The 72089-nt window shown below is 39.3% G+C and overlaps 1 protein-coding gene, 1 long non-coding RNA gene and 1 other non-coding gene across 13 annotated transcripts; all 3 read right to left on the bottom strand.

Moving 5' to 3' along the window:
• Positions 1-17412: 17412 nt before the first annotated feature.
• LOC119872656 lies at positions 17413-24427 on the bottom strand. Its single transcript, XR_005361569.1, has 2 exons — positions 24169-24427; positions 17413-19238 (listed from the first exon to the last, which is right to left on the bottom strand). It is a non-coding gene; the product is annotated as an uncharacterized LOC119872656 (long non-coding RNA).
• A 2062-nt stretch (positions 24428-26489) lies between these two features.
• Positions 26490-52377, bottom strand: CD55 (CD55 molecule). 11 transcript variants are annotated; one of them, XM_038542016.1, is made up of 12 exons: positions 52213-52377; positions 50461-50643; positions 48887-49078; positions 48162-48261; positions 46996-47081; positions 43244-43432; positions 39231-39341; positions 38373-38438; positions 35311-35331; positions 30574-30643; positions 28450-28555; positions 26490-27546 (listed from the first exon to the last, which is right to left on the bottom strand). In XM_038542016.1, exons 1-11 carry the CDS (start codon positions 52304-52306, stop codon positions 28453-28455), a joined length of 1215 nt encoding a protein of 404 aa, XP_038397944.1. In that variant the 5' UTR covers positions 52307-52377; the 3' UTR covers positions 26490-27546; positions 28450-28452. The 11 variants fall into 11 exon arrangements, 8 of the variants coding, with proteins under 8 accessions (XP_038397944.1, XP_038397945.1, XP_038397941.1 ...); XM_038542017.1 differs by having other exon boundaries at positions 39282-39341; XR_005361852.1 differs by lacking the exon at positions 30574-30643.
• Positions 45577-45678, bottom strand: LOC119872782. The gene has a single exon (XR_005362798.1). It is a non-coding gene; the product is annotated as a U6 spliceosomal RNA (small nuclear RNA).
• Positions 52378-72089: the final 19712 nt, after the last annotated feature.

The following is a 72089-nucleotide window of genomic DNA, read 5'->3' as shown; positions in this document are numbered from 1 at the left end:
TAAGAGTCTGTTTCTTGAAACGAAGTCACTCTCTCTTCTTTCCCCTTTGCTTGTTTATTTTATTGTTTTTTGTTTGTTTCTTCTATTCCACGTATGACTGAAATAATACTGTATTTGTCTTTCCCTGACTGGCTTATTTTGCTTATCATAATACTCTTTAGCTCCATGATTTTCATAAAATTAGTGAAAATTAGTTAAATATTTGACCATTACTTCTTCATATTTTTTTGTCCTTTTAACTTATTCTCTTTGAGAACTCAAATGACATAATTAAGTCATTGGAAATTATCCGACAGCTCAAAGATGATCTGCCCTTATTTTGCTTCTCTTTGTTTCATTTGGATAGTTTGCATTGCTCCGTCTTCATGTTTACTGATCGTGTTTCTGCAATATCTAATCTTATCTACTGTTAATCTTATCTACTGTATTTTCATTTCATATATTGTAGTTTTCACCTCCAGAATTCAACTTTGATCTCTTAAAAAAAAAAAAAGATTTATTTATTTTATTTGAGAGAGACAGAGAGAGTATGGGGGGGAGGGGCAGAGAGAAAGAGACTCTCCAGCAGACTCCCCTCTGAGCACAGAGTCAAAGGTGGGACTCAATCCCATGACCCTGAGATCATGACCTTAGCTGAAACCAGGAGTTGGCCACTTAACTGAACTACCCAGATTCCCCAACTTGGGTCTTTTAAAAAATACTTTCCATATCTTTACTTATCCTTTAGCACATACGAATATGGCTGTAATAACTGTTTTACTGTTCTTGTCTGCTCATTCTAATATCTGTGTCAGATATTATGATATTATGATATTATGAATTTATGCTATACACTGGGTACTAGATATTTTTGTACTGCTACAAATACTCTTGAGCTTTGTTCTTGGGTGCAATTACTTTGAAAACTGATCCTTTGCATCTTATTTTTAAGGGTTTGTTGTTGTTGCTGTTTCTTTGTTTTTGTAGATGAACTGAGAGTAATGCTCAATCTAAGGCTAATCATTCTTACTATAGAGTCAAAATCTTCCATTATTCTACATACTGCCTTGTGAATCTTAAGTTTTCCAGTCAAGCCTTTGAGAATGGGAACCGTTCCTACCTTTTTTTTTTTTTTTTTTTTTTGTTCGTTCCTACCTTTTTGTGAGCAGTAGACACTGTCACAGTTAATATTTTTGGGTGCCTTTTTCCCTGGCCATAGGTATTTTTCCACATGTATATATTAATTGGTAATTAGCTGAATACTCAAAGAACCCTCTCTAGATCTCCAGAGTCCTTTCTATGCACCATTCTCTCTTCTTTGTATCTCTATAGGACCGACCCTAACTTCCTTGGTCCTATTGTGTCCCCTGACTCAGTATAGTCTCTTCAACTCATGGAGTTTACTGCACTTCACATCACAGGGTCATAAATGTCCTTTGTTCTCTGGTGTCCAATGTCTTCTACATCCTTAGTTTATATATTTCACCCATTTTTTTTCATGTTACATATGGGAGGGCAAATACAATTCCTGTTTTCCCTATCTTTCATGGAAGCAGAAATTTCCTTAATGTTTAGATACCTTCTTCTGAACAGACCAAGGAAGGCATCTCAATTTTATTCAACAAGGGCCACCTTTGAGTTTAGGTTTAAGTCAACCAATGGAGTGAACTGTTAGAGCCATTCCTAGTTGCCTAAGTGAATACATTAATTTCAGAATCTCTTGTTAGTGCACCCATGTTAAATCTGGCAAAATATTATGCTATATTTCTTCCACCCTAATCTAACACTATTAGGATCCATTCTCATTCATATTTCCCAGGTTTCTGTGGATATAAATTGGAAAAAGTTTGAAATTCTTTTTATGCATGTGATTCCTCCTCTCAGGACACATATGTACCCAACCCTGGAAACAGATAGAATTTGAAAATTTTCTTTGGCCTAGAAAAAATGACAGTTGGGTTGAGGTGGGTCTTGGTAAGGATCAGCATTCATAATTTCTTTGGTGAGTTCATTAAATCTTCTTCAAAATAAATGTTTCTCATTGCACTGTAACTTGGCGGCCCTTTGAATTTGACTTGGTGTTGATTTTTCAGAATTTGTGGCTCTTTGGCTATAGAAGATAGTTTTTTTTCATGGCATTAAACATGTTTTTCTTTTTGCCCTATACTAACCTTGAATTGAGAATTTAAAGTCTTGAGCTTATCATTTTCTTTCTCCAAATTCTCCAGTAGACTTGGAATCAGTCAATAGACCAAACAGTCCTTAGAGTCTGTTTATTTCCATTAAAATAGCTCTATAGGCTCATGCAAAAATAAGAACTACATTTATTTCCTCCCCAGATGCATGAGGCACATGCTGCTTGTTCACAAGTCTCTTAAGCGTGGAGTTGTTTGGGTGTGACCAGTGCATGGTAAGTAGCTGGAGTTTGCAGTAGAGTTACCCAGGTGTTTTCTTGTGGAGTTACTATTGTGCTCTAGTAACAAAGTCACTTAAGAATATGCATTTGAGGGGTGCCTGGGTGCTTCAGTTGGTTAAGCATTTGCCTTTGGCTCAGGTCATGATCTCAGGGTCCTGAGATTGAGCCCCATGTCTAGCTCCCTGCTCAGTTTCTCCCTTTCTCTCTCCCTTTCTTCCTTTGTCTCTCTCTCTGCCTCTCTCTGTGCTCCTTCTCTCTCTCTCTCACTCTCTTTCTCTCTCATATAAGCAAATAATTAAAAAAAAAAAAAGAATATGCATTTGAAAATCATCACAGTGATTCTTGCCTGGAGTTGACAAAGTAAATTCCACTAGATTTGAAGCTAGAAAATTAATGCCTTGAGTTATAATGTTTTAGTTTAGTTTAGGTAAGATTAGTTTAGGTTATGGTTTCAATTGTATAACTATGAGTTCTTTAATCACAGTAAAGATTTTGTCTTTTGAGTTTTCTGGAAAGAAAACCATAAATTCCAGCTAGAATCCCTCACTCAAGGACATTTTGGAAACCTTGTTACTGAATTCAAACATTAATAAGCAAAGTGCATTAGCTAGCACTACAATAATGCTATGTACTAACTACCTATCCTAAAATTTACTGCCATATAAACCAATATTTTTTCTCATGTTCATGCTTCTGCAGGTTGACTGTAGTTTGGCTGATCTAGGATAGGCTCAGCTGGGTGACTCTACTTTAGAGTTGGCTGAGTGTGGCTCTACACTCTAGTCTGGATACAAGTCTGCTCCCCTTGTCTTTATTCGAAGTCCCAGTCTAAAAGTCAGTGGCCATTTGGGCATGTTCTTTTCATGGTGGATTATCAAAATGCAAGCCCAAATGTAGAGAAGCACATTTAAAGTTTCTGCTTATGTCAAACTTGATAAGGTTGTATTGAGCAAAGCAAGTCACAGGGCCAAACCCAGCAGCAATGAGAGAGTATGGGGATATGGATCCTCTACAGTGGGAGGGTGGTGAATTTCTGTTAAACCATTCTGGATCAAATAATTCTGCTTCTACAAATTTATCCTAAATAACCCAAAAGTTACCAATATCTTCATTTGTGGTAAGATTAAAACAAACCAATGAAATACCTAACTATCCAATGATGAGGGATAGCTAAGTAAAGTAGGATACATCCAGGCGATAATATAGACACCTAAAAAATGATGATAAAAATATTTACGAAATATTGAGGAGCAAAAAATGCAGCATGAAGCAGAAAGAAAACATTGTCAGTTATGAAACCAAATTATCACAGTGGCTGCTTCAGCATTTTAGAGGAATGACAAAATTCTTCATAGGGAAAAATTGTTCTCTTTAGGAAAGGTAGACAGAGGGGGTTCTGTCTCAAAAAAGGAAGGCTGAAGGCCAACCTAGATAAGGAGAGATTTAGGAAAATCAGGAACTAAATTGCCCAGCATAACAATGTAACAAGTTTTCCGTTTTTGCATTGACAGTGCAAAAAGACAGAATTGGGGATACTTGATCAAGAAAGAAAGAAGCAAAAAGAAGGTCTATAGCAGTGCCAGGGACTAAGGAAAAGTTGCTTTTGTAATGAAAACGAACATCTAATTTCATAAGAATGCTTGACCTTAATTTTTAACTTTATATCATGTATATGTATATGCATAATATTTTTTAGTTACAAAAATTTCATTTTGTCCTGATGAGAAGTTTTATTTAATTTCTTACAAACTTACAGTTTGTTACATAGTGATAAGAACATGATAAATACTAAAAATCAGTTAACATTTGAATAAAAACATGATGGTTGCTTTACCCATCAATTACAGAACTGAAGGGGTCAATTGGTTAGCCAATTGGTTGTACTTAAACCTAGACCTGTAGGCAACAGTAACACCTGGAATTTTTTTAAGTCGTTTTTGTTTTGTTTTGTTTTGTTTTGTTTTGTTTTTGTTTTTTTGCAATAATACCCCTCTGCTATTGCTAAATCTTCATAAAATATTTTTTTTAAAAAAATCATGCTGCAGCAATGTAATTTTGGTGTTTCAGAGAATACTGGAGTGGAAGCTAGGTGGTAAGAGAAATGGTAATAGGTGCGGTAGAGGAGTCAGACGAGTTTAGGGATCCAGAGAGTGCCATCTAGAACTTTCTGCAATGATGGAATGTTCTACATCTGCAGTGTCTGATATGATAGCCGCCTCTAACCACCACTGCCTATTGAATATTTACAATGTGGCTAGAGTGACTAGGGGACTAAATTGTTAACTAGTTTGAATTTAAATAGGCACATGTGGTTAATGGCTATCATATCAGACAGCACAGAGCAGGCTAGAGAAAACTAGAAACCAGGGGTGAAATAGAATCAGAAGAAAGTAAGTAGGTTCTCTGTTATTCAGAAATCTCAGGACTAGTGCAAAGGGCCCTAGATTTCTGAAAATCACATGAAATAGAAGCTTAAAATATTTTGTTTAGTCATTTAAGAACAAGTGACCCTAAAATGTTGAACGGTAACACATACATTGTATGAACTTAAAGTTGCAAAGCAGACTTCTGTGTTCTGAGAAAAGATTAGAAGGATGTATTTTAAAGCATTACCTTTAGATGGTATGATTATAAATAATTTCTTTTTTTCTCTGTACTCACTGCATTTCCTGGATTTTTCTCCATGAGCATGGATATGTTTTTATTTTTGTTTTTGTCTGAAATTTGATTGGTTGTTTATCTGGATAGTATTTTGAAGTTTGAATGATACCCACCCTCCCAAATTTCCCCATTTCCTTCCCCATTCAATTGATCAGGTTACTGACTAACTGGGTTACCTTGCTTCTGGGAAAGTATGTGGTTAGAAGGAAGGCAGAAGTTCTCTGCAAGACTTCCGGTGTTTTGTTTGAGTGTATAAGGGTTTGCAAAATCTTTAAGAGAAATTGGGGGTTTGGAAGAAACAGAAGGAGGATAGGGGTGAAAATTGTCCTCCAGAAAGCAGTGATTTATAAGGTTGGAGAGGGGGGGTCTGTGCATTTCAAAGGACAGGGCACCAGAATGAGCTTTCTGGTAGTGCTGGGGTCTTGCGTGATTTCAGGGAAATGACTGTGTACTCTTCACAGGAAGAAGAACTTACTGACCCTGGGGTTCTCCGCCTTAACGACAACGTCTCGTGTGTCAAAGATAGTGCAGATGCAACAGAAAGCTGCCATCTTTGAATTCATCAGACAACAGCAAAGGACATTTCAGTGATAACCTGTGTAGACCAAAGGCCCAACCCGCAGTACTCGGTCCCTTAGAGTTTGATTCGGCCCTGGGATGGGTAGAGGAATTTTCCACTAGCCGGAAGGAAGAATTAAATTAAATTAATTAAATTAAAATTAAATTGACTTAAGAGATAAAAAAAAAAAGGAATGTGGAGAAAACAGAACCCTCATGGATGATGGGAATGTAAAATGTACAGCCACTATGGAAAAACAGTTTGGCAGTTCTTCAAAAAGTTAAACACAGAATTAGCATATGACCCAGCAATTCTTGGTATAGACCTCAAAGAATTTAAAGCAGGGACTCCTAAGCCAGTGTTCACTGCAGCATCAGTCACAAAAGCCTAAAGGAGGAAACAACCCAAATGTCCATCAACAGAAAATGGATTTTTAAAAGGTGACATACACATACAATTGCAAATAATTCACCCTTAAAAAGGATTACAATTCTGATTCAAACCACAACATGGATGAATCTAGAAGACATTATGCTGAGTGCAATAAGCCAGACACAAAAGGACAAATGCTGTGTGATCGTACCTATGCGAGGTCCCCACGGTAGAGGCAGCTTTATAGAGATGGAAAGTAGAAGAGAGGTTACCAAGGGCTGGAGGGAGGGGAGGATAGAGAGGTCTTGTTTAATGAGCATAGGGTTTCAGTTTGAGATGGTGAAAAAGTTCTGGAAATGGGTAGTGGTGTTGGTTGCACAGTATGGTGCATGTATTTCATGCCGCTGGATTGTATACTTCAATGTGATTAAAATGGTAAATTTTATGTTATGGTTATTTTACCACAATAAAAAAAATCCTTTAAAAAACACTTAATTTGTGTTTTCGTATTCTTAAGTTTTATTAAGTGGCTTCAGAACAGTCTTTAGAGTTAAGTTAGCCTTCGTGATGAGGCAACAGCCTCTTGGCTTTCTGCTTGATGCCCTGTGTGTTGAGGTCTTTCTACCCTTGCCAGTGAGAACACAGACTGTTCCTAGTTTGCTGAGCCTCAGGAATTTTCTGCCTTTGTCCTGTTGGTGCCTGTTTCTCTGGCTTCGGGTGATTTCTCGTAGGTGAGTAGCTGGTCCCCAGCCAAAGACTCGAGAGCATCCCTCTGTTGATTTCTGCGCAGCTTGTCTTCTCCCTGATGCTCAGCCCAGCAATTCTGGCCACGTTGCACCTGCCACACTCCAATCTCTGCCTGTCAACTCGGCGAGGCTGCTGGCTCCCTGCACGGGAGCTTGGTGACCATGGCCACACAGCAAGCTGCTCCCGCGGGAAAGCTCACCTTGTCTTTTCCCTTCTCACAAAGATCATAGTCCAGGGCTGCTTCTTGTACAGTGTCTCAATCCCTTTGGGGATTCCTGGATTTCTTTCCGTGCGTAGCTCTCTCCACTCTGGTACTCTGCCTGAAACTCCCATGGCTTCAGACTCCCTGAGCACAGATCCCCAGCTCTTCAAGACTTCGACTGCACTGTGTTTTGCCGGGGTTTCCCTCCTCCTGTCGTGACACAAAACATGCGTCCACATGGGAGCCAGAGCCCCTTTTCTCTCGGGTGTTATCTAATGTCCGAAAATTGCTGTCTATATTGGATCCAATTTACCTGTTTGTGGTATCAGGGCAGGTCTGGTACTAGTGGAGTTGCCTGGTCTGGCCAGATCTGGAAGTGTGAAATACCGTACTTTTAATTTTTAGAATTTCTTTTAAAAAACAAAACAAAACAAAAAACAAAACAAAACATATCTGATCCTTTTCATTACATCTTGTTCTTACATTATAGTTTCCACTCTTGATTCCCTTTGAACATGTAAACATCTTTAATTTAAGGCACGCTCATATTTTTCTATTATCTGTATTTCTTTGGATGTGATTTATCTAATTCCCTGCACTCTCCCTCTTTCTTACTTCCTTGTCTCCTCTTGTGGGATACACATTTTTACTAGGAATGCTTCTTCAGTGGGAGCTAGTTCCACAGGGATCAAGTGTGCTGATGTGTGGAGATTTTCTCTGTGGGGCAGGATCACATTTGACTGTGTCTGCCAAGGCCCCAGAGGTTTCAGTTTTTATAAGAATTTATCGTTTGGGGTTTTCCACATAGACAGGATAATGCAAATTCATACAACACATCGATCAAAGTTCAGGGGCAGGCTTCCTATTTCTTTTTTCTCTACCCTCTTGCTCCTTTGCTGCTTCACTGGCTTAGTGAGCAGGGTAGTCTAGTTTCCATTTTAGGGACTGGCTCTCAGATTTACCAAAGGGCCCATCTCTTGGTGGCAATGTTTGTCCGAAACTTTGGACTCAAGTCTAGAGCTTTGTATGTGTTAAAACCATGGTCCCCATAGGGATTTACTTCATTCTGGCACCTCCATAGGTCATTGGGTTTAGCTCTTGCTCACTGCACTGGTTTTGAATATTCTATTTGTTCTTTTACCTGGGGATTTCCCATTCTCAATTTCAAGCTCAACTGTCTGTTTTAAAAATGTGATTTAGGTTTATTGGATCCAGTTTTTCTAAGCCTTTTGCATGGGATGAGAAGCTTCAAAAGTCAGTCCTGTCCACCATATTGGCTTGAAGGATGTGTGGTATTGAGGACTCCATCTTACGGCCTCTTGAGTCATACAGTTTCTGGAATCACGCTCTTTCACTTGTAATGAATGTGTTATTTATCTTCTGCTTGATTCCAAAGAGAATTTTAGATGCTAGTGGTGAATTTCTCATCTCCTAGTTTGACTATAAGGTGCTTTTGTGGCATGGAGCATGTTATTTTAGCTTCTATGCTCCAGGACTCCTGAAGCAACACCAGCCTAGCACAGGGCTGAATAGGTATCTGTTGAAAAGAACAGAAAGAAAATTTCTTAAACTTTATTAACAACTTGTATGTATGTATGTGTGTATGTATGTATTTATTTATTTTTAAAGATTTTATTTATTTGTTCATGAGAGACACAGAGAAAGAGAGAGAGACAGAGACATAGGCAGAGGAAGAAGCAGGCTCCATGCAGGGAGCCTCATACGGGACTTGATCATAGGACTCCGGGATCATGACCTGAGCCAAAGGGAGATGTTCAACTGCTGAGCCACCCAAGTATCCCAAGAACTTGTATTTATTAAGTTCACTTTCTTTAAGATGAAACCCTTTTTATTGGACTGAAGATAACTGTTGGGTAGGCAGATGATCCCTCAACCAGTAGCTGTTTTTGATTTTCTCTATTAATCTGCTAAGAAAATACAGCATTGGGTAGCCCCGGTGGCCCAGCAGTTTGGCGCTGCCTTCGGCTTGGGGTGTGATCCTGGAGACCTGGGATCAGGTCCCGTGTCGGGCTCCCTGCATGGAGCCTGCTTCTCTCTCTCTCCCTCTCCGTCTGCCCTTGTCTCTGCCTCTCTTCTCTGTCATGAATAAATAAATAAAATCTTAAAAAAGAAAAGAAAATATAGCATTAGGAAAAAGCTCAATAAAAAGATAATACCTCCTCAAAGAGGTAATGCTTCAATTGGCTAAAACAGGAAGTGACAAAATGGAACCACTCCTTTTAAATCCTATTGGTGATCATGAAGTAATTTAGACACACGAAGATGCAGAGAAAACTTCATAAATGTCTAGCAAACAGCGTAAAAAAACAAAACCTTCCAATGAGGGTGGGGGCCAGGGAGGAGTGGGTGGTGGTGCTCTCTCTTGGAGTCTATTACTGGACCACTCAGGGACATCCTCTGGATCTGGAGCCAGAGCAGAGCGAGATGTGGAGGCAGGGGCCCCATCTGTAAGAAAGGAGCTCTGAAACCCCTTCATACTTGCTGCTTGGAGCTCCACAAGAGGTGGTGCCTCCCAGAGAGCTGTATTGTCTGGGGACTAGAGAGGCCTCTGGTTGACCCTCCAGCCAGAGACTCTGGGAATAGTTGGATGCACCCCATTTCTCCTCATTTTAAGAAAATCCCTAAGAGACCCTTAGTTGGAAATTTACGCAACTGGATTGCCCCAGACTTCCCGAAGAAGGAGCAATATCTTGTTGCTTCTGCAAAGAAATGAATCTTTTGGAAAACTTGGGACTCTGGATATTCTTTCAAAAGGCTTTTCCAAGGACGGGGCTGCAGAGAGATGGAGGGGCATGACACTAATGGGAAACACCTGAGGAGCAGAGCTGGGAAATAATTTATTTGGGTACCTGCTTCCTGCATCCAGATTTTGGGGGAAAACCTCTCTCCAGAAGGATCCAGGATCCCTGGAGGGGCAGAAGCGAGGCGTGAGGACAGGTTTAAGAGCAAAGTGATCTCAGCACTGAGTGAAACAGGCTTCATGGGCCCTATTGCCAAACTGAGGACAGTGCTCCATCCTGTGGGCAACTCCTCCTTCAGAGAGGGTTTCTAGAAGAGCCCATAACGAAAAAAAAACCTCAGGCTATATATTGGAAAAAGCTAAAAACACCCAAATATCTGTGACTTCCATGACATTTAAAAACTTAAAGTTTATTAAGAAAGAGGAAAGCCAGCAATGATAATAGGGATTCTCCAGAGGCAGATAAAGACATCCATCAAGTTGAGTTTATCCTTTTGGCACTTGTAAGACAAAGCATTAACTCTGCGGACAGAATGTTCAACCCATAGGGAAGGAGGGATCTCTTCTCAGAAGAGCATATACCAACTTGGTTCACTTACTTTTACTCATCTGTAGGGATTGCCCAGAGAGCGGACTCATTCCAGTACCAGGGACTTTTGAAGCAAAGGCTAGGAATTAATTTCCAGCTCTTGACTAGACTGCAGAGTCCGCTCACCCATGCTAGAAGAAACCTTTGCTAGTCTTCAGTTTAACTCACTTAATTTGCAGGAAAGAGCCTTGAAGTCCTAAAGACATGCAATCATACCACTCAATGACAGCTGGGACTGCAATCTGATGTCCTGACACTCAGTCTCATGCTTTTTTCTGATACAACTCAAAAGCTTTTCTGGGCTGGAGAGCACACTCAGAGCTGGCTTACCTGTGAAAGACAATTAAGGAAGTACTGACTTTAGGTGGGGAAGTGACTTGTTCAGCGGTAATGGAACCTTTCCACTGGCAGGAAAATAGATATGGGCTACTTCTTATCTGTGATAGGAAGGAAGAACATCGAAGTTTCCATACTCAATTTCAGACCTTTTTTTATTTTATTTTAATTTTTATTCTAAAGTAACAATCTCCAATTTTGTTTGAGTATATCTGTTTGGATTATTAGAACCACAAGTAATCCCAGTCCCCTTCTGTGTTCAATACTTCCTGAGAAGGAAGACAAAGTTTGAGACGAAATCTTTGGGTTATCTTTCTCATTACTGTTGGGAGGAGTGCGTGAGGTGGGAGGGCAGGTGGTAAAAGTTAAGAGAAATCGAGGCTATGATTCAGTTGCTCTTCCACATAGCGGATGTTCAGAATGTTCTTTTCTACACATGGTACGTTTTCTACACATGGTGGTTTCTAGGGTCCTACAAAGCATGGTGGGCCTCCAGGTGGGCTTGGAGCCCTTTGTTCAAATGGTAGAGGAACCTTGGTGGGAACACAGAAGGATCTGACTCAGCTTGATCTTGCCTCCCTTCCTGTTGTCTCATTGTTTTATCCATGTCACAGTTCCTTTGATGGGAATAAATTGACAGGGAAAAGGGAAGCGTAGGAGCAGTAGAAATAGGAACTTTTTAGGGAAGAACCAGAATTGGTTGTCTTCAGAGTTAGTCTCCAGCTCCCATGTGCACACTCCGTTCACACGGTGCCTTATAAAGACAGCCAACGAATACACATGCTTAGCCTGTTTCTTTCTTTTTGCTATTCTAAACAAATGTTCCTTGGACTAAGTAGCATCTTCTTCTTGTCATTCTTTGAATCTATGGCAGAAATCTTAACTTAGCAATAATTGACCCAATGGTATTTTAAGAAGGTTCTGTAGAAAACGTGCAGGAAGATAGAAAATACATATATTTGTATATGTATTTTTGTAAAGCCTCTTAAATTTCTGGACTTTTTTTTTTATTTCTGGACATTTTTTGATGGTCAGCTCAATTCAACTTGATGTATAGACTTTTATGGAGTATTTTTCTATTTTATCTCCTCATAACCTTCTCATATTCAGAAACCTCGTTCTCTTTATTATGTAATTTTACAGTGAATTCATCATATGGTTTCACTCATAGGTGGAATATAAGAAATAGTGAAAGGGATTATAAGGGAAAGGAGGGGAACTGAGTGGGAAAAATTAGAGAGGGAGACAAACCACGAGAGACTCCTAACTCTCGGAAATAAACAAAGAGTTGCAGAAGGGGAGGTGGGTGGGGGGATGGAGTGACTGGGTGTTGGGTACTGAGGAGGGTACTTGATGGGATGAGCACTGGGTGTTACACTGTATGTTGGAAAATTGAATTTAAATCTTAAAAATGCAAAAAAATTAGTGACTTATATTCCTACTGGATTTAAGCATTTGTACAAATGTGGGAAGTACTGAAGGGCTTTCAAATGTTGATACTGTTACAGATTAAAAAAAAATGGAAGGCTCAAAAAGATTCACTTAGTAAATGAAGGAGAGTCATTACAAAGTTATCTACATTTCATACCTGAAACCATTTTATTTTTAAGAAAGTCTGAGGGCAGGGATGCCTGGGTGGTTCAGTCGGTTAGTTGTCCAACTCTTGATTTCAGCTCAGGTGATGATCTCAGGGTCATGAGATCTGGCCTCGAGTCAGGCTCTGCTCAGCGGGGAGTCTGCAAGAGATTCTCTCTCTCCCCTCGCCCTGCTTGTGTATGCTTTCACTCTCCTCAGTAAATAAATCTTTGTAAAAAAAGTTTGAGGGCTATATATAAGTGTGAATAATATCGGCTCTAAAATTTAGCCAGAGGCCAACCTGAGAAAATGACCAGATAGCTAGCTGACTCCATCACATAAATAAGAACCACTGGCATCTTTATTTTTTTCACATTCAAATAAGCAAAAATTTTTCAATTAATTAACAGAGTATATTACTGGTTTCAGAGGTAGAGGTCAGTGATTCATTAGTCTTATATAACACCCAGCGCTCATGACATTACATGGCCTCCTTAATGCCCATCATCCACTTACCCCATCCCTCCACACACCCCCTCCCAGCAACACTCAGTTTGCTTCCTACAGCTTAAGAGTCTCTTATAGTTTGTATCCTTCTTTGGTTTCATCTTGTTTTATTTTTCCCTTCCTTCCCTTATGATCCTGTTTTATTTCTTAAATTCCACATGAGTGAGATCATGTGATAATTGTCTTTCTCTGATTGACTTATTTCACTTAAGCATAATACCCTGTGTTCCATCCATGTCATTGCAAATGACAAGAGTTCATTTTTTGATGGCTGAGTAATATTCCATTGTATACATATACCATATCTTCTTTATCCATTCATCTCTCGAAGGATATCTGGGTCACCATATTTGTATCTTTGGGGTAAATCCCTAGTAGTGCAATTGCTGGGTCATAGGGTAGCTCTATATTCAACTTAATAAGGAACTTCCACTGTTTTCCAGAGTGGCTACACAACTAGCATCTTTAATATATATTTTTATATGAGAATTTTAGACTTTATACAAAAGGATCTTGTTAATATTTTAAAGACTTGACACCACTAATTTGAATAAAGTAAAATTTAAATAAAATTTTTAGTCAGCAAAAAACTATTTCCTCCCTACATAACAAGATAAACTGTGGGGACCCTGATGACATTTACCCAATAGCAGCCACAGTAATTCCTATTTATTCAACGCTTCAGTTGTTTCCCAGTGCGACCATGGCCTTATTTATTAAACAAGTACTTGAAATATTTTTCTATCACTAGATGGAGACATAACTATAAGAGATCAAAGCTCGCTTGCCTGTTTAAAAGGGGGAAAAAAAAATCACCTCACCCTGCACTAATTGCATAGAGAAAGGGACATATAAGTAATACAATGTGATCATTTTTTGACAGTTTTATATACTTGTTTAAATTTTCAGTATTTCGGGATCCCTGGGTGGCGCAGCGGTTTGGCACCTGCCTTTGGCCCAGGGCGTGATCCTGGAGACCCGAGATCGAGTCCCACGTCGGGCTCCTGGTGCATGGAGCCTGCTTCTCCCTCTGCCTATGTCTCTGCTTCTCTCTCTCTCTGTGACTATCATAAATAAATAAAAATTAAAAATAAATAAATAAATTTTTAGTATTTCATTACTATAAAAGCCTGACATGTAAACGTTCCAGGTAATTTTCAGATGCCGTATTAATACCTTAAATCTCTGGGACTGAACAACAGAAGATGGTCAGTTGTGAAAACAGAATATAGTAAAACTGCATGTGTAATGTTATTAGGACCATGTCTAGAATCTAGTTTTTTTTTTTTTTTTTTAGAATCTAGTTTTCTATTTAATAATAGTAAAAGATCTAATAAAAGCTATTATCTAGCAGTACTTTCTGTCATGGAATTTAAAGATTCTTTTTCAGAATAAGACTTAGATGGATGCATTTGCTTCATCAGTTCTACCTAAAATTCTGTAACTTTTTACTCTATAGATTCAAGACTATCTTCAAACTAGAAACATCTTCCTTTATTATTTCTCTAGTTATCATCTACAATGAAAATGTTTTTATGTACATTATATGTGGTTATATGTGTATGTATAAGTTTTAATAAATTAATATATATTCACCTATTTATAGAATATAAATAATAAAAATGAGATTCCCAGGTTAAACATTATATATATATTTAAATGTGATCATATACTGTCAGATTACTGTCCAGTTGTTGAAACAGCCACTTTAATCCCTGATGTGTATGTTTGCTTTACTAAAATCTTTTTAACACTGAATGCTTAGAATTTTGCCTACCTGATGACTGAAAATTTATAATTTTTACCTGCATATCTTTGAATACCTGTGATATTGAACTTTTTATATTTTTATTAGGTATATGCAATTTTCCCCCTATAATTGTGTTTTTGCTGCTTTATCCAATTTCTTATTTGAATGTTTATCTTTGTAATTGCAGAATTCATTTTATATCAGATATTAGTTTGTCGTCTATTATACTGGCTGCAAATATATTCTGGCTTACATTTATAGTGATTTATACCATATATAATTTTGAAGGTGATCAAGTATTTTTCTTTAGAATTTTTGGTTTTCTGGTATTGTTCAAGTTTATTCAATTGTTATTCTCAATTCTTATCGCATGTATATACTTTCACATAAAGATAATAAAATAATATATACATATTTAAATTCTAGATACTTAATCTATCTGGATTTTACTTACATAAATAATGGGATGCAGCAATCTTTCTGTCTTCCAGAACAATATGCATTTATGCTGGCCTCATTTTTATAAAATAGTCTATTATTTTTCTAGTGAATTAAAGTATCAAGTTCATCCTAAATTAAGTTTCTGTATAATGTTAGAACTCTTTCTCTGCTCATACATTTCACTATCTTGGTTTATCTATTCTTAAATATGTATTAGTACCTTTCATGATTAATTTAATTTTAATTTGATAAGCCTTATTTCAAATAATTTAAGATATAAAACAATGGCTATTATGGAATTACAATAAGCCTCAAAATCAGCTAAACTCCTGGACTCCTGACAGTGAGGATAAGCAATTTCACTTGTTCCTCTTTCTGAGGCCTCAGCAATGATAAATCTAGGTGATTCCTCATTTTCCTGAAACCTAAACACAACGCAGGGCTTTTTAAAAAAATACATTTTCCATGATGAATAGTTCCATTGTCTTGATTTTATTTTTTTTCTTACAGTAAATAACTGTTTTCTCTGAGCAGTGTGGCATACTGTTCTATTATAAATTACCTAAACTTAGAAAGATCTTTTTCTCTGAGTGGGACTTTCAGTAGGGGAAAGCCTGGGCTGGCTGCTTAACTGCATGCTTGCCTGGTTGGAATGTATTTCTGCCAATCTCTTTTGCAGTTTCAGAATGATGTTTTATAAAAGTCATCCTCTAGTTTGCAATAGTACATAAAAAGTATGGGCTTCTGATTGGCTGCCTTAATAATATTAGCCCTGGTTATAATATTTAAATTCATATATCTGTTTTGTCAAAGATACAAATACTTTTGAGTAGGGGGCCCTGGGTGGTTCAGTCAGTTAAGCATCCGACTCTTGATTTCAGCTCAGGTCACGATCTCAGGGTCGTGGGATCAAGATTGTGGGATGGAGCTGGACATGGAATCTGCCTAAGATCCCTCCCCCCAAATAAATAAATAAATAAATAAATAAATAAATAAATAAATACTTATGAGCCTTATTTTTAGGGAAGAGCTTTGAAATTTTCTTTTTTCCCCATTATTCAAAAGAAAAAGTAAAATCTGCAGGTCTTGCTGGATTACTTATTCAAACAGAGAATCAAGAATCCTTGCCTCTTTTCAATTAGCAACTCTCTGGGGACTAAACGATTAAAGTGAGGTGGAGTGCATGCTAACAGAGGTAAGAGTCACCACCATCTGGGGCTCAGAGGGAAGACCCATCTGTCTGCTGCCATCTGTCCCAGCAGTTGGTTGTCGCTGAGGTTGGATCCATTAGGATTCAGATATTTGTTTTGTTTTAATGACACGAGGACATCTGCAAGCCTTTGAACTTAAAGAAAAATGATTAAACTGCTTAATTCCCCATTTTGGGTTTGATACTTCACCTATTAAACTGGTTAGAACAGTAGTCTGGCTAAAGGCAGGAAATAGGTTTCTTTCTTTTGTAGTGAGAGCTTGGGGTCCAGCAGAAGGAGGTTCTGTTTCTGTAATGTGAGGGGCCCAGCAGGGAGCGCTGCTGCTCCCCCCACCCCGGGAGATAGATACACTGTGCTCCCGCCTGGTTCTCCAGCTTCACTCAGGCGGGTGATTGGCATCCTCTGTTGAACAGCCTCTCCCTGCCCTGGTTCATTCATAGTTTGCTATTTCATTTCTTTTCTTTGAACAAAAAAGATGGTCAAAACCCCTACTTTGCTGCCCAAGCATTTGATGAAGTTCCACTACTGATGATGATCTGTTTTTTTTCTTCCCTGAATGAAAGTCCATAACTTTTACAAAACAGGGACTGGGGAATCCAGGTGAAATTTGTGAGTCCAAAACGGGGTCTCCAGTCTTCTGGAAACACTTTGTTTTCAGGGTATGCGTATCTCCTGAGAAGTGAAATGGGCATATTGAAGACAATCCTGATATATTCTGAATATAACCCAGTTCCCAAGGAGGGAACGTTGATCTGGAACAGTTTATGTGCCTTAGTAGAAAGAGAATAATGTTTTCCAGATGCGATGGTATATTAGTACAAAAAGACCACTAAATGCATATATAAATCAGAGAGTCTCTAAGGCTTCAAAAAGCATAAGAAATCACGATAATATTCCTAATGTTTTAAATGTGCTTTTTCTGAAATTAAAGCAAAAAAAGAATAAAGAAAAACCTCTGTAGTTTGAAGAAAACAGAAGCACCTATCTTGCAGTCACTGTGTTTGTAAAGACAACCATTATTTACATATGATAAAGAAATAAATATTCAGGGGACAAAGCCTTAACATGTTTTTTTTTCTATTTGAAAATGTGGCCTTCCAGGGGCGCTTGGGTGGCTCAGTTGGTTAAGCATTTGCCTTTAGCTCAGGTCATGATCGTGGGGTCCTGGGATCGAACCCTGCATCGGGTTCCCTGCTCAGTGGGGAGTCTGCTTCTCCCTCTGCCTATAGCTCTCCCTGCTTGTGCTCTCTCACTCTATATTTGTCAAATACATAAATAAAATCTTGAAAGAAAAGAAAATGTTGCCTTCCAAATAAAAATACTGGTTTATTTAAATGTTCTAATATCATTGGCTAAAGATAATAGTACACTTTGATGAGAGGGGAAATAGAATACATACACATTAGCTGTAGAAAAATCTAAATTAAAAATGAAAGTGTTTTTCCTGAACTGGTATAAATACTTTCTATCCTTTTTGGGGTTTTGGGTGAAGAAAAGGAAAACTTACAGCTTAAAGGCCTCAGTGTTTCTATTGAAAACAATAAATTAATCATCAACACTCCAATAATTAATAGTCATGAAAAGGCCAAAGAAGAAAAACAACCATGGAAGGCAGTAGGCCTAAATTAGTTTTTATAGTAGAAAGACAACATTTAAAGCTATAATATACATATAAATATGATTAGAAATGCATTTTATTTTTACTTATATTTAATGTAATAAATACACAGCATATTGTGCCAGGCACTACTCTAAGAACCCTACAAATATTGACAGATTTCATTCTTACAAAAATCCTACAGGGTTCTACTGTCAGATTTATAGATGAGGAAACAAAAAGGTTAAAAAAAATTGCACAAAATCACATTGCTAAAGATCTCAATATACTTTTCAGTTTAAAAATTAATATATAAAATGTCCCTTTAAAATATAATGGGAGTAAAATTACCAAGTGTTCTGTAAACAAACACAAAATAAATAGTGAACGCTACATTTAGCTATTGTTATTAGCTGGAGCTACCATAACAAAATACCATAGACTGGGTGGTTTGCACAACAGAAATTAATTTTCTCACCATTCTGGAAGCTGGAATCCTAAAATCAGAGTGCCAGCATGGTTGGTTTTGGTGAGGGCTCTCTTCCTGGCTTGCACTTGGCCACTGTCTCACTATGTATTCATATGGTGGTGGTCAGTGGGGGAGACTAGAGAGGGGGCCAGCTTTCTGGTGTCTCTTCTTATAAGGGCACCAATCCCATCCTGAGGGCCCTCTCCTGTGACCTCTTAACCCTAATTGCCTCCCGAAGCCCAGTCTCCAAACACGCATCACAGTGGGGAGTTAGGGCTTCAACATATGAAATTTGGAGTGGACACAAGTCAGTCCCTAGCAGCCACCTTGCAAATGATAACTCAACATTCCCACAATGAAATGACCATTGAGACTCCATTACATCTGCAGCTCCTCCTGAATCAGCAAAGACCCAATTGTTTTTAGTGGTTTGTAGGTAACTAATATATTTTATGTGTTTGTTTCTATAATACTGCATCGAAGAAACTGTGCTTGTGTGTTATTTTTGGATTAGATCTACTAGAGATTATTTATATCCTTCTAGTTTAGGGCTCTAGACTAGCAATCGACACCTGCCCTGGGACTGATGAATATGTGCATAGGTCCCTGTGACAGCTTTCATCTATTTGTTCCAATTGTGGTGCCACCTTTGGCACCTTTGGAATATGGCACCTGAGGATGGTGAGAGCGGTAGCTCTTATCTTCTGTGCCCCCTTGGGGGCACCCAGAACAGTCGCCCAGTCCCTCTGCTGGTCCATGTGAAGGCAAATCTCCAGTGATGACATTTCTATCTCTCTCTAGAAATTTCCAGATTGTTGCTCCACAAAGCCAATGACCCTTCCTTTCAATGCCTTCCCTTGTCTCCAACTCATGAGGAGATGCCATGCTGTCCTTGATCAGTATTAGGCTATGCTGGGAAGAAATGAGTAATCTTTGTATTAATAGGCTGCTTTTTCACTCCATCTACAGGCCCCTTGCCTGTTCTCCCAGCTGATGGAGATGATGGAAGGCGGAGGTGTAGTCCACATTGAAAGAGGTCCCATTCCAAGAATGCAATGATTATGACCTAAAGAGTCATATCATAGGTTAAGACACACTGCATACCATAAACTCCAAGGGGTAAATACAACACATATAGAAAATGAAGTATTATTTATGTTTTCACTGCCTGGAAAATGGATAACACTTGCATTTGTGTTATCATCAATGAAGCACAGTAACAACCTTTGAATGTCATTGGAAGCTCCAGGGTTCACAGCTGGTGCAATGAATGATCAACATAATGAATAATGATGTGATTAAAAGTAGTAAATGGTATTAGGGAACCACAGGAATAAGAAGACCTAGACAAATATAAATAGGTTCTAAAGAACTATAGCATTGTGCGTAGTCACAATGTTGCCATCTTTTCCTGCCACTAGAAGACATAAAACTACCCTGATTAGCACATTGGGCATTTTTAGTACTAAGAAAATGTGGGGGATCTAGGATCCAAACCAATAGAGATGGCACCTGAACACTATGAATTGATCAGACAATAAACAGATACATAAGCCCCTTCCCTCTACTTATTATTCTAAATTTTCATCAATAAATGACTGTACTTCATATGGGACCATGAATTTAAAAATTAATTTTAAGCCTCATTGCATTTATAGACAGGGGATTCTCAAAAAACAAATTGCTTGCGGCCCTGTACACACTCAGTGCAGCCCTGCTTGTATAGGAAGGCAAATGCAGCATCTGCCCATGGCTCCGATACTTGGTGGGGCAGAGAAGGGGGATGACCAGCATCACAATCCATAGAGGCTCCTTCCATTGGTCAGCCTGATTTCTGTTTCCTTTCCCAGTCCCTATCTCTGTGCCTGCCAGCTCCAGTGTGGGAATCTTTCTAGTTTTCTCCAGGAATAATGCTCCGTGCTTGATGCTGCCGCTGTGCACAGTTGAGGCTCCAGCTCCCCCTACACTGCATCATTCCTATTTGGGCTCCCATAGGCATTCTATCTTCCAAACACCCTAAAAGCAGAAGCAGACAGCTGCTGACACCTCCGTCAGCTTATACAACAGACTATACAACAGACAGCGTTCACAGCAGTCACTAAAACCGTGGATGGAAATAACAGCATGTTCTAGAGAAGTTTGTTCCTCGAAGTCAGAGTTAGGCCTGTTCTGCTATTCTCCTGTGCTGCTGGGCTCAGTGCGGCTACCTAGAACAGTGCTTCCGTACGGAAACTGAGCTTAACCTAAGCTCACTAAAGAATGCTGTAGGGTATGACTCATAAGAAGAACTGGTTAGACTGTCAGAGGCAAACTTAGGAGATTTTGATAAAGAATTATGAAGATCACGGGTGCCTGGGTGGCTCAGTGGTTGAGCATTTGCCTTTGGCTCAGGTCATGATCCTGGGGTCCTGGGATCGAGTTCTGCATCGGAGCCTGCTTCTCCCTCTGCCTCTCTCTCTGTGTCTCTCATGAATAAATAAATTTAAACGCCTTTTTAAAAACTATTATGAAGATCAGAACATCAGAACAAGCTTGATAAAGAATTAGGAAAGACTGGAGTCTCAGAGTACACTCCATGTCATGACTGATGCAAAATAAATTCCTGCAGACAGCTAAAAACTAGGATGGTGTAGAGCAACAGTAGCTTTACTTTCATGTAAACAGAGCAGAAAGTCCTCTCCAGCTCTGTGGCCACTTGTTGGGCACCTGCATGTATTCTGGCCTGTATTATATTTGCTTTACTCAATAATAAAATGAGCTAATTCTGTATTTATTAATTAGCACGTTTCCTTTGGGTCTTGATTTCTCCCTTTCCTAATACTTCCAATTGTTTTCATATCTGGGCACAAAAAGAAAACTGTGATAAAAAAATTCATCACATTAAAACTATCACTAGTTATGATAAGAATAAAATACAAGAATTAGGAAAGGCTTTGTATATTGAATGCATATGAAATTTCCAAATAAAATATTTTCAATTTTTTTAAATAATAAATTTATTTTTTATTGGTGTTCAATTTGCCAACCTTCAGCTTTCTCATCCATGTAGCTTTTCTGCAACTTTTTATATGGAGTTTTGTTCTTGAAATGCTCTACATAATTCCTGATTATGAGCCTTTAACGATCCTTTCAAAATCTTGATGGTAACTGTCAACGGGAAATTTCTCTTGTACAGTTTGAAATGGTTTTAACTATTCACAGTTTATAACATTTGAAATTACAGTTGACTGTGAACAATGCAGGGGTAAGGGGTTGAATCCCTACATAGTAGAAAATCCGCATATAACTTTTGACTCCCCCAAAACATGACTACTATTAGCCTAGTGGTGACCAGAAGCCCTACCAATAACATAGTCAATTAATACATATTTTGCATGTTATATGCATTATTTACTGTATTTTTATAATAAAATAAGCTAAAGAAAAGAAAATGTTAAGAAAAGCATAAGGAAGAGATAATACATTTTTAGTACTGTACTGTAAAAAAATGTCACATGTAAGTGGGCTTATACACTTCAAACCCATGTTGTTCAAGGTCAACAGTATATGTTTTTCTTTGACTCAATATTTTACATTTACATGTATTACATGTATTGTATCATTGTATCTTTCTTTTCTTTCAACGGTTTCATTTTTCATAGTTATGTGATGAGAGCCTACATTGTGCTTAGGAATTCTATACTTCAACAGTGGCAGCCTAAGATTTGGACTTATTACTAAGAAGCAACCAAGGTAATGGGATTTAAAACATTAGAAATTATCTTAAACCCATTGATAAGCTAACAAAATAGCATGGGGATTGTCAGAGATAACTGATTGCAAAACTGAACCTAGGAAAGAAAGGGAGAATATTAGCAAGAAAATTAAATCTGCCTGAGGGTTGATATCAGGAAGCTCACGTTTATCCTTTTAATTTCAAGGGGCAAGAGGACAGAAGTCATGGTCCAGCGCCCATCCAAGGTGGAGAGTTTTATCAGCTATGGGGTCCCAGCATTGCCCTGGACTTATAAAGGACTCTAGCCTCAGGCTCAGAGTGAACCAAAAGTAAGGCTCCCTTTTCTGAACCCAGACCTGGAAGATTGCAGGAAAGGTTGCCATTCCGTTGAATGGAACAGAGGAAAATAAAAATGAATACAAAGATAAAAACATAACCCTGAGAATTTGTGGTGATTGCCCAGTCATGGTGAGGGATTGTCAGTCCAAGTTCACAAGGCCTGAGTGGGTCAGGGAAGCCCACACTTTAAACATGGGTTAAGGTAGTGCCCAAATGATACTGCCAAATAAATATGGTGGATGGCAAACTAAAGTATCCCTGGAGAGAGTACCTTCACCCTATGCTTTAGGTAATCCCAGCAAGCAAGTCTGCAAAGAGCAACAGGTAGCACAGTCAAAGGCAACCAGGCACACACAAGGAAGTAAGCCTCCATGAGTGAGAACCTGCAGAAATGAGGCAAAGAATGAGATGGTGAGTAGGAGGCAAAGAAACAGATCAGGCTTGAGAATTTAATTTAGTAAATTATTTGGCAGTGGCAACTGTCCCATAGTATGTACTGGAAACAAAGAGATCAGGAACCCACTAAATTTTTGAGGGAATTGAATAGTCAAGGAACTTAAGATCCTGGACTTAGAAGACCTTGGGCTATTCAAGCTTTTGGGTGCCCCAAATTGCATGGGCAGTACGTGGGCAGCAACAGCTGTACACTCCAAGGGAACGGAGCCCCTGACCTCCACTCATGGTCATTCTGAAGTGAACAAAAAGGAACCTCCCTGGGGCGGAATCACAATACTAGTGACAAAGGGTGTTGGCTGTAATGAGACTTACTGGGAATATAGGAATCAGACGGAAAGCAGAGCACACAGGATTCCTAAACCCCGATATTCCATACGTAGACAGGTTTGGGCCTGCAGAGTAGAGTGGTGGGTGCTGTGAAAGGTAACTTCATACAACGAATCTCATTCCAGCACCGCTTTACATACTTCTAGATTCCTCTCCATTTGTGCCCTAGCAAGGGCTCAAATGTACTGAGTATTTCCTATGTGGTTTGCACTATTCTAAGAACTTTATGTTTTTTAACTTAATTCTCATAGAAATTCTATATATTCCCACTTTACAGATGGAGAGGCGCTTTATAGATTGATAACTAAGGTACATAGACAAGGCGTTTTCCTAAAGTTGCACAGTTATATAAAGGCAGGAGTCCTATTCGAGCTCAGGCAGTCTGTCTCCAAAATCCACGCTCTTACCACTTAGCTATACCACTTCTCAGGAGGGAGGCCGTTACCTCTCACCTCATCCAGGGCTTTAGAAATTCTTTCTTCTTTCTCCTGCATCATATCCCATCAGCATAAAACCTGATACAGTTTCCCCCATATTTTAAAATACAATCTCTCTTGAGCAAACATGTCTCTGCCTGAACTTTTCTGTAAAACTTCTCAAAAGAGTTGTCCACATTCATCTGTATTAGTTATCTTCAATCTCTCTCCTTCCAGTCTCTGTTTTACCCCTCAGTCTAGGCTTTTCATTACAACCACTCTATTGAAAGAGCTTTGCTCAAGGTTACCAGTGACCTCCATATCGTAAACCCTAATGTTGAGTGTAAGTCTCCAGCTTGCTTTCTTCATTTGGGTTCATTGACATGTGTTCTCTTATTGAGGACTCCCAAATATGTATCTCTAGTCTAGACCCTCTTCAGAGCTCCAGATTTGTATTTTTAACTATTTATACAACACCTCCACTTTGATGTCTAAAGGGCATATCAAACTTACTGTGTAGAAAAACAAACTCCTGATCTTTCTGTTACAGAAGTCTTCCCCAAGGGAAATAATGTTAGGAAAGAGGGACAATCTCCCTCTTCCTGTTGATCAGGCTAAAATGCCTGGTGTTATCCTTAATTCCTCTTTCCTTTTTCACTGGACATCTAATCCTTTAACCAATCCTGCTAGTCTTAGCTGCAAAATATAACTGTACCTCCCATCACTCACCTCTGAGTCCTTACCTCCTTACCCTAGAAACTGTCAGGATACCTTGGATCAGAGGCTTTGAGCAACATCTGTCTTCTTTGTTGTTCACAGGAGTCTTCTCTCTTCCTGATTCTGCTTCTACCTCCCTCCCTATAGCTTAGTTGGTCCACGATGAGAGCAAAGGACATCAGAGAAGAATAGCAAGAAAGAAAGTTGACATTAAGTGATTCTGCTTCCATAGGTCATCATGCTCCTCTGTAGCAAGGAAGACCAAAATTTGACTACCTGCTTGGAATTGAGACAGAGAGAACACTATAGGGAAAAAACATTTTAGTAAATTGCCCTACTAGAGTGAAAGGATAGTTACCCTTATGCGGTACCTGGGTGGCTCAGTGGTTGAGTATGCCTTTGGCTCAGGTTGTGATCCTGGGGTCCAGAGATTGAGTGCACATTAAGCTCCCTGCAAGGAGCCTGCTTCTCCCCCTGCCTATGTCTGTACCTCTCTCTCTGTGTCTCTCATGAATGAATAAAATCTTTAAAAAGTTAAAAAATAATAGTTACTCTTTTTAAAGAATATATGGGAAACTTGAGATGGATGGAAGTAGAAGCAATGGGTAGTAAGGAAAAGAATACTTCTCAACATTGAGGCACATGGAGTATGAAAGTGAACCAGTCCCACCACTGGGGTAGTTTGCAAAGGAAGCACTGACTTTACAGAAGAGGCTATTTTTAATTTAGGGGGTGAAGGCACATTCAAGTTGTTTGAATAGAAAATAAGGCATTTCCACTTTGGCATTAACCAACCAAAAAAGCTAGGGTGTGGTAAGACAAAAACTATTTATGCTTAGGTGTTCTAAGAAATTTGATGGTGATAGTAGGTTAAATATAATAAAATGCAAATTTCTGTGGTAAGCAAGAACAATATCCAGGAACAAACCAGCATCAGTCTCAAGAGCAACACAATCTTCACAAAGTATAATCTCAATGGAGGGCTTACCTTGGGGAAAAATAAAATTATTCAAGCTCATGACAACAGGACACAAAACAATAATAAATCCTATAAGAAAATGCCATTACCCACAATTTGCCTACTGTTCATATTATTATCTTCAAGATAACTGTTAAATATTTTTTCAGCTTTGCCTTTATCTAAACCATAAGATGTAAAGGCTAACTCTGGATTGTGTTGCTAAAGTTCAATATTTCCCAATGGCTACAATTATTGCTATTATCAACCTGTGCTCATTGACTCCAGCTTTAAATTTAATCAGGGCAGAATAAATATTTGGAACTTGTGATATTTATTTCTACACTCAATACGAGTCGTCTCTCTAAGCCTTTCCTACTTTATCATGCTGCATTGTTTGCAGGTTCCATTTCTGTTCTGTGAATCCCCTCTATTTGTTCTTCCGCATTTCACATCCTGTCTGGAACACCTCCCTGCCCACCATTCATCCGCATAGCAAAGATAGCTTAGGCACTCCCTGTATTCCGTACGGGCGATTACTAGAACACTTGTAATTCTATCCTCTTTGTCTCAGTAAGTGTTAATTTTGGTTTTCCTGCGATAGAATAAAAGCAAATTGAAGGCAGCCACTGTATCATAGTTATCCTGACAAGCTCACACCTGGCACACAGTAACCTGAACATTGTTGGCTCGCAGGTAGTTTTCTGAATAACTGAATTGGTGTTATCCTTGCTACTCCCCGAGGAAGCACCAGACTGTCACAGGGTACGCAGAGTAGGCCCTCCCATTTAACAAACAGATGAATTAGTATTTGGCTATGTGTCTATCCATATCCAACACAAGAACTTTTTGGAGAGTTAAAAGAACTTCCTAATATTAGAAACTATTAGGAAATTATTGTTAATCTTGTTAGTTGAGACCATCATGGTTAGATAGAAAACATATCCTTATTACTAGAAATACATATTTTAGTATTTATAATGAAGTATCATGATGCATATGGAATTTACTTTAAAATACTTCAACAACAAAATAGATGAAGCAATATGACAAAATAACTATTGTTAAATTTAGTTATGTGTACATTCTAGTCTATTCCAACTCCTACATATAATTGGTAAGGTGGTAAGAATGAATAATAATCTAGAAACTAATGTGATTGCCCTTAGGGAAATCAGTAACAAGTGACACAACTCTAATGTGAGAATATGACATGCTTGAGAAAGTACAATAACGTATAATTTAAAAGTAACTGAAAGTGATTCACACCAGGAGAAGCAGAGGACAGCATTCTAAACTACTTACGGGAAGCAGGAGAAGGATTTCTTATTTAAAAATAAATTTTTTATTCTGAGAAAATAAATTTCAAATACTACATGAGACCAAAAATTGCGATCAATTATTTATTTCTATTTAGGGAAAATAAATTTTTCTTTACATATATTCTTGAACTTTTCTTCCTATACATGTAAAACCAATTCATTCACCAACATAAATAAATATAAATAAATTAATCTCAATATTACAAAAGATTTACAATTTGGCTATGAACATCTCACTTCAGAAAGATACACCCTTTTCTCATGTTAATATCATAACATCTCTGGATATTTTTAAAGACATTAAGTCAATAAAGATACCTTTCATGCTTTCATAGGGGTCTTTCTCCAAGTGAAAAAAAAAATTGTCCTAAAACAAAATTATAGCCAATCCATCTTACTTACAAGTGAGAGGCTAAGTCTTGTTGTGGTACCTGTACTTGTGTGACAAAGAAGGAATTATTTCTTCATTCTATGTTCTTCCTTTGTCCCCAACTAACCCAAGAAAATCAACTCTTGGGTCATAAGCATGTTTTTCCTTTAGGATATTTTGCCACCCCATTCAGACTCATTTTAATGGAATAAGAAAAGATGAAAGTGCCCTCCAGTCAAGTGTTATTTTATAATAGGATTCATCTCTTTTTGGCAAGTTTGCTCAGAAGAGACTGATTTTAGATTTTTTGTTTGTTTGTTTCTTTCCAATATCCAGTTACTGTTTTTAATTTTCTTTGTGAACAAAATAATGTACATATCTAGTGGGGAAAAATGATATTTTCTTTTCTTCATGCTTACATTCTAAGTATGAACAAACCTCTACACTTTCCTACACTTTTAGGAAAGTAATCACTCTAAATCTTGCAAGTTGTTCTATTGGTTTGGGAGTGTCCAAGGACAGATTCACTTCTCCTTGCTTTGTTGATGTTCCTATGCCCCTTAAAGACAAGGATAGTATGCAGAATGAAGAGCACTATTCCATTTATTTCGTCCACTCCTTCAGAAAGGTCTAAGAAACTAGAAATATTCTGCATACTTGTGTGCACTTTCTTCTTAACTCTTCTTCGGATAAATCAGCTAGCCCATGGTAACTAGCATCACAAACAAGACTGTCAATGTTACACATGCATGTCCTGAAAATTAAAAAAGAAAAGTAAAATCAAAATAAATTTATTGACTGATGATACACATTAATCTTTTGGTTACCATGTATGATAAATGGAATGGATGTATGGAAATTATGGAATGGATGTATGGATGTATGGAAATTAATCGGTTAACATGGCATGCAAAACAAATGCAAAATTAGTAAGTTATCCAATCTCGGCCAGTGTACATTCTAGGGTTTAGTAGCTAGAGTAACAGCGATTAAAACAGGACACTTGAGTTTTTCAGTTTCTTGAAATTAAGTGGCCAAGTTAGAATCAATTCAGATACTTCCGATTAAAAGTCAATGAAGACCCCCGACATGGGCAATAGAGAAAAGTATCATCAAAAGACACCTTGAGGAAGACACCTAGAATGTTTCCTAGATATGTTTCTATTAAGTTATTTTTGCGTCATAATTTTGTGTAACATGAAAGGGATGTAAAATCTATAAACATGACTTATAAAAGATACCATAAAACAAATCTCAATATTTCCTATATACTGGAAACTCTCAAAGCCACCAAGCAAAAAGGAGAAACAAATACAATAAAAGCAAATCATCTCATGATGCAAAGTCATAATGAAGGCATTCCAATTTGCAAGCCCTAATTTCTTCCCCAAATATTTGTGGCATTACTAACATCTAATCATTTCAATAAACTGAGTGCAAAACGCAAGATGAGATGATGAATGAAGAATGGATGACATGTCATGCTAATGAATGATCCAATCTGTTAGTCATTCACTCAACAAAGAAAAACCAGTATGACAAGATAACAGAGGTCTGGGCCCCTATTATTCTTGAACAGTCATGGATAAATCCTGTACCAGCTGTGGTGATGGAGATTTTGCAAGACACAGAAGTGTGACTTTATAAAACCACATACTTTTTATAATTTAGCAGAAGGTCTTACTTCTGAGGCATCACCAGTCACAGTTAAATTTTGAAACACAGCACTGAATGCTTTGCTGTTTTCATGAGGGTAATAAGAGCTGAATAGTAGAGAAGGAAAACACTAATTGAATTACATAATTTTAACTTCGATCAAAAAGCAGTATCAGCATTTCCTTACAATCACATCCCTTTTATGAACTAAAACATATGCAAACCCAACATTTCTAAAAAAAAGCAAATCCTTTGATAGGCAAACAAAGGATCACCCGATGAAGGTACACCTTTACATCAACTCTCTTCCCTGTCCCTATTCAGATCCAACTTTTAGTTATATTGGTATGAAATCAGGAGCATAACCAGGAATGTACGAAGTTAGCTCTTAACTTCAACCGCTTTTATTTCCAAAACAAGGCAAGTGGAGTGTTTTTTAAGTGCACATGAAAAAGGCAAATACTTTCTTAGGGGTTAGCACAAATTTCCTCTGACTCCGAAATAGAGGAATTCAGTTTACTGCGAAACCCCAATAAAATTCAAAACAAATATTCCATTCTTCTACATTTCAACACTTTCCATCCCAATGGAACCATCATGGCCAATTATTTTACCGAAAAGTGTGTAAAGAAACTGAAACCACCTGGAGAGGGCCCCCTGAGCTCCACATTCCAACCAACCCGCCTCACCTACCAAGCCACAAAGCACTAGCTCTGGAAGGTAAACCCATAAAGTTCTAATTCAAAAGGAGAGCCAGAACAAGGGCAAGGAAGTACATAAGATGAGTGCTTTATTTTTTTTCCCACGGTAGCTTTGCTCAAGCATCTGTGCCAACTTAACTCACTTTATATGACTCTGAATTCTGTTTGTTTTTGGTGGACTCTAAGCCACATTCTTAAAGTGTTTCTGAAAAATCCGAAATTAACATATTAACTTAGATAAGTTAATACTGTATAAATTAATGTACTTTACCATATATAGCATCTAAAACATTTTATTGACAGTAAACACGTATCTATTTAAAAGCTCACAAAGCCCAGGACGCAATGGCCAGATAGTTTTACTGTAAGTCCGAACCATTTAGTGACTTAAAGAATATTTACATACTTTAGCTCACAACAGGCTTAAATAATATTGTTAAGAAGAAAGGTAAGAGTACAGAGGGTAAAAAGTAGATAGCTCACATCACTTCTTAAATTAAAACAGGCCATTTAGTAACAGCAGTAGAGTCATTTTTAATTAATGAGAAATAATAGACAGGCATTAGGGCAGTTCAGAAATAATTCAAGTTTATATGAACTCTACACTAAGTTTTCTGAATAGTAAAATACATGAAACAGAGGAGGATCCATTTAAATAAATCCTCTGTCTACAGGATATGTCAGAGCCAATTATGACATTATCCTAACACACGCACGTTGAATGCAGGTCAGATATTTCAAATAATACTGATTTTTTTTTCTATGTGTTGCTGTTTTACCATCTGATGGCTTTCCAGGTACTAAGCAACAGTCTACCTTCTTCACAGGTGGCAGCTCATTTGATCCTTACTACAATCCCCTGAGGTAGGTGTTCTATTTGCCCTACTTTACAAATAAGGAAGGAGGCATCAGAGCAGTGACGTTGCCCGTTTTCACCCCGCACAGGTGATTCCTGTGAATCCCAGGAGGATTCAATGCAAATGGTCAAGCTCCTGGGCCTGCCCTCTTAACCACTGTTTAGCTGTTCTGGCGTGTTTTAATGAATACAACCCAGAAAAAGGCCGAATCACAGGCAATCTGACAAGTCTGTTAGAGGCTGATTTTTTCCCCAGGTTTTTGGCTTCTGTGTAACACACAGATACTACCAGAAATTGTACTGAGTGGGGAAAACAAGGTGAGTTGATTAATTGATGGCTTTCAAATCGTTTTCCTTTGAAACGTTAAAGTCCTTGAATCTACTGAAGAAGTAAAAAATGAAAAAGACAAAGTCTGTTCACCTAGGGAATTACAGAGAAAAGGAATCAAGAGATAGGATGTCAAAAAATACAATTAAGCTAAGAAAATTATGGTCGGATAAAGTGTTAAGTTTTACTGGAAAGAAGCTGAGAATACATTTTTTTTTAATTATCAGAATTTCTGCTCACCCTGATTTTCCATAGTGCCAGAAAATTTTGATTATAATTAGGATAACAATTACAGTACCAGCAACAAGTCCTTGAGGGGGGAAAAGATTTGGTAACACAGTTAATAGAAACATGAGCAAATAAATATACAATGCAGTTTCACAATGACAAACACACTGGTAACAAGCCAAGTTAAAGAAAAACAGGAGACAGGAATTATATTCTGTGTGTGGCTTTCTTAGGTCACAAGTTTGACAGTAAAAATTACATGCTATTTATCTTGCTTTCGGTAAAAGAAAAATGAAATAAAATATTTAAAACATCATCATGTTCAAATAAAATGTTTCTAACTGGTTGGGGAGAGGCTTCTGAAGTATTTCAGCCCCACCATGCTCAATTTTAAATGCTTTTTGATCATTGATCATTCCAATATGATGACTGTGTAATGTAATTTTAGGACTAGAAGGTTTCTTGGAGTTCACTGTCATTGTGTAGATGAGTAAACTGAGTCTCAGAGAGGTGAAGGCTACATATGTGGTTAATGGGGAAGCCATTTACTCTGTTCCTAGGAAAGATAAGAGCTGTAGGCATTTTGCCATCACAGGAAAGGTAGTATCACCTGTGCATGGAGGCTAGCATATGTTTTGCTTACAGAATATGCTGTTCAGTGTTTAGTCTGTTGTAGATAAAATTTCATTTAGGAAAGCTAACATTTCCTTTTAAGATCAAATGCACTATTTTGAGTTGAATGACAGAAAAATAATTGGTCAAATAAGTTGGTCAACAATAATTTTTACAGCTTGATTTTTGACACACCATCTTTCTTCTCCAAATACACCCTTTCCCCATACCATTCTTTGTCTCCCTTTTCCTCCCTACTCCACCCCACAAAGTCCTTGAGCTCTATTCTTTTGATCTGTATTGCAAAGGAAATTACACATGACACCAGGAAAACAACGGAAGCTGATGTGACCAAATCCCAAATTGGTTCCAAAATCAGCAAAAACACACATACCACACAATTGCATTGTCATAGGGATACATGATGGAAGAAAACAGCTATTTCTACAGCAGGTTAAGTTTTTACAGTATTTTACCCAATCAATTTCTTTCACTGATCCCCTAGCTCCAGATTGTTAGCTTGGAAAGACTGAATTCATAAAATAAATCATGGCTCCTCAAAAATTTGGGTTTTTTTTTTCCCTTCACCACTCCCATGAATGCCATCATTTTCAATGATTGTAAGACCATCCCATTTTCAATTTGAATGATAAATGAAGATCGAAAAGTTTAAAGTGACCCAAAGTATCTGGATGACAGAACTAAAATCTTATTCTTAGAACACTGACCAGCAGATATATGTAATTCTAGAAGAATATGTGCAGAGACTGATGTTTTCACCGGAAACTAGGTCAAATACAGAAATATGAGAAACAAGATTCTACATAAATGATTCCTCAGTAAATTAATAAGAGTATTACTTCTCAAATTATAAACAAAGATATCTTAGTGTATAAAGGCAATAGCTATGATCTCAAAATTTACTTGGTATCTATGGAAAACCAACCCAAGTGATTCAGTCTCATTTTAAGACTTATGACTTAGAATACGTGAGGCAATGGAATTATGATTATGATACCAACATTCTGAATCATTAATTGAAGAGCTTTTAGGTAGGAAAATTATATAATTTTAGAAAACAGTTTTCTCCAACTAAAAGGAGTATTTTAACAATGTTCCTCAATAGGGTGATATTTACAATGTTTAAAACACTATAAAGAAAGCCGTTTGTCACCTTGTATCTCATTACTCCAGTAACTAGAACAGTACTTGGCAAACAGTAGGAAGTGTTTAGAAAATATTTATTATTAAATAGCATTGAATAATCTTTTTGCAGATGAGAAAACTGAGATCAAAAAAGGCTATGTTGAATAGTTTATCACCAAAGAAAAAGTGATTTCTAATCCCAGGTTCTGGACACAATTTTAATTGTTCATAGTATGCTCAATAAAAACACCTGAAGGTTATTTGAATACCATTTATGTTAAATGGGTACTAAATTAACATGTACAGTATCCATCCCCATTCCTGAAGAAACCAAGTCAGAATTCCACTAAAAGATCTGATATTAAGGATTCTATTTCTGAAGAAATGTGGGTTTGTCCAGTCACTTCAAAAGATCTCACTTATATATATATAATAAAGTGGAAATGCAGTTCATATGCAAAACTAAAGAAGCTGTTAATAGGTTGTTCTTCCTTATAATCCTATTTAACCTAATAGAATAAAGGAACTGAGGTCTGTAGACAGTGGAGGTCACACCAGAAAGAGTCTTTTATAGAAGGGAAAAAAAATGTGCTTGAGTAAACCTTAAGTTTTCCGATTTATAAATGACAATTCAAGACTACTTCCTTAGCAACACCCATAGGACCCTTAAAGGGTTTTGTTTTTATCACTGGATTTTCTGTGCCTCTATATTTTTTAAGTGCGGGAAATTCAAATGCCTCTCTGGCCAGCCTAAGCAGATCAATGAAAAATTATATGATTATGTTATCTTATTTCTTAACTTTGAATTAAGCTTCAAAGACTTTAAAGAGGGATCATAAATGAGAACATGGAGAGTCAGAAAGATTAAGTTCAATCATCTGGGTTGAATAATTACTAAATTAAAAACAAAAACAAAAACCAACAACCAACAGGATTCAAGGCCCGACTCCAAAACATAAGCCTGTCTTCTATACAATGTCAGCATAAAAAAAATCAAAAAACAGAAATAAAAGCAAAAACAAAATACAACTATGTGAAGCATGTACTCTCAATGGGGGTAGGAGTATCCCAAAGGGGTGAAAAAAAATCTTACTTTTTTAAGGTATAAAGTATAGATATACATACAGACTATAAATAGATTTACAGTATATCAATGGTAGTAAAATTTCATGGTGGGGGTTATTAGGAAAAAAAATGTCTAAGAAGTTCTGTGAGGGGGAGAAGGCAATAAAGAAAAAACTATTTTTGAGAAACACTGGTACAGAGTCCGCTGAATGGATAGCTTTAAACCTCACAATAAAGTCTTCACTTACGTGGCAAACAAGAAAGTTCTGAGATTAGTCTCTTTCTTAGCAGAATTAAATAGGAAAAATTCAAATACTTCCAAAGTTCTAGTGTCATCCACATTAGTCACTAACATTGCAAGGTAATCAAGAAAAGCAATTTCCTTGCAAGTTGAGTTTGCTTATCTTCCAAATGAAAAAAAAAAAGGTGGCAGGAATAAAAGGCGCAGCATAAGGAATTTTGTTAACGACATCGTAATAGCATTGTATGGTAGCAGACGGCAGTACAAGGGTAGTGAGCACAGCATAGTGTATATACACTTGTTGAACACTATGTTGTACACCTGAAACTAATGTAACACTGTGTGGGTGGCAACTACACTCAAATTTCTAAAAAAAAAAAAAAAAAAAAAAATTGATAAAAATAAAATGAGAAAAGTTACCCAATTCACAGAGTAAACTGAAGAAATAAAGATAATTTTTAGGTTCATATTTTACAAGTATGGGATCCCAAAGAAAAATATTGCCACATGTCTGATGTAAGAAAAGGGAAAGAGCTCCTCTTTATTTTTGAGCACAAACTGGAATTACAACTAACTCTAAGGGAAAGTTTCTGGGAAATCACATAATACATACTTCAAGAATTTCAGAGAAAATAAACACCTGAAACCTTCATTGGATGCCACTGCGCAGGCGAGAAAAAGCCCATCCACTAAACTTATCGTTGTTAATATTAAATGATGAAATCATGAAGTTTTCATTTAGAATACATTTATTTCTATTTAAAATATCAAACAAACAAAGTGAATTCCAACTGTTCAAACCTTCCAAGATAAGTATTTTAGCTAAGGAAAAGTTCATTCAAAATATAAAAGAACTATAAATAATAATACGAAAATACTACTCTCAGCTTCAGCCCCTTGTGTCATTCATGCATACAGCAATAGGCAACTTTAGCTTATAAGAACATAATTTAAAATATTCACTTTTTTAGGAGTATATTTTCTATGGACATTATTTATTAACATGCCAACTTAGCTGTATTGCTTCTTAACAAACGCTTCTTTCACCGTCTTCTTCGGGGGTTATTCATCTTCTTGTTAAAATGTGTACCATCAAATAATATATTTATGAACACTCAAAAAAGGGCTGGAATAAGGGCTAGAAGAAATCGCAACACAAATATGTCCTCCTATCTATAACAACAGAATAATTTTAAAGCTATCTTTGCTTTAAATCACAGACAGGGAAAGGAAGAAGAAGAGGATGCAATTAAAGGTAGCATTCCGGTTTATTTGGAAGAGAAGTGAAGGAGTAGTTTGCGATTACTTATAAAATATTTGAGGCTTAAAAACTGTATTGATAACTGCCTCCTTCTTCTTGTTCTTTGGCCCCTAGAATGATTATGCATTGACACCATAGGCATTCAATAATACTTGACTGGCTGGCTAAATGACTTTAAGTCACCCTAAAATTACCTTGGAACAAGAACATGGTTGGAAATACTTAGGAATATACCGAGTACCTAATGGTGTCCAGCAAATATGTCGATAAAATGCATTTACCTTTCTTCTCTTTGACACCTTTAAACATCGCATTTTAATAGTATTCTTAAGACACTTAAAAGACAACATTCTCTTCCAGGGATATGGACTGTACAGCCCACAGTAATGACAATTCCTTTTAACTGCCGAAGAACCAAACTTACCAGTTGTAATGGTGCTAGCACCTGAAGAAGAAAATAAAAGAAAAAAAAAGAATTACAAAAAAAACCCAATAAATTTAAAGTCAACAATTTGCTAGCAATTTAACATATATATCCACAGAATGTACTTGTTCAAAAGTAACTCAGATTTTCATAGCTGAAAGAAATAATTGTAAATAAATTTATGAAAAATTATATGTTAACTTAATCCAACAACATATATACCAGTATCTATATCTATTCAACGGAATCAACACTATAAATATGAAACATGATAGAGAGTTAGTGAATACTGAAACACCATATAATTCAGTTATATGACTTGATGGCAAGAAACAAGTTTGAAAGCTTACAGAGTAAATAACTACAATCCAATCCCATGACCAAGAAGCTATCAGAAACTGAGGTCTCTCTCAGCAGACTCTATCAAAAGCTCAAATTACCATAGCACGTTAATTTTTACACCTTTCGAGGACTATGGAAGTGCCACTGCAAAATAACTTTCAAATAAATATATTGATAATAATACGCTGCTCTCTTAAGTAGTGAACAGATTTACTCAAAGTACCACTGAGAACAAGGAGATATTATGCAGCAGAAAAACCAAAGAATTTGGAGCCAGCAAATAGATGTTTAACTCCTAACTTTGTCCCTATAAGCTGAGCACTATATGAATCATACAAATTAATCTCTGAGCCTGTAATTCATCATCTATAAAATGAAGCCAGAAAGGTTTATTTTGCAAAGTTGGCACAAGGACTCATGTCTAGAAATGGGAAATGCATGGTACACACCACTATGGCACATACCCAGCAAGTAGAAGCGACTTTCTTTTTCAATTTGAGCATAAAATAGTATATGATTTTTAAAGAATAAGCTAACTGCACAAAAGAGAGAAATCTGACTCCAAATATTGGTTGTATTTTCATCATAATTATTGACTCAGGTTTCGTTCATTTTTTTTCAGGTTTCATTTAAATTTGTTTGTCTTATACATGTATTTTTTTTTGCAGAAAGAAATAGTTCAACAAAGTACTGTAACAAATTTATATAAAGTGGAACTTATTTCTCTTTGCCTTGCTCCATGAAAAATCAGGTGTACTCATCGTAAAACCTTTAGGCCCAGGGAGGTCATAAAAATTGGAGAAGTTGGTAACCTCCTACGAGTGTTAAAAGTAATGAACTAGATCTAAAAGCGTCAACACAAGCTATAAAACCGATGTTGAGGGCCAAAAGTTAAGTCAGATAATGAAACATACAACATGCTGTTCATGTAAATCATAAAAAAATACAAAACAATATCATGTACTACTAATGGATACACGCATACAGCATAAGAATTAAAACATAGCTAGGATGCTTACGTACCAAGCTCAGGAGAGTCAGTGCCTTAGAGGGAGAGAAACGGAAGTGGCACAAGACATAGTATCTGTAATGTTCGAATTCTTAAGAAAAGAATGGCAAAAAAAGGCTTCAAGAGAACAACTGTGAAATGAATGAAATCCCTATGAAGATATGGTCATAATGTGTAAAACTATTTTTAAAAACTTTAAAGAGAGGGCAACCTGGGTGGCTCAGTGGTTTAGCACTGCCTTCAGCCCAGGGTGTGATCCTGGAGACCTGGGATTGAGTCCCACGTCGGGCTCCCTGCATGGAGCCTGCTTCTCCCTCTGCCTGTGTCTCTGCCTCTCTCTGTCTCTGTGTCTCTCATGAATAAATAACTAAAATCTTAAAAAAAAAAAAAAAACAACTTTAAAAAGAGCTATAAAAAACCCACAGTGATTTGATGCCATTGAAGAATGAGCAAAAGCAGGCAGGAATGGCTTAAAGTTTCGTGTACATGCATGTACTTGGCTTTTTTATCTAAGGAATCAAGAAATAAAGGAAAGTTCAACAAGGATACAGGTGATGTTTCAAGCTCTTAAAAATTATCTGGGTGATGATGGTAAAACAGGGTTCATCATAGCAGTTCTGAAATTTGGACAAAATATGGAAAAGCAATAATCACAATGATTTGAAGGCACTGGTGGGGAAACTAAGAAGACAAGCAGAAGCTGGCCGAAGCCAAAAGAGGGAGAACCATATGCCATGAGGGAAGGCCCTCGGCCATGTGGCGTAGGGGGCAGAAGCCAGGGTCCTACTGGTTAGGGAAGTCAGAGGACGGAGTTCAGGATCATCGACAGAGCACCTGTAAAGTAAGGGGGCAAGTCGGAAGGGCTGCCAATATTTTATTTCTTGATGTTTGTAGTGGTTACACAAATATTTGCTTGAGAAAAGTTACTGAGCCATACATGGGTGCTTTATGCAGATTTTGTGTGTGTGTGTGTTGACTTCAACTAAAAAGTTAAACCAATTTTAAAGAAGTCTCTTCTGGCTCAAAGTCCTATTGAGATTTCCCAAAGAATTGAAAAAAAAAAAAAAAACAAGGGTGGGGGGTCTCTATAACAGGGAATAAGAATGTCTATAAAAATTTTGGCTCTATATTAGGCAAGTTAATAGACAAGGCAAGAACATCCCGGTAGCCTGAAGCAGCAGTCATCAGTAAGAAGGGTTTCATTCATTCACTCAAAGCGTATTTCTGAAGTCTACAGCGTATTTTACTCCACTTTTCTAAAAATTGTCATTTAAAGACCCTGTGTAAATATAAACTATTTCAAAGAATTCTGCATTTTCTGTTATTTAGAAGACACAGTTGACACGCTCTACCAAATCAGCGACTCTACGGAACCTAGAGAGATCCTGGAGCATGCTGAAGCAATGGGTCTCTATCAATAAACCGGACCCCGAAAATGACCATAAGGATGGTACATATTTGGTTCTCTGAAGGATCTTGAGGAACTCAAGGACTCCCTAAAGCTCAGATAAAGAACAGAGTTTCTTTGCCAAATTTAATGTAGCATTGTTTTCATGGAGCCCCACTCTTTTTATATATTATTACAGAATGTTTCACCCTCACATACTCCCAATCTGCCTCTGAAGAAAGTCAAGAGTGTTCATAGGAAAAACTCGTTCCACCATAGCACATTAGATCCCCACTCAGGAAAACCTGAGTAGTGTCAACTAACCTGAACCGGGGGTCCCTCTTCCTTTAGGTGTGCTGGTTGCTCTGGGAACAGCTGAACTCTGTTTTGCTGTAATATGAGCAAAGGTCAATCTTTTTGTTGTGTGGAGACCCTTAGTCGTTGGGGCATGTACAGCAGTGGACTTTTGTGTTGCTGGAAGGCGCTGTGTAAATGAAGCTTTCGTTGTGGTGGATTTATGGGTTGCTGGGATGGCCTGTGTAGCAGATGCATTTGCCATGATGGGATTCTGGGCTGCTGATGGGGTCTTTGTAAATAGAGCATTTGATGTGGAGGATTTTTTGGTTGTGGCTGAATCATTTCCTGTGGTGCGTTTCTGAGGAGTTGATGGGACCTTTGTAGCTGAAACATTTACTGTGTTGGGTTTCTGAGGAGTTGGTAGGGCTTCTGTAGCTGAAGAACTTACTGTGTTGGGTTTCTGAGTTGATGGGGCCTTTGTAGATGAAACATTTACTGTGTTGGGTTTCTGAGGAGTTGATAGGACTTCTGTAGCTGAAGAACTTATTGTGTTGGGTTTCTGAGCTGATGGGGCCTTTGTAGCTGAAATATTTACTGTATTGGGTTTCTGAGGAGTTGGTAGGGCTTCTGTAGCTGAAGAACTTATTGTGTTGGGTTTCTGAGTTGATGGGGCCTTTGTAGCTGAAATATTTACTGTGTTGGGTTTCTGAGGAGTTGACAGGACTTCTGTAGCTGAAGAACTTATTGTGTTGGGTTTCTGAGGAGCTGATGGGACTTCTGTAGCTGGAACGTGTGCTGTAGTGGTTTTCTGAGGAGTTGATGGGGACTTTGTAGCTGGAACATTTATGGTGGTGGGTTTCTGAGGAGCTGATGGGACTCTGGTACCTGGAACATGTGCTGTAGTGGTTTTCTGAGGAGCTGATGTAGCTTTGGTACCTGGAACATTCGCCGTGGTGGATTTCTGAAATCCTGGTGTGACTGTAGAAGTCTGAGAACCTTATGTGGAAGAAAAATGTTTAAAAAAATTAGCTAAATAATGCTGTCAAGTTAAGACTTAGGAACAATTTGCTTGCTCTAGGACTTCTCTCTTTCTCTCCCACAAACACCCAAATACAAATATGACATTTAGGAAACCAAGTCTAATTGTGATTTTCCCAGGGAACTGAAACGATGCATTGTTTTTACTTGAATATAAATTATACCTGTGGCCAACTAAAGTAGGTTTACACCAAAGTAGTAGTACTGAGGTTCTTAAGCTGTTTTCCGTGTAAAGAAAAGAAGCCAAAGTCAGAGTTGGTGGTGATCTCATTCTGCGACACACCCCAAATTAAGATATTTTCTCTCACAAAATGTTTTCCTTTGCTCATGCCAGGACCGAAGAACCAGATATAACCGCTGGGCAGGCAGAGATAATCACAGCATGGTTCCTTTTTCTAATGTTTTCAGGACATGTAAGTGACCTTGGGAACTTGTTCTGTTTTGCTTCTTTTTTTAAAAGTAATACAGTTGACCTGAATAAAATAACTCTTTTTCCCCTTGTGGCGGATGCCAACTTTACACATTTGAGTTTAGTCCCTCAAGGGACTATAAGACTACAGATCAGCGAACAAACCTCTCAAGTGAACTCGGATTAGGATCCTATTCTGAAAATCACAAATCTAACCATTTAGTACAATGTTAGCTCTTCAGTGCCTGTTGGTTATTGGGGTTGCTTACAAACTCCCTTCTAGGGCAGCTGAGTAGGGCTGCATTTCACCACACACTAGAGACGGTTGAGAATTTCTCTAATCCCTCTGAGCTTTATCATTTCTCATGGGTGCAATGAGGACAAAAACAAAGCAAATTTGAGAGCATGATGGTAAGGACTGAGAGAAATAACGGAGGTAAGTCATCTCACACAATGCCTGCCCCTGGAGCAACCCATTTTACCATTCAGGTGTGCCACCACCAGCACTGCCCGCGCATATTCTGCTCCACGTACCCAGGTGCTGTGTCACTTATTTCTGCTTCCCGAATCTACCTCTGAGGACGGTGGAGAAGTGATAACTCACGTAAAACACCTGGCCAGAAGCACAGCCCTTAGGCACGCAGACAATGATGGATGGTAATATTAGGGTAGGATTTTATATGGACTCTTCCTCTAAGATGCTCATATATAACATTGATTCTGTGTTGCACTAGGCTGGTTCTCATTTTTGGTCCAGCAGACTTACATGCTACCATAGTTTATGTTTCCTGGAAATGGCTCTTCCAGTTGTCTTTTTTGGTTTTTGATGTCTAGTTTAATTCCATCACCATTGGCGCACTCCAAACTATTTCAATCTTCCAAACCACATCATGATTTAGAGCCCAGCATATGGTCAGTGGTCCATGTCACTTGAAAATTTTTTTTCCATCTGTCCTTATGGGGCTTCCTTATGTCCTTATGACTCTTAGCATGTCAATTTTTAAAAAGTTTGACTGTTGCTTCTATAGTCTTATTGATTTTTGGTTGCTTATTCTAACAGCTATTGAAAGAGGTATGTAGAATTCTCAAACTATAATCATGGAATTTGTCTATTTTTCTTTCTGTCCGTTTTTTTGTTTTTGTTTTTGTTTTTGTTTTACATGTGGATGGAAGCTTTTTCTCGAGTGTTCATAGATCGCAGATCGTGATAGATTCCTGTTGGATGGACCCCCTTTATCATTATGAACTGTCATATCTTAAAGTATTCTTTGATATTAATAGAACTGGCACCAGCTTCTTTTTTCTTTTTGGTAACTGTTTGCAAAGTATATTTTTCCATCCTTTACTTTTGACCATTCAGTGTTTTAATCATTAAATTGTGTCTCTTGTAAACAACGAATAGGTCTAATCTGTGTAATCCAGTCTGACTCAAATTACACTTAGTGTAATCTGAGTTTGAGTACACTACACTTACACTTGAGTAATCTTACTCAAATTACACTTAGTGTAATTACTGATGTAGTTGGGTTTATATTAAACACCTGACTATTGGCTTCCTCTCCCACTCATCTATTTTATGTTTCTCTTCCTCTCTTGTTTCCTTTTGGATGAAGTATTTATTATCATTCCTTTGTTAGCTTATGATTTATACTTTCTGTCACTATTATTTTCCTGGCAGCCCTAGTGATTACAGTAGGTATTAGAGGATAAGTCAATTATGCAAAGTAACAATTTTACAACCTTTTAGTATTGCCAGAGGCTTTTAACTTTTAAATTCAATTGACCTCTTTCTGCCTTTTGCTCTGATGCTATTATATACTCGTACTTGACATACAAGTCAAACCCCAGAAGACACTGCATTTATCATTTTGTACAGTCCATATTCGTGTACTTTGCTAGTGTGCTTCATTTCCTCTTGCATTTTCATGTTTTTCTTGGGATTATTTTAATTCTACTTGAAGGAATGCCTTTACTTTGTCATTCTGTGCAGGTCTGGTCTGCTGGTGACAAGTGCCCTTAGTTTTCATATGAGAATATCTTCATTTTGCATTCAGTTTTAAAGGACATATTCATTGGGTAAAGGATCCTAGGTGAGCAGTCATTTTCTTTTCTTTAACTTGAAGGATTTCTTCTTATTGTCTTTGGCTCCATAATTTTTGCTGAGAAGTCTATGATCAGTTTTAGCGTTGCTCCTTTGAAGATAATGTGTCTTTTTGTTGCCTGCTGCTTTTATCACTATTTTGAGTTTCCAAAATTTTTGCCATGAGATATGCCAGAAAGTGGTTTTATTTTTATCCCTGAGAACCTCTGGAATGGGTTCATGTATTTGGAGCATTCTATTATCTCTTGGAATACTTCTTTTTTTTCATTCTGTTTATCTCTCCTCTTAGCTAACCTATGTTAGAAGAGTTTCACATGTCTCAAATAACTCCTGAAATGTTATCTATACTTTACATTTTTCTTCCCTCTTTGTGCTTCTGGGCATTATTCACGAACCTTCCTTTCGGTTCCTAATGCTGTGCCCTAATCACTGTTAAACCTATGGTGCTCTTTGTTTCAGATTTTAGATTTTTCAGTTGTAGCATATCTACTCCATTTTCATAGATTCCAGTTCTTTGTTGAAATTCTTTATTTCTTTTTTTCCTTTAATACCTTAAACATATTAATCACTTATCTTAAAGTCCTCGTCTGTTAACTCCATTATCTGGATCTCCTTGATCTGGATTTATCTTCCCCTGATTTGGTTATAATTTCTTGCTTCTCTCCAGGTCTAGTAACTTTACTTTCCGTTTTATACCCTTCTGCATGATTTTAATATTACTTCACTGTCTATGTATACCATTTATAACAAAAAACTGACTACATTCACAAATTCATGCTAACACAATTCTAAGTATAATTATAAAAGCAGCATTTGCTCGAGTCACACTGGCATTCACATATAACATTGCGTAAACAAATACCACCTGCTAGGGTCACTATTTCAATCCCTCACCTTAGTCTAAGCGTCCCTCACAACTGAATAAAATAAACCATACATACAAAAAGTTTCCCTCACAACTATTAATAAAATTAACCATTCATATAAAGCACCTTTTGTATGAATATTAACTTACTGAATGTGATCTGGAGAAATGGCAAATTTAAGTGAACTTACTAAAAATGTGAGACATATTATGTGTGTGTGTGTATCATATGCTATATGTGTGTATTTATATATTCATACATTTTACATTACCCCATGTTTTCCATATCAGTGGTTCCTCCTTCCTTGGAAATCACAGACCCCTCTGAGAATCTGATGAAATAGTACCCCCCCCCAGAAAAATGCAAATATGCATATGTACCACATTTTACATTCATTTCTCAAGGAGTTCATAGAATCTGTGTAGTCCGAGTATAGACCAAAAGGTAAAAATAAAACAAAAATACAACTATGCAAACTCATTACCTCTGCATTCAGGTGGCGGGCCGCTCCATTCTCCTTGATCATCTTTAACAGTACAATAAATAGAGTTCTCTCCAATCAGGGTGAAGCCGATCTTACACTTATATTTTACAGACTGTAGATACACATAAGTCTTCTGTGGATCATAAATTAATCCATTGCTAATTTCTGGTGGATCTGGACAAAAAATCTCTTTAAAAAAATCCAACATAGTTTATATTAATAAAACTGCCAATTACTTACTTTAATAAGTTAGGACTACAATATGTTAGATAATTTGTTTAAAAAATTAAAAAATCTACCATTTCTAAATTCAGCATTATCAACCAGAGAGCTTAGAAATACCTATTAAGTAATGAGTAGTGTGTTTGGAGTTTTGGATACAAATGGTATAAAACATGAATGCTAATTTTGAGATCAAAGTATAGAAATGAGATTTAGGAGGAGCCTAGTGGCTCAATTGGTTAAAAGTCTGCCTTTGGAAAAAAAAAAAAAAGTCTGCCTTTGGTTCATAATCCTGGGGTCCTGGAATTGAGCCCCATATTGGGCTTCCTGTTCAGCAGGGAGCCTGCTTCTTCCTCTCCCTCTGCCTGCCACTCTCCCTGCTTGTGCTCCCTCAATGTCTCTCTCTCAAACAAATAAATAAAATCCTTTAAAAAAAAAAAAAAGATTTGGAACATACATGTAAAGCAAAAATTGTAATAAAGTCCTCACACATTACATACCAAACTGTGTAAGAAAAAGCAAATACTGCTGGAGTTCAGAGGTGAAAGCAGGGCAGAGATTTTTTAAGGAGGAAATGGAACTTGAGTTTAATACTGAGCTATACCCAGGACACCTGGGTGACTCAGCGGTTGAGTGTGTCCGCCTTTGGCTCAGGACATGATCCCAGTCCTGGGATCGAGTCCCGCATCAGGCTCCCTGCAAGGAGCTTGCTTCTCCCTCTGCCTATGTCTCTGCCTCTAAATAAATAAATTAAAAATCTTAAAAAAAAAAAATACTGAGCTATACCCTTCTGCTAAGAGGGCAGAGAAAAGGGCATTGCTCTGCATTCTGGAGGGAAATGATGCCAAAATAAAAGGAGCCTAGAAGTCACATGGCATACTTAGGAAACAGGAATAGATCATTTGAACAGAGCAAAATATCTAAAGTATCAGGATTACATTTTGACTTTCAGGATAAAATTTTTTAAAGCAAATATTGACTCACAGTCTTTTACTTAAAGTAAACTTATTGAGCAAGAGGTATAAGTAGAGTGGCTCTAGTCATACCTGGCAGTAGCCCTGATAAAAAATGCAATGGCTCACACTGTCTAGAGGCAGGAAAGCAATGTGATCACTTGTGGACATCAAATTTTGTTACATCGAGTGGCCTTAAGTATCCAGAGAATACCAATAAATGTTTAAGTTACTTTTAGGCCACTGATCAAAGCAAGGAGCAAGAGCAAATTAATCTGATTTACACTGGGCTAGGGTGCATGATGACTACACATCACCATCAGTACAGTTCAGAGATTTTCTGAGTACCTATTTTCTGAGTACACCTACCAGGCATTGTTCTGTAAACAGAATTGCAAAACTAAATAAGATATTAAGTCCTAGGTCTTAAAATAAAGTGACAAAAAGATTCAAAGATTTTCATTTTAATACAAAATAGTGAGGCTTATCATAGAAGTGTGCACCATGGCGTAGAAAGAGATAAGAACAGTTAACTAGAGGGGAGGTCAAGGAGAGCTTCTAGAAGGAGTACCAGAGCAAACCCTTAATAAGGGGGGGAAAAAAAAGGAGAAACAAGGAAGAAAAGAAAAGCTAAGCAAAGAAGGGGTTGAAGGACATTCCAGGCAGAGGTAGTAGCAGGAGGAAAGATGTAGGGCAGTCTGCGTGGGTAGAGCATAAAGTGTGAGGGCAAGACATAAGCGTGAAGTGGGTAGACCATGGCTACCCTTGTATGCTTTACTAAGGAGTTTAGGCATTGTAAGTGACGAGGAAGAAGCTTGAAGAAGGAAGAGATAAGCTGCATCTGTATTTCAGATGGATCCCTTTGGGTAGAGTGTGGATGAAAAATTAATGGAGCCCAAGAACGGAGGATGGGAGCCACTGCAATCAGTGTCACCCTTGAACTCAGGCAAGTGGGACTCGTGCCCCAGCTCCCACACTTTAGAGGTCATGCTGTGCCCCTCCTCTCACTGTGCTTCTCCCTACCACGTAGGGTATCTGCAGGGCTGAAGGTATGCTCACTGAGAGCTCCTCCTCCACCTCATTGTAAACCATGCTCTAGGAACTGATCCTCCGAACTCCCCCTGCAGAGCCTGAAAGGGTCCTTTCTTCTGATCCATATATATTTTTTAGTATTACACAGATTTGCAGGTCATCCTTGAGCAAGGGCCATGCTAATCTTCTCTGCATCGTTCCAATTTTAGTACATGTACCACATGGTCCAGATTGTTGAGAATGGCCTATACTGCTAACGTGTACACCCGTAGCCCAAAATTCAGTGTCGTGGGGGAAAAGGTCTCAGGGTCCATGACTTGGGCGTGGAGGGCAAATTGTCCATTTACACGCATCAGAGACCTCACAGAGCCAAAAGGGGGTACCTATTTGAGTAAGTTTGCTGTCCAAACTTAACTTTAGTATCACTTACAACATCCCTTACTAAATGGTGGAAGTGAGAAAAGTGCATAGTGAGGGGTAACAGTGAAAATTTCAAAGTAATAATGATAAGAAAACGGAGAAGTAGCAGACATAAGAGGGTAGAGCGCAAGGTGGCGGGCCATGTGGGGGTGTACTTGGGTGTGACCAGCTTACTCCAGCTCTTTGTTGGCAAGACTTCATTTTATTTGTCTTCATATCAACTGACCCCATACATACATTTCCTACCACAGTGTATCAATCAAGACGTGCTTAACAAATTACACTAAGTCTATCCCACTTTTCTGCTCCTCAAAACACCAAAAACTTGACCTGAGCAGTAATTTTAGCAAAGATGGGAGACATAATGCCTACATTTTTAAGTTGTTGCATTTTTTTTCTATTAAGAAAAAAGAAGTATGTTACACATATTTTACTCCTCTCTATTTTCAGGAGACCTATGTCTCTCATGGATAGAAATTTGACTGGGTACATACATTTATGATACTATTTCTATGCCCTATCTCCCTCTGAGAAGATTCTCAAGTCCAGAAATAATATTTCTTCTTTATTGTGTAAACTTATTTCTCTAATGATGAAAAATAAATCACACCTCAAAACATGTATAATTAGCTCAGTTCATAATCCTAAAAGAGGCAACTCTGGGTCCTGGAAAAATGATGGGTTTGAAGTCCAGAGATCTGGGTTAAATGCCTTCTCCTGCCACTTATCTTGGGATGTAGGGTCAGATGAAACAGACTCTCTGATCAATAGTATTTTAATTCATAAAATTAGGAATTATGAAGAAAGAAAACCCCTGCATCTATTTTGCTTGACTGTTAGAAGGAAAGGTAGGATAATAAATGACCAACCACAATACACACCTGTTTGCTGTGTATTTTTTTGTTTTGTTTGTTGGGTTTTTAAAATCCTGTATCTTCACAGCTAATAAATTAAGAAACACTACTGATAAAGATCTTTAAATTAGCTAAGACGCTTTCACCTTGGAAGGTGAGGTTACTCCAAATACACAATGTGGATAATTTTTAATGAGAGAAAGTAATTTACCATTGATTATTCAGCCTTATAACCAGAGTGCTTAGGGTTTTTTTTTTTTTTCAGTCTTACCTTGGCATTCCGGCAACGGATCACTCCACTCAACACTGTTGTCTGCGAGGACACAGTAACTAGAAATTGCACCAACTAATCTGTATCTAAAGCAATGAAGGGAGAAAAAAAGTTAGGTCCCATCCACATGTTTGGCTTCCCTGAAGTTCTCCAAAATATCATCCTAGAATATTTACTCCACCAGTAGATGGAGACAAAACAATGGTTGATCAAAGTTCACGCAGGAGTTAATAGGAAAAGAAAAAAATTAAATTTAAAAAAGGTGATATCCAAAGGATAAAGAAATGCAAGATATGCAACACATTTTTTATTTGGGTGGGCCCACATGAGAAAATGTGAAAGCGTTTTTGAAACATTTTAAAGTGCCATAGATGCTTGAATATTTTATATTTCCGAGTTCTAAAAGATCAACACAGGCTTCATAGAATAGTAGAATATATTTGTATTTTAAGGCTCAAAGTACTCCCCAAATTTAATATTAATCATATGAACCATGCAAACATCTCTGTTTTGTACAGGAGATGCATGACACTGATATTTTTAGTTTATAAAGAGCAGGGACACAGACACACGGAGTAAAATATCATAATTCAATATGCAGATATTTAATGAGAAAATGAACATAAAGTTTCCAGCAGTCTCTGAGACAGATATTGATGATACCCAGAGTGAGTTCCTTTTCCCTACATAGAGAACTGAGAAAAGACCTCAGGTCAGAATGACATTTTCATACTAGGAATAAATGTTTTTAACACATAATATTATATAACAAGCAGTTTGTATACAGAAAAAAAAATATGCAAATTCACTGTTAGGTAAAGTAAGGATTGGTTTCATTTGAACACTTGAAGGATTTAATTTCCACAAGTGCCAACATATTATAAGGTTTTTCCTTTACTAATCAAATTTAAAATTTTTTAGTGAATCATATATGTACCGAAATCTAACAATTGAGAGAATTTGGTGATATAAGAAATTGTCCTTTCTTGTTCCATTTTATTAAATTTAACCATGATGAGCTCATGATGAAAGATCTTTGAGCAGAGGAATTGTTTTATTGAGACTAGCTTGTAAACACTGATCACAAACCTAAAAACTTCAGTCTTAAATCCTATTTTTAAATTTGTTAAATATAGAGTATAAGTGTGTAGCATGCCAAAACTTACCCCACATTACACGAGAAGGAGATAGATGAACCAAATAATATGTCATTTGGTATAGTGACATGACCATGTCTTAAACCTCCAGGATTAGGACATGATTTTTCTAGAAGAGAGCACAACTTGATTTTTTTTTCATTAAATTATCAGGCCCTTCTGTGCAAATTCATCATCTGAACTACTGACATTTCATATCCCTAGACTTTTAAAATCTTGCCTTTGTTTTGTAGGTTTCAAACAAGGCACCATATTTAGAACATATGCTTATTATATTCTAAGTACCCTTAAACTAATTAAATGTGATATCTGTGAGTGAATTGATACTCCTATATCACAAGAAATTAGTTTGCAAAAAAAAAAAAAAAAAAGAAATTAGTTTGCCTAATTTAAAACAAAATTATAGAATTACTCTGATGGCTCTTTTCAAAATAATTCTAGGGAATCCCTGGGTGGCTCAGTGGTTTAGCACCTGCCTTTGGCCCAGGGCGTGATCCTAGAGTTCCAGGATCGAGTCCCACATCAGGCTCCCTGCATGGAGCCTGCTTCTTCCTCTTCCTGTGTCTCTGCCTCTCTTTCTCTTCTGTGTCTTTCCTGAATAAATAAATAAAATCTTAAAAAAAAGACTCATTCTAAATAATAATATGCACACAAAGATTTCTAGCATGAATGAAAGAAGAAATACTGTTTCCCCAAATACCATATGATTAAGAATACTCTAAAATTATACTCACTTTTACAAAATTCATCTGGCTTGGACCACTTAAAATTCTTCAGGCAAGTTAGTTTTTCTGAGAGAGAATAGTCTCTTCTGTAGCCTGGACGACATTCATATTCCACAACAGAACCCTCCGGGAAATAATTCTGTTGGCTGAAAGACTTTTTGAGAGTTGCAAAAAGTAGCCTGGTTGGAACATCACAGCTACCTAAAGGCATTAACAAAAGCAACAGCATAATGAATATTACCTTATTTTAGAATCTAGGTTTAATTATCCAGAATTGTTTGGTCCTTATGTCACCTTTTTCTGTACTCCTTTGTACATATTTGGTATTTAACTATATTCATATCACTAGGACATTTAGAGTGCATCAAGCATATTCAAATATATACTTCTATTTTCTACTTAGTAAATTTGGTACCTAGATATCACTATGCCAACAATTCAGGAAATATATATAACCCATTTTAATTGCCAGGTACAGTCTTGGCACTAACCTTTGCCTGCCCTATGGAGGGAGAGGTGAGACAAGAACTAGTATTTCCAGACCCTGGGCTAACGTCCTGAATAACAACAATAACAGTAAATAGTAATAGCTAATATTTATCAAATACTTCTAAATGTTTTCTACATATCAACTCATTGAATCCTCACAACAACCCAGAAGGCCATGGATCTCATGAGCTAGTGGTATACATACAAGTATTTACAAATGGTAAATATCTGGGCAAATGTGGCTTTGTAGAGGCGTGCTATAGTGGATGGGACGTTGGATTTATAGTCCAAAGGCTCAAGTTTGGACCCTGGTTCTCCTGTGTAAGACCTCTGATCTCAAGAAGTTACTGATCTCTGGAGGATGATTTCCCCAGACTATTTCCATACTGAAAAATGGGGGTTAGAGTCCTTATTCCACTCATGGGGTTGTCTGGAGGAGTCAATGGAGTAATATATGTAGAAGAGTTATAAACTCTACAACATGATACATGTGCAAAGGCTTAAGTACTTCAACCCACTGCCTTCTCTCTAACCAAAAAGTTAAAGCTGATTTCACACCTGGTTTCAAAAAATACTTGTGGCAGTTTCAGTATTTACTCTACTTTGTATTCCCCAGGTTGTCCAAAGCTGGAAACCAAGTCTTATCTTTATGTTTACTCATATGTGTCAAAGTTAACACAAGACTATGCATCTAATGATAGATTTTTGAGGAAAACATAGAGAACTTTTTAAAATGCCACCATGGAGTTGTATTTGGTAAGTGAAATGAAAATGAAATTTAAGAACACAGAAGACCTATGTTAATGTGTTGCAAGGTGATTGCCAAACATATTCATAGATAATTTACTCCCTAAGTCGTACTTATTGTTTATTTTCTCTATTAGTTCAGGATGTACAGCATCGGGGGATAAAAAAAACAACAGGAAAAAAAAAAAAAAAAACCCAAGCCTGTTAATGAAGCAGCAGGACCTATTCTGGGAAGTAATGTAGTCAATTAGCCGTGGTGTGAAGTGCCAGGTATACCCTGGGGTTTCATAATGCTTGAAAACTATCAATTACCAGTCACTCTTCTACATACAAAATTAAGAACTTACGGTTGCAAAATTCGGCCACCTGTGACCATTTGCTGTCGAGGCAGATCACGGAGTCTGATTTGCCAGGAACTTTTACAAAGCCTTCATTACATTTGTATGTTACTGTGATGTTTTCAGGAAAACTGTCGCGATCTCCCAAAATTGGTTGGGCATTAGGTACCACTGGGGGAAAGGTGCAATTACCTAAAGAGGAAAAAAAAAAAAATCACCAAAAAACAGAACTGAAGGAAATAATACTTGTCAGTTCACAGCAACATTTCCTTTTCCAAGAGGAGTTAGGGAAGCAGCCAGGGCTTCTGATGCACGTGTTACATCCCCTCCCAGTGCAGGAAGGACACACCAGAAACTTGCCGGGCTGCCTGTCTTGTCATCAATTCAGCACTAAAATAAAGACAGAATCAAGCCCTCCTTCTCATCATTATTATTTTTTGAGTGGTTTCGAGTTGATCTCCACATTGGTGCTGTTGCTGAGCCCACAGGAAAGACAGATGCCCCCATGGACGTTACACCTGGAAGGGGAGGCCTGCGCACTTGCAGCGGCCTGTGCAGCACACAACCCGACTCCTGTTTAAAAGGTGAGGGTGGGAGTCCCCAAAGATACAGATGCAGTGAAATGCCAGGACACCTGCACCCCGATGTTCATAGCAGCAGTGTCCACAATAGCCAAACTGCGGAAGGAGCCTCAGTGTCCATGGAAAGGTGACTGGATACAGAAGCTGTGGTCTATGTATACAACGGAATATCACTCGGTCATTAGAAACGACAAATACCCACTATTTGCTTTGACATGGATGGACCATTTCATCCATGGACCATTCCAATACCATGGAGGGTATTCTGCTGAGTGAAATAAGTCAATTGGAGAAGGACAAACAGTATATGGTCTCATTCATTTGCGGGATATAAAAATTAGTGAAAGGAAATAAAGGGGAAAGGAGAGAAAATGAGTGAAAATATCAGTGAGGGAGACAGAACATGAGAGACTCCTAACTCTGGGAAATGAACCAGGGGTAATGGAAGGGGAGGTGGGCAGGGGGTGGGGGTGACTGACTGGGTGACAGGCACTGAGGGGGGCACTTGGCAGGATGAGCACTGGGTGTTATATGTTGGCAAATTGAACTCCAATAAATAAATATATATATTTTTAAAAAAGTGAGGGTGGGGGCGCCTGGGTGGATGAGCCGTTGAGCATCTGCCTGTGTCTCTGCATGACCCTGGGCATGACCCTGGGGTCCTGGATCGAGTCCCACATCAGGCTCCCCACAGGGAGCCTGCCTCTCCCTCTGCCTGTGTCTCTGCCTCTCTCTGTGTGTCTCTCATGAGTAAATAAATAAAATCTTAAAAAAAAAAAAACAATAAAAAATAAAAGGTGAGGGCGGTCAGCCTCTTGGCCTCCCGCCCGTAAAGGTGTGTTGGGGGACCGGGGATCCCTTTCTGAGCCCTGCGGTGGGGCTTGCAGGTGTTTGGCCCTCGGGCTCCTGAAGCCCTGCAGGCGGGGATCCCGCCCCGCAAGCCTCCCGCCCCCCCAAACTGCAGGTTAGCCGCGGGGATCCCGCCCGGCCCCGGGGGACCCCGCTCGCAGCGCCCCGGCCCGAGGGGGCGGAGGACAGGAGCAATCCACCTGCCCACATTCCTCACCCCCCACCCGGGTCCCCAGACTCCTCGTGGTCGCGGAGACGCGCCCAGCACCCAGCACCCAGCACCCAGCCCCGGGCTCCCCCGCGGGGCGCCCCCGCCCCCGCCCCCGCTCACCCCGCGCGGCAGGTGGACGCAGCAGCAGCAGCAGCAGCAGCAGCAGCAGCGGCAGCAGCGGGGGCGGCGGGGTCAGCGCGCGCGGGAGGCCCATGGCAGCGGGGACCCGCACCCGAGCGACACGGAGCCGCCGGCCGGAGCTGGAAGGAGCAGCCGCGTCTAGGCGGCCGGCGAGCCAGTTAAATTAGCGCCGGGGCGGGGCTGGGGCTCTGAATCACGGAGGGTGGGGCGAAGAGCAGTTTGCTCACAGCAGGTGCAGGGCAGGGCCAGGGCAGGGCCAGGGCGGGGGGAGGGGGGTGCTCCCGCCGCTCCCTGCCCTGGAGACCCCGGGCCCCCGCGGGGGGGGGGGGGGCAGCGGCCCAGGAGAGGGGCTCCCTGGCCAGACGCCTGGACCCGCCTTTGCTCTTTGCTAGAGTGGGGCCTGCGATGAGCCCCCATCTCAGAAATGTGAATATATCTGCTTTCCAAGTGAACAAAACACTGGGGGGCCCCCAGAGGAGGGGGGGTGGGGTGGCTCCAAGTGGCCAGGGCTTCGCTTCCCCGGGGGATCTGAATTAGGCGAAGAGGAAATTCGGGGCTCTTGAGAGCTGCCAGGCTGAGCAGAAGGTGCGGGGGACCTGGGAGCCTGAGAAGCAGTGTCCACCTGGGACCCCGGGGCCTGCAACTAGGGGTCAGATGCCATCGAGCAACGAGCAATCAGGAAACCCTAAGTGCCTGGCCTCTAAGCGCATGGCGCCCTCTGAAACCCCAAATGGGAAAGGGGGCAAAGAATGCGGGGCCAAGCAACACAGCAAGGGGTGACCGTGGTTCTACTATGTTGGGGTGCCACTTTCCTCGCCAGGGTTCTCCTGGTTGACCAGGGACAGCTCATGAATGCCACTTTGGGATTATTCAAGTCTGACTGCTGGAGAAATGCACCCAAACTTGTGCAGTGTGTGTGTGTGTGTGTTGGGAGGGAAGAAAAGTGCCAGAAAACTAAGTGATAGGGTGGTGGTTTTAAGAGGAAAGTTTGTTGGAACACCTTAAGTATATGCCAGTGGTTTTCAAGACTAGTCACACATTAGAATCACATGGGGAGCTCAAAAAAATCCAGTTGCTCAAGCCACCCTCAGACTACTTCGATTAGAATCTCTGAGGATGGGGAAAGGAGTGGCAGGATGATTTAAGGCATTCCAGGAGATTGCACTGGGCAGCACAAATCTATATTGGGCTGGTCAGCATAAAGGCCCACCCCCCTCCCCACACACACACAAACTAGCACTGTCCTTGTCAAAAACACAAAGGACATTGATGGAAAGGCCAGTTACTGGGCTTGGTGGAGACTAACCTCAAGAAGATTTCCCTTTAGCAATTCTCCTGGGTCTGATTAGCAGAGTCCATCCTAGGTTTCCTATCCCCTCAAGTACCTTCGCTGGTTAAATGAAATCCTTTACTTGGAAATATAATAATAATGTTTCTCTGGCTCATGCTTACTGTAGGGAACTGAATGAACCTGTGTCACCCAATGATGGAGCCAATTTGTATGGGGATTCCAGGAAAGGAACTCCTATAGGCTTTCATGGAAACCTATCTGTACTAAAACATTCTAGAGTTTAGAGGTTGGGTAGAGGGACTTTTAAAATTATCTAGCATGACCCTCATATTTGATATTAAAGCACTTTGCTTTTACTTCTGTATGTGATATAAGAACACAAAGCATATCAGGCCCAGCCGTGTTCTAGAATTGATATCTGATCTTTGTTTATTCTCCTTAAGAGTCCCCTATGACCTCCACCACCATTCTTTTCCGCCCAACCATTATAGGTAGGCAGTCTTCATTCCTGCTTGAGCTCACAGAATTGGTGTGAAAGGCAGGGTGGCATCATGGGAAAGAGCTGAAGGTCAAGGCTAGTTATGGAGCTGTGGAAGACTTAACTTCAAAGCTCAGTAGAGCTCTCTACGTGTTTATTAGGTGAATATAATACCTTTTTATCCAGGAAAACAAGCAGCTCTGGAAAGTGCATTTTGACAAAAAATCTCTAGCCCTCAGTTTAGCTATGCTAAGCTCTCTCTACACATTCACCTTCCAAAATATTCTGTTCTTGATAATACTTAAAAAAAAAAAAGAACTTTTCCGAGAATAGCTGGGAAACTCTTTAGTAATGCTACGGCCACGAAAAAACCTTTCAACATTCTGAGGGCAAAGGGAAAGAAAGAAATCCACTATCCATTTACTCAATTTAGGAAAAGGGCCTGTGAAGAAATTCTATGCATTGAGAAAAATTAAATATGCAAGTTTGTAACTTACTGAGGATTATTTTAAATAATGGCTTCAATGTGTTATGTTCCAATCATTTCCTACACGTTGCACCGCTTCACCAACACCACTTCACTTCTTCAATGTGGAGATACTGTCCACATTTTATAGATTAGCAGAAAAGCTAAGTCATTTTCCAAAATCCACGCAGCTAATAAGTGACCAGGCCCAAATCAACACCGAGTTTGTCTGATTTCAAAATCTATACGTCTCCAATTGTACCACACTACATTCTTTTTATTGGACCCAGTTGGCAAAGGTTTCTTGTGTGTTAGAGGATGCTGAGTTAGGTGCTTTGGGAACCCATCTGCTTCCGGCATCCGCAGTTGACCTAGGTCTTCAAACTTGATCCTCCAAAATCTAGCTGTGTGTTTTCGGTGAGCCACTCTACCCATTAAAGCCTCATTCCTACAGGGACAAAAAAAGAGTATGGGGCTGAGATGGTCTCTATAGAGCTTTCCAATTCCAAAACAATAAGTGTATGTAACTGGGTCAAAAACTATTTTTTAAAAATAGCAAATAGGTCTATGACTTTGGCAGAGGTTAGGGAACACGGCTCTCCCCCTGTCCCAGGAACCATACAATGACTAAATCAAAGACTTTTAGTAATTGGAGAGCACACGGTATTCAGAGGCACATTAGGGATGTGCCAATGCTTGTGCTCAAGAATCTATAATCTACTAGGGAGCTCTTGTGTGATAAATGGTACAAGAATGCCACAACTCATGCGGTGTGGGGGATTAAAAAGAGAAAAGACCATGGCATTTGGGGTGGAGGAGGCCAATGGCCTAGTGATTCAGCTAAATGTCGTAAATGAACATCAGTGAAATAGGGAAAAAATATGAAAGGTGATAAGAATGGTATGAGCATATATTTGCAGTCAGGAGAAGGTCAGTTGATTCCAAGAATAGTAAGAGGCTTAAGGGAGAACGTGGAGGAGTGAACTAGAGCAATGGAAGAAGGGGTTGCGGAAGCTGAGAATTAGGCTGGCGAGAGACGTGAGAGCTTTAAACACAAGGTTTCTTCCTTTTCTGTTACTCAGAAGCACCGAAGGACTGTTGGAGATCTTAAGCAGGGAAGTTCAAGGTTAGCGTGAAGGTCGTGTGCAGGATGCTGCAGGGGGAGTGACGCTCTCAGGAAAAACCAATTTTACCAACTGTGCAGTAGTCCAGGCTGTGAAGTTTAGAGAATGGAAATGTTTTTAATTTTGGTTTTCAAATTAATAAATCTATAATAAAGACACAGTCTTGGGACACCTGGGTGGCTCAGTGGTTGAGCATCTATGCCTTTGGCTTAGGTCATGTCCTGGGACCTGGGTTCGAGTCCCACATCAGGCTCCCCACAGGGAGTCTGCTTCTCCCTCTGCCTATGTTAGTGCCTCTCTCTCTGTGTCTCTCATGAATAAATGACAAAATCTTTAAAAAAAGGAAAAGACACAGTCTTGTTGCTGTACAAAACCCCTGACACAATTACTACAACCACATAAGTGTCCCTGCCTGTTCTGACCGAAGATGTTTTGAAGAACCCACAGAATTTAGTGAGTGATTAGATAAGGAACAAGGAAGAAAAAGAGGAGGGTTAAGGATGACTCAGAGGTTTAGTGTCTGTGAGACCCAGGGCCCTATGCAGAAGAGCGAACTATCCATTCCAAAGTCAGGAGCTAATTTAGGGAAGAAATAACAAATTTGGCTGCACACTGGCTGAATGTGAAATGCCTTGGCAGGTGTCTGTGTGCGGATAAACAGCGTGAGATGGGCCCGCAGGGGCACTGAGCTAGCACCTGGGTGAGACATGGCTGTGGGCAGGCTGGCCAAGGGAAAGAGTGTAAATCGAAACTCCAAGAGGCAACCCCCCACATCTGAGTATAGACAATAAAGGGGAAGGAGAGAGGAGTGGAAAAAGAAGAGGAGATAATGCAATTTCCTGAAAACCCGGGATACCAAACTTCGAACCAAATATTATCACTCTAGTTATAGGTGAAGCAACTGGTGTTTAGGGAAGTTAAGTAACTAGGTCCAAACCACGAGGCTTGGTCGGGTGGAGCTGCGCTTAGAGATTTAGCTCCTGTTACACTGCTCGGGCATCGCCTCCTCCGGGAAGGCTCCCTTGCTTACAACATCAGACCCAGGCCCTTCCTCTACATTACCAAAGTGTGCCTGTCAGTCCTCCAGTCTAAGGGATCACTCTACTTCATATCTGCATTCAGAACTCAGCCTAGAGTGATTCCCAAGTGATCTTAACATGGCTGAGGAAAAACAAAACAAAACAAAACAAAAAACAAAACTTTTTATTGAGGTATTTTGCCATGCTGCTGCAAATGAGGGCAGTTGTACTCAACTGTGCAGAATAAGTGGTGTATTTTTTAAAAGATTTTATTTATTTACTCATGAGGGATACATACAGAGAGTCAGAGACACAGGCAGAGGGAGAAGCAGGCTCCCTGCCGTGTGACATTTCCTCCTGATTCGATGGCATTGAGGAAAGGCTCGTGACCAACCCAAGGGTAATGCCTGACTCACATAGGCATATGTTTCTTTGCCAAGCCCTAATTTTCTGAGATTGGAGCGAATGTTTGCCAAAGTGGAGAAAGTGGTGGCAGGAGCCAGAAAACTTGTGTGGGAGTTTGTGTGTGTGTGTGTGTGTGTATTCATGCATGTGTGTGTATACTGTATGTATATTTGCCTGTGTGTGCGGCATAATTGTGTGTGTAAATGTGAGTGCATGGAGTGTGTGTGTGACATGGGTGACAACACAGCACGGGCACAGAGTGGGAGGGTTTGGGAGTCAAACTGACTTAGTGTCAAATACTGACTCCAGGGGTGCCTGGGTGGCCCAGTGGTTGAATGTTTCCCTTGGGCTTGGATCCTGATCCCAGAGTCCCTGGATCGGATCCCAGATGGGGCTCCCTGCATGAAGCCTGCTTCTCCCTCTGCCTGTGTGTCTCTGCCTCTCTGTGTGTGTGTCTCTCATGAATAAATAAATAAAATCTTCAAAAAAAAAAATACTGACTCCATTTCTCCCTTACTTTCTGTGTGGCCTGGTTTTCAAAGCACTCTGTACCACACATTCCTCCTTCGTAAAAATGATATGATAGTATTACCCACCTCCTAGAGTTTCTGTGAAGGATAAATTGGATATAATGTATGTAAAGTATTTGGTATGTGGCTTGGCCCACAGTGAATGTTCAATAAATATTAGCAATAATTGATGGCAATGCCTGACATGGATGAACACTTTCTCACGTAACCTATAAAAAGGGACATGTCATGACGCAGAATCTGAAAAATCTATAAAAGAAGTAGAGAGTCTCTGGAGGAGCTGCTAATAGTGTTGAGATCATTCACTTACTCTTCTAGTCTTTCCCCACCCAGCAGAATATGTTCTTTGGCAAAGATTAGATCATTTGCAAAGTTCCAGATTTGTTTACACGTTGTCCTCTTTCCCTCCCTCCACTGTCGTCCATCTGCATTTGTTGGCTTTGATTTATGATCTTTCAAATTAAGAAGCCAAATTACACTCGTGAGAATCACACAAGGATGAGGAGAGAGGAAAGAAATTTGCGTTTAAGGATCACGTACCATTGTGCTCTTACTCTGGGCCCTAGCTTCCTGCTCACCCGTTACATCGATGCCATGAGTAGCCCCGTACAACGTCCACTTTTGCTTAACGAAACAGACATTCGAAGAGGAAATGATGAGTTTGAAGATGTAGCTATAGCAAAGTCAAGATTTGAACCCAGGTCTAAGTAGCTCTGAAATTATGCTCCTTCCACGACACGTGTCCTGTAATAGTTGTTGGTGAATAATTAAGGCTAAATGTTTCCTTGGTATGTCTCGAGAGTATTCACTAGTGGGTAAATATTTTCCTACCACTTTTCTTTCAGCTGTCAAATAGAAGTCATTTACCCAAATGACGAGCACTTCCATGGGATAAATTGCCCTTTCTTGTACAAAGTCAAACAAGCTGCTACGAAGAAGACACTTTGCCTCAAACAAACAACGATTTTAATTAGCCTTGATAATGCTCCTCTTTTCCTCAAGAGGAGGAAAAGACCACCTCCACCTCTAGATTTCTGGGATACCCTTTCTTTCTCCCTCCTATCCTTGGGTCTCAGGGCACTTGGACTCTCCTTGATGGGGCTTTTTTTGTTTATGCTGCCACATATAGGCTAACTGAGGCACAAGTGTACATCCCAGGGAGATCTGAACTTACTGAGGCAAGTATAATGTCTCATTTATCTTGGCGTCTTTTACTCTCTAGCATGCAGCCATAAAAAAAGGCCAAGACTGTGCCATTTGTGGCAACATGGCTGGATCCAGAGGGTATTATGCTTAGTGAAATGAGTCAGACTGAGAAATACACTTACCATATGATTTCACTTAAATGTGGAATCTGAAAAAAAAAAAAAAGAATATACAAAAAGCAGAATTAGAACTATAAATACAGAGAACAAACTGATGGTTGCCAGGGGGGTCAGGGTGGGAGGATGAGCAAAATGGGTGAAGGGGAGTGAAAGGTACAGACTTCCAGTTACGAAATGAGTCACGGCAGTGAAACCCATAAGGGATACAGTCAGTGATATTGTAATAGCATTACATGGTGACAGCAGCTACGCCTGTGATAAGCACAGCATAATGTATAAACTTGTTGAATCACTAGTCACACCCCTAAAACTCATGTAACACTGTGGGTCAACCATCCTCAAAAAAAAAAAAATTAATGTTTCCGTTTGTTTTATGTAAATTACACCTCCATCAAGTGGATTAAAGACCAGAAAATGAAATCGAAGACTTCAGTTCTGGAGCTTGTGGGCTGTAGCTACAACAGAACCAAGTTAAGTCATTACACCAAGCACAGCACAATCCAACGTTCTTTCCCCCATAGGCTCCTCTAATTTAGTAGGTCGGTTGTAAATAGTGTTAACGTTGCTTGTGAAATAGTCTTAGCCTATATGGAACAAGATTCCATATAGTTGTTATATGGTGTTGCTGACTTCCCCAAAACTGAATTGTAGCATAGATACAAGGAAATTAACAGGACAAAAACAATTATAAGCATGTTAGATCAACCTTTTGCTTTGGATGGTATGACCCTGGTCGTTTACTATATTCTGAGAGGCACAGGGTCGAACTGGAGCACTCACCATTACCAGGACAACCGTGGTAACTTCCAGGGTGACTTTCCACCAAATAGGAACCAAGGAGATTCCATGACCCATATGGTGTTGACCCCAGTCTGCTCTTGCCACTCCATCTGAGTTGCTGGTGATGTTTTCAGAGCTAGGGAGGAGAGCTGTTGACTCTTTTCCTAATGACCTCTCCCTTGCTCAGTGAATCCCTGCTAAATCTCGTGCCAGGATAATACAGAGGATGGAAAGGCTGACAGCGAAGGTCAGAATTGTGTTGCTTCTGGGGTGTTTTTCACTGAAGTCCCAGCTAATCTCAGATCCAGTCTGTGAGGAAGATATTAGGACCATCTCCCAACCGAATTTCCAGCTTTACCTAACTAGCCCAAAGTCATACATCTGGTAATGATCATCACAAAACTTGAACCCAAATCATCTGACCGTAGATTTTGTGCTTTGTGCACCATGCCACTCACACTTCACAAGGCCCTGCAGAATGAAAAGCTGATCCCTGCAGGCGCCAGTGCTCACTTGGCGAAATTTTCACTACTAGTGCCAGCAGCTACTAACTGGCTCAGATATCAGGGGCTACTAACTGGCTCAGATATCTCTTCTTAATAATGTCTGCTGTTCCTATGAATTCAGAATTTTAAGACAACAATGTGATGAACTAAGAAAAATTGCACCTGTATTTCAGAATGTACTATAACTCTTAGCTTAAATGTAGATACGATATACGTAAATTTAAATGCAACCCCCAAACACACAAATATAGATATAAATATAGTGTGCTTTTGGTGTTAATTATCAACCTTAGTTTGCTTCCTTGGATGGTTTCTATGCTCTGGTTAATTTCCCGAGAGTCATTATCGTTTGTCCTCAGGGGCAGCAGTGTGGTTAAGAAACGGTCATTTTGTCACCTTGCTAAGGTTTTTCCGTTTAACTGTTTGATCCCCATGTAAATAGAAGTTATGTTTAAATGGTCATTTATTTCACTGTCTGTTGTTTTGCTTAAAGATTTTTATCTAGGAAACTAGACTAAGAAAATAATTTGCAATATAGAAAAAAGATCTCAAGCAAAAAGATTATAGTATGAAACAAGAAAATTTAGCAGGTGCTTAAATACCGTTCTATTTGGCGGGGGAGTGTCTGGGTGGCTCAGACCATTAAGCCTCTGACTCTTGATTTCGGCTCAGGTTGGGATCTCAGGGTCCTGGGATCGAGCCCCATATCAGGTCAGCGCTCAGCATGGGGTCTGCTTGACTTTCTCGCCCTCGGTCCCACCCCACCCCCCGACCACAATAAATAAATAAATCTTTTTAAAGAATGCGGTGATATTTGGTTAAATACCTATGCTCGCATTACTGAATGTTATGTAATTATTTAGAGTTATGTATACAAGTAAATTTGTAATGGATTATGAAATGTTTTCTTTTTCTTCCATTTCCTGTATTGAGCATATATTACTATTCATTCTAGAAATCTTCATTTTCATTTTACAGGAAATCCTACCAGCTGATTCAAGATCATTATTGTGAAGTATTTGATTATTCTGGGGTGTAAGCTGATTGACTCTAGTAATGCGAACTTATTTTTTAAAAAGCAGATACTCTACTTGAACTTCTTACAACTTAACCGCATTTTAACAATACCTGTTCCATACTTTCAGGTTTGAAAATCTTTCCCCTTGGTAGCCTAGAGATGAGAATTACTCTGATTTGATTTTTCCTTTTAACACCCCCTGCCTCCTACAGGGTAGACACCTGGATGCTCTGAGTATGCGAAGAGTCCTTGGGATCCAGCTACTTTACATAGTCTTTCAACATGTTCTACCATTTTCAGTCCAACTCTCATCCCCCATCTTCAGAGGTTCTTGGAGCCCCCAATTCTCAGCCTGTATGAGGTTCTTCAGCATAAAAGACGGGCTCCTCCCTAGGCAGGCAATTAAGTTTCTCCTCTCTGCTAAATCAATAACCATTCAAACACCTTCCTGCATCTCCTTACCCATCGTCTTGTGTTCCTATGCCTTTGGAAAAATTACTGTCATTTTAGTGGAATTTGGGGAGAGTAGAAATAAATATGAATATTCATTTTTCATCATTTTAAGCCAGAAGTCCCTGTCAATATATGTATTTATGGCTTCACTGTCTCATGGGATGCTATTATTACCTAAAGAACAGAGACCAATTTATCAGCCAATATTTATTCAGCATCTGGCTAGGAACCTTGGAAAAAACACTGGATGTCAATTTAAAATGTGGAACAGAAGTATAAGTTGAAAAATCTTTGTTCCTAAGGGGAAAAAAACACACCCAGCAAGTAAGGCAAACTGTAAATCAGCTCTTTCCTTTTACATGGCTTGGAGAGTGGGCTGTTCTTATCCCAAATGTGACCTAAAATGCAAATCAGACAGGGAGACAAACCGTGAGAGACTCTTAACTCTAGAAAACAAACTGAGGGTCGCTGGCGGGGAGGACTGTGGAGGGGGGGTGAGGCAACAGGGTGATGGACAGTAAGGAGAGCATGTGATGTAATGAGCGCTGGGTGTTACATGCAGCTGATGAATCACTAAACGGTACCTCTGAAACTAATAATACGCTATATGTGAATTAATTGATTTTAAATAAAATAAAATAACCAAAATGCATCAATGTTTGTCGACCGAAAAGCCCATTAAACTGTGACTTATAAAAGAAAATCATGATGGCCACAGAGTGATGTATGGAAGTATCAAATCACTATATTGTACACCTGAAACTAGTATAATTCTGAATTTTAATTAACTGAAATTAAAATAAAAACTATTTTAAGAAAGAAAGACACTCTTCGAGGTCTAGTCATGTTTTTCTTTTTTTTTTTTTTTTTTTTTTTTTTTTATGATAGGCACACAGTGAGAGAGAGAGAGGCAGAGACACAGGCAGAGGGAGAAGCAGGCTCCATGCACCGGGAGCCCGACGTGGGATTCGATCCCGGGTCTCCAGGATCGCGCCCTGGGCCAAAGGCAGGCGCCAAACTGCTGCGCCACCCAGGGATCCCCTAGTCATGTTTTTCAATAAAATCACACACACACAAAAATGCTAATTCACATTCTAGGATCTAATGGACGTAGCAGTGCTTCAGGAGAAGACAGGATTAATTTTTATGTATTGATTTAGCAACTATTTATCATGCCTCCAGTCTGTGCCAGGAACGGGGGTGGCTGGCTTTTGAGGTGAGTAGTCCCTGTGGATGAAGTGATAGGCCTCCACGGGAAGCCTTCCTTCTCTAACCCAGCCAATCCAGGAGGGTTGCCAGCGATCACGGGTGCTCCATCTGTGCACAGAGCACTAAAGTTTGTACTTCCAGTTGAAGTTTACACCATCTCAAACATGTGATGAGTCTAAGCTTCCAAAAGGGGCTCCAAATTAAGAATTTTTCTGAGACGGTAACAGCATGTATTTAACCAATCAAGTTGAGAAGCATCGGTTGTTTTAATCTGGTAGCTGAAATGATGTCGCTACCTATTCCTCATGGGCTGAGACCAAAATGTGTAAAATAAATGCAAGCTCTAGTGTGGATGAGGCAATACAAAGTCAATTTGGTTTTTCTTTCTTGGAGCCAAAATCCCACTCACTTTCTTTCTTGGAGCCAAATCCCACGAAATCCTGCTCATTTCCAGAGCATGAGTCCCTCAAGGTCCCACCTTGAGGTAGCAGCTTTGGTTTGGCAATGTTTATTTACATAGACGAAAATCTGAATATTGATCGTATTTCCAAAGGATGTCTTTTTCTGCTGTGGAGGATACAGGGTGCCCTGTGGGTTTTCGGGATGAGCAGGTAATGGACGCGGTCTGCGGCCTGCTCCCAATGCTCACACTCTGGCCTCTGTGCACTATGGCCTCTGCGCGCTGTGGCCTCCACTTAGGCCCCAGGTTCCATCCTACGTCTCTGGCTCTAGAGCATTCTTCCACCAATTGTTTCCCCTCTCATTGGTGAGAGGAGTCTTACTGGATGCCTCACTTTCTTTCACACCCTGCAGAGGATCTAGTGGCAGATTCTGTTGTCTTGACCTCCAAATACGTCCCAAATCTGCCTCTGGGTTCCCTTACCAGTCTTGCCACTTGTGGCCTGAGTTTCTGCAGTAGGGTGGTCTCAGGTCTCCTTTTCCTGCCCCGACTCTGTGGAAGTTCGCCTTTACCATAGCAAGCACAGAGTCTCTCAGCTCAAAAGGATCACTGGCTCCCCATCTCACCCATGACAATGGCCCAGACCTTCACCATGGCGGACAAAGAGCCAGTAGCACCTAGGTGGCTCCATACTTGAGCATCTGCCTTCGGCTCAGGTTGGGGTCCTCGGGTCCTGGGATTGAGTCCCACGTTGGGCTCCCCACAGGGAGCCTGCTTCTCCCTCTGCCTGTGTCTCTGCCCCTCTCGCTGTGTCTTTCATGAATAAATAAATTAAATCTTAAAAAACAAAACAACCAAACAAACAGAAAAACAGTAGCAGCCTCTCCTCCTTACTTCTCCCCTTATCTTTCCAGACTCTTCCTCGAAGTGTCACTGCGTCTGCTGCACCGGCCTCTTTGAACTCACTGGGCAAAGTCCTACTTTGGAGATTTATTGTTCTCTTTCATGTAAATATGGAAGTGGTTATCGGAGTGGCTGGCTCCTTTGCTTCCTTAAAGCCTTTACTCAGACCTTTTCTCAGGAAGGCCCGTCTCTGCTACCCTACTTGACATTGCAGCCCACTCCAACATTGTCCATCCCACACTCCCGCTTTCTGTGTCTTCTACGCTTGCCTCTCCAACGAACATACTATGTATTTTCCTCATTTCCTTTGTTTACTTTATGTGTCCCTGTGCTTAAATATAAACTTCACCCAGGAAAGGGATTGTTGCCTCCTCTAACTCACAGCAAAGTCTGCAGGCCCCACAATGGCACCCACACAGTCCGTGCTCAACACCTATTGATAAATACAGGAATTCACACACAGGGTTTTTTGTTTTGTTTTTTTTAAATCTGAAAATTCCCTACAAAACACCATGTTTTGAATGATGGAGACAATGAGTGAGGGTCTGAATATGTCCCTATAGTGTAGACTGTGTGCTAATACAATATGGCCTGATGTGAGCCACACTACTGCCCATCTGTGAACACACTGTGCTTCTCTGATTTGTCGCTGGTACAACAAATATGTTGGTACAAAACCAACAAGGGGTAGTGAAAGTGGAGGTGGGCGGGAGGATGGGGTGATTGGGTGACGGGCAATGATGGGGGCACTTGATGGATGAGCACTGGGTGTCATACTATATGTTGGCAAATCGAACTCCAATAAAAAATACAAAAAATAAACAAAAACGGGAGATTAAAAAAAAAAACAAAAAACAAAAACACCATGTTTACACTTCTTCTTGACCTATTAGAAGATTAGGCAACACAGAGACTGCCTGGAGTGGCATGGGGCTGTTTCCTGGGTGATAACATGCTCTCCATCACTCCCATTGTCTTTCATCTTGGTGATGAGTGTGTCTTATCTGAGTCTGCAGCAGCACCCACTCCCATCCTACTCGTGTTGATAAGGAAACAATTCTTTCTCTTTTCTTTTTTTTTTTTTCCCAACGACAATCTTCCCAAAAGACAATCTTCATTCCCAAAGACAATCTTCCCAAAGACAATCTTCAAAGTAGCAAGAAGGAAATTAAAGGGAAAAAGTAGATTCATTTGTGTCTGATTCATGGATGCTGGAAAGTTCATCTCTGGTCCCTCAGGCTGGGCATCTATGTGCTCTGTGCATTCTGTTGAGGATCTTCTTCCATGGCCTCGGTGAGAACCCAGACACTGACCTCTATCTCGTGCTTTCAGCCTGAACTCTCTCCTGAGGTCCAGACTCGCAGAACCACTACTTAATGGAGGCCACTGCTGGGAATTCTTAGAATCCTCTCAAATCAATCTTGTGAAAGTGTTATTTGCATCTCCTTCCCTAATCCCTCCCAACTCTCACCTCTTCTTCTTTATTCTGCAACCAAAGTTTCATCTCCTCATAACTGATGGCCCCCACAGAACACCAAGTAAACCTGGGCCAGATTCTTGAAGTCATCCTGGAAATCCTATGCTTTCCTCTTGTTCTCAATGTACATTTCCATCACCAAGTCCTAGGAGTACTACCTTCTAAACATCTTCTAGTCTCCTCTCTCTTTTCCTTTACCACACAACTGTACTTTTTTCTTTTGTAGTAATCTCTTGACTGATCTTCTGGCCTTGAATTCTCCCAACCCTCATCCCTACTCTTCTCAATCCATGTTGCCAGCATTGCCATCTAAGAAAAGAAAAACAAAACAAAAACGTGAAATCCTACGTGGCCTTGACTTTCTATAGATTAGAATCCAAACTCCTTAGCATGGCATTCAAGGCCCTTCAGGACTGGCTTTCTCCATACCCTCCCATTGATACAACCTACTATTCCCCTCCACATACCTATACCACATTCCTAAAGCCCAGCTGAACTTCCGGTTCTTTCTATAGGCTGTGTGCTCTTTTCCACCTCAACTACTAGGCCTTTAGCTAAGATGCAGACTAACTGTTGTCAGCTTCAGGAAATTCTCCACAGCCTTCCCATGGAGACATTCATAAGACTTTGTACAATGTTCTATTATAGCCCTTAACAAAGATCTGTTATTATTTCTGCCACTAGACCATGGCCTCTCAAGGAGAAAGATCAAGAGTTAATCACCTCTATGCCCCTAGCAACTAAATTTATCTAGTAGTGCATCATGTGTAAGAGATAATAAAGGTATAAATGACTGAATCTGTCAAGGACAGAGATTTGCTTCAAGTCTCTCCTTTCATTAGTACTTTCTGTTTCAGGGCTTATGTACATAGTAACCCAACTCACATAGTAACTCAACTCAATTATTATAATCATAATATATTAGATTACTTAGCCATAAATGAATGATTTAATTTCTCTCCATCTTTCCCAAGAATTGTGAGTCACAAGGACCTGGGTGTAGTACATTATAGGCTTCATCATAATATATTACAGGGCTGTACAAACAAGTAAACCAGGCACACAGGCCTGGTGTGTGTGTGCCTCTGGTCCACCAGGCACAGAGCAGAATAATGGACAGCCTCAAACTAGGGTGAACTCAAAAGTCAGCAAACATGACTAAAGAAAATACATAAGCAAGAGAACAAATTGTATACTATTTACAAGATGCTAATTCATTTTCCATTTAAATTATTCTTTTTAAAGAAAAAGTTAAAAGTATCAACCCAACTTCACCAATTCTGTGGTTTCTATTAGTAAACAACATGCTTGTTCCGCACTATAGTTTCAGATAATTTCTTTTCCACCCACGGATGGAATCATTTCCCTCCCTGGTGGAGATAGTTCCATTTAGCAACACTGTTCCATGCCTTCTGCTCATCATCAGCTGCAAACCTCTCTTTGCCACAGATCTTGATTTGTTGAAGACTTTGGCATCCTCACAGTCTTCTCCATCCAATATCCCACCCGTTTTTCTGTATGACATCATATCCATGTTTGACATTCGGGGCATTAATTTCCTTGACATAGTCATTTCCAATGACTTCTTCTGTTGCAGCCAACCCTTTCCACAGATGCACTCTGGAACTTGTCACCTGAAATTACTCCAGCTCTAAAAACATTTTTTCAGATGTCATACTTTGAACATGACCTTGAATCAGTCACTCCCAATCTGCTGTTGTTTGTCCTTGCTGAGACCTCCAACTCACTGATCCCTTGACTTTCTACCCCCTCTCAGCTTCTGTCTTTATTCTTTCCTTTCCTGATGGATAGTCTCTTGCCCATTACTTCCCCATTTTTCTTTCTGATACCCTTAATTTTCATACACTGAACTTTCTAAAAAAGTTTTCCATCCACTTATTACCTGCAACATTACCATCATGTAAAGTTATCCCAATACAGGGAGGCCTGGCTGGCTCAGTTGGTAGAGCATGCAACTCTTGCTCTCAGAGTTTTGAGTTCAAGCCCCACATTGGGCATGGAGCCTACTTTAAAAAAAGTAAAATAAAATATAAAACTGCAGACAAAGCTATTTGGACACATCAAATGTTTCTGAAGAGTTGAGGGTACACACAGAAATCCTATTATGTAAGAGGAAATTGAAAAGACATGCAAAGGGAGATTCCTGGGTGGCTCAGTGGTTGAGCACCTGCCTTTGGCTCAGGGTGTGATACTGGATTCCCGGAATTGAGTCCCACATCAGGCTCCCTGCATGGAGCCTGCTTCTCCCTCTGCCTGTGTGTCTCTGCCTCTCTCTCTCTGTCTCTCATGAATAAATAAATTAAATCTTTAAAAAAAATAAAAAAAAATAAAAAGACAAGAAAAAACAAAATTGATATCAACAATAAAAACTCTTGGCTAAAGGTAATTGGAACCATAGTTCAAGAGAAAACAACAGAAAAGTCAAATTATTCAAAAGAAGTGCCCTTGGGGATCGATCCCATTGAATAGCATTGGCCCCTCGTTCTCTAGAGCTGCAGTTCGGTCTTACCTGCTAGAGGTCCTGCTTCTTTAAACCTCTCTCTATATCCTGGCAATTTTACTCTCTCCAACCTCTTTGTCTGCAGTTTCAGGACACTTTTCCAACTTGAAGACCATTTTGGCTTCAGTTCCATATAGGGCCCTGTGTGATTGGTATAATGTGTAATAATTGATTTGACACCATTTTTACATCATCAACAGGGTGCAGTTTTAATATGTCATGTATAAATATGTAAAGCTGACACGTAACTTGTGCTACTGTGAAAGTGTGCTGTTAGATCTGTTGGAGGACACACACGATGGCCTTGCTTGAATCAAGGAGTTTCTTGGGCTTGGCCTGTCAGGCCTTATACAAGTCACTATCAGCAACCTCAGTTACTATCAGTCTGAACAAATGGTTTCCAACCCAGTACATAACTTTTTGAATGTCAGAATCTAGATCCTTATATAATAGTAGTTGTATTTTTTAGAATCTCTTGATTAAAAATATAGTCATTTAAAAAGCTACCATGAAAAATAAAAAGCTACCATGAATTCAGAGATGCTTTAAAATTCATTTTATTTTCTTTCTTTTTTTAAAAAAAGGTTTTATTTATTTATTTATTTATTTATTTATTTATTTATTTATGACAGACAGAGAGAGAGAGAGAGAGAGGCAGAGACACAGGCAGAGGGAGAAGCAGGCTCCATGCAGGGAGCCTGACACGGGACTCGATCCCGGGTCTCCAGGATCACACCCCGGGCTGAAGGTGGTGCTAAACCGCTGGGCCACCGGGGCTGCCCTTATTTTATTTTCTTAAAAAAGATTTAAAATATTTTATTTATTTATTCATGAGAGACACAGACAGAGAGGCAGAGAAATAGGCAGAGGGAGAAGCAGGCTCCCAGTGGGGAGCCTGATGTGGGACTGGATCCCAGGACCCCGGGATCATGACCTGAGCCAAAGGCAGATGCTCAACCACTGAGCCACCCAGGTGCCCCTAAAACTCATTTTAGTTTATTAATTAATAGTGTCTACATACTTTTATAAATACCATTTTATTAATTTGTCAGAAAATGGCTTCACCAAGCACAATGATCTAGAGACATCCTGAGCATATCCGCAGCCATCATCTGGACCCACTTTCCCTTCCTGCGGTGCTGGACCTTTTCTTTTCTTCTTCTTTCTGGCCTGGCTTATCTCAGAGATCCATCCTCCACTCCAATTATTAAACTACATTCTCTCTCATATCTTTTCACTGTGCCCATCCTTCAGGATGTTCTTTGAAATGCAATTAATTCAGATTTAACAAACCTTACTGGGCATTGATTATGTGCCAGGTACTATGCAAGGCACATCCATGCCTTAATTACATGCAATCTTCACATAAGTCTTCTCAATAACACCTATTATTGCTATTATTACCACCACTTTACGTAGAAGCATATTGATGACGTGGTCAGGTTGCCAATTAGAAGACCCTAGATCCCAAATACATCCTCAGTGCCTCTAGTTTTTCCACTGGATAGTATCTGGTATGATACATACCTCCTGTTGCTTTTAGTATTTATGTGGACATACATTGTGTAACATTTGTTCTGCACCAATTTCTATTTTAGGGACTGGATGAGGACAGTGAGAACAAGTTCCACACATCGAGGTGCTTCTTATAGAATAAGTGTAATAAAGTAATGGATTTTTTACAACATGACTTAGCATACCCACGAGTAATTTTTTGCCTTTCATGCAAATGTCATTTCTCCATTTAGAAAAGCTAGTCAAGTATATTTCCCCTTATCCACATAATAGGGATTTCCTACATACATCCCTATTAACAGATTCAATGAAAAAAAAGTACTCAGAACCAAATTACAGAGATGTGATAGTTATTTCAAATTCAGTGCCTGTGAAATCTTGCCAGAAATACACTGGCCTCTGTGGAAGTCTTTGTAACCAGGCAAACATGACATTGCTATGGCATTGTCTCTTGGAACAAAATAAGGCCCTAAGGTCTTTGGGGACCTGAGGCCACTTTGGACCTCAGATCAAATTGGAGTCTAAAGAAGTCAACCATAAAGTACACCACAGGTGTAGTGTACCTTCATATATGCACTTACTCACACACGAGTGTAAACGCTTGGTCTCCTCTCTGTTTGTTCTAGGCATGTGACAGGCTCTTCTGCTAGGGTGTCCATTTTGTCCTTTGACAGAAGAGTAGAATTTCAATTTTAAATATTTATTTTAGAAAGCAAGATTGACTTATTTTAGTAGAATAAACAAATAAAGAGAAAGGAAATAAGACCAAGAGGTAAAAAAGATTTGCCTCTTTGGGCATGGACAGAAGCTCAAGTGTGGAGAAGTCTGACAGACAACTGAGCAGACATCATCATCAGTGTAGGAACTAGGAGTAATTACAACACAGTGAAAGTACTTTGACGTCTGAAGTTAGGAAATCATTATTCGGGCATGAGTACATTTGAAGACACGTTGGTAGGGCCGTTGTACTATGATTTTTAAGCCCATGTGAAGATGGTGCCAGGAGAACAGAAAGGAGGATATTTCTGCACAACTGAAATTTTCATTTTCCCCCAAAGGAGGTTCTCCCAGTTTCCAAGCACTTCTGGCCTGGGCACAAAGTCTCGGGCTGAGACTCAAGAAATGTGAGTTCTCGTATCAAATCTCATAGTAATGAGGAAGCTTACATTAGGAAAGTCAAAGAATAATGGAATTCCAGGCTTGAGAGAAACTTCAGAATTTTCTTCATATATTGCCTTATTTTACAGCAGTGGAAATGGAGCTGGGAACTTTCTATGCTTTGGTTTTTCCACCCTGTCAAATGCATTCATCATCCTCCTACCTCCATCACCAAATGGTGGCGAGGGTCTGATGAAATAGGTTTGAGAGTGGCTTATCCTTGTGATCTCTTTTTTTCCCCTGGATTCCTGTATTATTTACTGTTATTCCCATCCTCCCATTCTTCCTCCCTCCTTCCTTTTTCTAATGGCCTAGTCATATTCCTTACACTGTATTTTTCTACCTTTGATCTTACCTTGATTCTGAAGGCAAGGAGTAATATATTAAATAGCAGACAGCCTGAAACAGATTTGTTGAGGATATATTAACAACTGAAATCCACTGTGTGATTACTATGCACAGGCACTGGGCTACCAGACACAACAAATCCTTAGAAGTGGGTTGTATAATCTTCCTTTTCCATCTCAGGAGACTGAGCTGCTCAAGAACACACAGTTAGGAAGTAGTGAAGGAGGGACCAGATACAAATTTATCTGGCTCCCAAACCTTTATTCTGTCCATGCAAACAGGCTTGATTAAGTTAAATATGATTTTGAAATTTTGGGCATAATTTTGACCACCCTTGAATTTCCATCAGGGACCAAGGAGATAAAGTGCAGGAAAAATCAGGAGGAAGCAAAGGGAAAAAAGATTCTTCTGATGTTATTGGAACCCACAAGAGAACCAGAAAGCCATTCATACACCTCATACCCCCAAGATTACTGAACAGGAAATTTCCTTCTACCTTATTTCTACTCTTCTCTACCTGCCTATGATACATTCTCTGGCTCTTTTCTTCATCCGCAAATGAGGGATGAATTAAACATTTTTAGATCCCTTAAATTTAATCTCTGTCCAAGTGTCTTCCATTTTATGTCTTCTCTGTGCCTGGTGGGGCAGTGCAATGGGCTCAGTCAGGGCACCAGTTCTCAAGGTTTGATTCCATAATGAGTGGAAAGCTACAAGCTGTGCCCCCAGGGAACACTTGAACCCTGTTCTCTGCACCTTCTGTGCTTTCATGAGGCACTGGCCGCCAAGGATACCCGGCGTTAAAAACAGCTGCAGTTTTAAATGGCAAGTCCTCCAGGAAAAGATTGTGTTTATACCTTTCTTGGAGTTGTCTACAATTTTTAACTCTTTTTTAGCCCCAATGCTTTAAATTACACCTTAGCAAAGGAC

The sequence above is a fragment of the Canis lupus genome, chromosome 7 (assembly GCF_011100685.1).
Source record: "Canis lupus familiaris isolate Mischka breed German Shepherd chromosome 7, alternate assembly UU_Cfam_GSD_1.0, whole genome shotgun sequence".
Taxonomy (NCBI): Eukaryota; Metazoa; Chordata; class Mammalia; order Carnivora; family Canidae; genus Canis; species Canis lupus.
Note: the sequence above shows the minus strand (reverse complement) of the source record. Positions and strands in the feature narration are given on the sequence as shown.

Bases quoted from the DNA above. Each gene is read 5' to 3' on its own strand.
- CD55 (XM_038542012.1), bottom strand. From the start codon at position 52,306: ATGGGCCTCCCGCGCGCGCTGACCCCGCCGCCCCCGCTGCTGCCGCTG. The intron at 49,079-50,460 runs GTAAGTTCTTAA...TAATGCCTTTAG, and splicing joins GGTGGCCGAATTTTGCAACC to GTAGCTGTGATGTTCCAACC. The intron at 39,342-43,243 runs GTAATGAGTTTG...CTTCCACATAAG, and splicing joins CCCGCCACCTGAATGCAGAG to GTTCTCAGACTTCTACAGTC.